The following is a 72,089-nucleotide window of genomic DNA, read 5'->3' on the forward strand; positions in this document are numbered from 1 at the left end:
ATGTTCTAAAGAAAGACTCACATATAGAACAGAGATTCAAAAAAGAAAAGTCTATTGTTTGGGTTCAGAATATTTATTCAAGTATATACATGGGCTCTCTGGCCTGTGCTTTGGTCTAAGCACTATCCATTTAATGCATAAACATTTAGACATGAAACAAACCTATTTATCAGTTGTTTAGTTCTTGGCTGTAGTAAACTACTGTTTAAAATTTAAGTTCGCTCCTTTCTAAAATCACTTCATATGCAACGTATTTACATTTAATGTTCATATATAAGAAAAAGCTAAAACAAAACAAGTAACAACCAATCAAATAGGACAAAGTTCATGTTTCTCTCTATATCCGTCTCACACGTTGTTAAAAATCTGGTCAGCTACCATTTGTGTCCCAGCGTAGATGTTTCCCATCACGTACTCTCTTTCATTCGTAAATCTGCTGTTATGTCCATCGTGCTAGGTACACTTATCGGTAAGCAGATCAAGTGCAATCATCGTCTTCTTCCCATGGAGGTACAACGTATGCCATATGAGTGGTCACTTTTCCATGGGTGATGTCAAATTTTTCTCTCATCGTCTGCACGTCTACTATAGCCCTCAAAAGTTTGGAAGAAGTTAGTTCTGTAGGAGTGCTAAACCCAAGACATACAGGCGAGTTCAAATTTTCGTGATACATAGATAGGCTCAAACGACCTCGATCTTTGACTTGGCAATGACATTCGAGTTCCTCTAACAGTGAGTCAAGTAGGTCCGTAATGAAACCTGGTACTTCTTCGGCGGGAACGTCAGACGCAAAGTCTTTAAATTTCACCGTGTAGGTGTAAGTTGTCGTCCTAAATTTTCTCGAGGTCGCTGTCTGAGTCATCTGGATGCTAAAATACTCCTTTAGTTCTACTGAATCCTTTCCCTTCTTGGACGCACTTTGCTGTGACGGTATAGTGGTGAAAGAGATCAATGATGTCTGTTCCTTCTCTTTTTTCATCTGCGTAGAGTGATTCATCTTTCTTGTCGCTTGTCCTCGCAGTGAAGTGTCGTTCTTGGAAGTCGTCCCTTTTTATACTGGGCGATATCAGCATGTCCATAAGGTAAAGTTTTGTGGTCTGGAAGTTGAACTGGCTGCACGTAGTTTGCCATGGTAATAGTACATAAACAACTAAGATGTGGTACTGCATTGGCGATGTGCTCGTGAAGCATAGAATCACACCTGAGTTTCTCGTTTTACTTGAGTCTTGCGCTCGATACTTGCTGTTTGAAAGGATTCATTTTTGTCGATTGACGTTGGTAGTGACAATGAACTATTGGTCTTGCATATTGTCCCTTTTTATATGCTGACTAATATCGACGTGACCGTACGGTAAAGTGAAGTGGTTGGGAAGCCTCACTCCTTCTGGTACACGATTTGCTAGACTTTTTCCAAGGGTCGACTAACGATTTGGTGAGTGGGTAAACGTACAATCTTGTTCGGTTGGTAGGTGGTCACTTTAAAGTTTTCATCCTCCCCAGACTGGAAGGCTTCTTTCAATACCCCAAAGTTTACCACTCGACTGGTGCGATAATTGAGAGTCAATCCTTTCACTTTACACTCCGTGTGCACTTCTCCTTGTTTGTCCCGGTATTCGTAGCCGTAACTTTTAGGGCCACCACTAGCAAAACTTAACATCTCCTCGTCGGGGTGCTCGGCTGTCCAGGCTCATAAACGGTCTCCTTCAACGTAAGGGTGATGTTGACCCGAGCGATCGATGTAAATGCAACTGTCTGTGTCAAAGTACAGGACGCGATCCCCTAACAGTTCTAAAGCTTCGTACAATTTTAAGCGAGCATGGGCTGTCACGTAAGCCGCAGTGATGACATTTCCAAATTCGTCGGCTTGTACAAAGTCCAGATCTTCTTCGTAATTGACTAAGATCAAATCCTCACGAACGACGTCCACGTGTTTCATGTATTTGGTTTTGCCGTGAATGATCTGGAACTACCGGAAAGGGTCTGTCAAATATTCCGTCTTAAGTAAACACGGTCGTTGTGCCATTTTACCCCACAAGCAATTTAACAACATTTTGGCAAACGATCGCCTGCCTTCGTTTTTCTTGATGTGGTCTAAAGTGATACCTTCCTGCTCCCGGTATTTCTCTTTGAATGTCTTTTGATCTTCGGGAGTGTGACACCAGGAAGGATAGCCGCTGGCTTCTTGTTTCTTTTTCAAAAAAGCATCCACGTTGTCTGCGAAAATGTCTTTCTGAGTTTCGTCGCCCTTGTGGTATTTTTGTGTCGTGGGAAAGTGGCAAATTTCGTATACTTCTAACAGTTGGTATCCCATGTCCAGAGCTTTGAACAATTCCATGCTGACCCACGTCCCCGTCAAGGCCCGTTCTTCCTGGGTGTACTGACAAGGTTGGTCTGTCTTGGTTACACGTTTCGGCACAAGCACGGCATATGGGAAACATCAGTTTTCCTTGGCAATGGTGAGGTAAAACGGGATGGTACAAGTCGTTGGGAGGAAAAACTTTGCACTTGATCAAGCCTTCGTATTGTCGAATGTTGTTCAGATGGATGTGTTCCGTCAACAGTTGTGGGTACCCTGCAGGAAAGTGACAACATTTGCACACGTAGGGATACAGCTAACACACGTCCAAGTATTTGATTTCTTCTCCGTTCTCCTCGTCGGCTTGGTACAACAAACAGGTGGCATTTGTCCTTCCTCCGTACAAACTATCCCATGGGTTCAGTGGGTCCATCAACTTGTAACTTTTTACGATGCGTTTAAATTCGGGATCGCTTTTCAAACGGTGATCGTACTCGTGTTCCCACATTTCCACCACTTGGTATCCTTGCTGTTCTAACTTCTAGCGTCACTAACAAGTGTCCTGGTACAAGTCTTCCATGGTTCGTTGTAAAAACTGATTTTTAGTGCCACGTTCAGGGTGGCAGAGGGGACATCTGTGAAATAAGTAAGCGTTAGACTCGTACACGATCTTGGGGTTTTCTAAGTCTCAGCCATCCACCGAATACGTTCCGACGGTATTTTCGCCTCCTCCGTTGCGGCCATGTTGGATCGATTTGTCTTCCTTGTCGCACAAGTAATGTACCCAGCGTAGGGCTTTAATCGAGTATTTACGTTTGACAAAGTCGGTCGTTTGAGGGCTAATGAGAGCCAGGGTGTTTTCAGGCATGAATCGTTGGCGGTACACCATGGAACACGCTTTGGCAATGGTGCAGGCTTCATTCAAAGGATCGACCCCTCCGTGTTTCATGAACAGTTCTCGAAATTTTCCACAGCAACGCCGTAAAATGTCCACGTCGGAACGACAATACTATAACATTTCTTCCTGAAAGTCGAAGGGGTTCGAGGCGTGAATGTAGTACCAAGCGTAAAAAGCTTCTGGTTGTTCGGTACGCAAGTTGTCGGGGTCGTAGTAGTGAGCCTCGGGTAAATGGGATAGAACGGCGTGTTGATTGGCGTGTTGATTGGCGTATTGATTGGCTTCGATATTGAAAAAGTGCGGGAAAATAGCCTTTTGACATTTCTTCATTCCAAGCGTTTTAGGCATTCGACTCTAAGGCATGAGTAAGTAACTCATCGAATCTTTAAACTGTATTTTTCCCACTTGCATGGAAGTGATTTTGGCTCCGTTCAAAGTTACTTTCGGACGTTCGATTCTTTGTTAAGTATAGTATCTGAGAAGAAACTGTCCATCATATCCCTAGAAAATGTGAGCCATCACCGTGGCATGGCGATGACAATCTTCGCAATGTTCAATTTCCTCTTGGCTCCAAGTCTCGTCGATGGGGTCTAAGATCCATTGGGCAACATCGGCTAGCGTGTTCGGTCCCCGACTGATTTGTTTCACGTCCTCCATATGTATGCCTTGTCCACAAGTAGGGCACAATCTCAGCAGCTGACAAGCACTTTACTGTGAACCTTGCGTCTTCAGATGTTGTTGGTAACCGGCAGGGCTGACAAAAGTTCGCTGACAAGCTTGGCAATGCATTCGTTCTTGTCGTTCGTCTAGACAGGGTTTAGAGGCCAAACATCCTGAGCATTTCGATCCACAATGCTTGTATTGCTCTCGATTGTTATAGCCATAGTCACATTTCTCACAGTAATAGATGTATCACAGGAATGCGGCAATACTGGTGATGGCATCGAAATGTTCGTCGTGATGATAGACGTGAATGTATTTTACGTCTTTGAAATCTTTGCCTCGAAACAACAGAGGTCCGCGCACTTCTTGAGGGTATACTTTCAATGTGTAGCTTGGAGCCAAGACGTCTTGCAAATTTTACATTTCAGGAATGCCACAGTATGTGTCTTTGGATAGCTCCGCTTTCTGTAACGGGAGTTCTGCTTGTCTTTGCTCTTTTGCTCGGTTCAGTTTGTGAATAGTTTGCCAGGTTCTTTTCCATTCTGCTGTGTCGTTCTTCTCGGCATACGTTCGTCCCACAACGATGGCACGGGCTAGACACATCTGGTCTTAAGGGTTGTTAATTTGAACGAGAATCTTTTTGGTGCTGCAAAGTTCGTCTACCAATAACACCTTTTTGCGTCCTATCCCTTCAGGAAGAGAAACGTGGGTCATGAACAGTGTCGCTTTTCCACTGATGATGTGAAAATTGTCGTTGGATTGTTGCGCGTGTTGAATCTTGTCGATGATTTTGGAAGGTGTTAATTCTGCTGGGCTGCTAAACTCGATCCAAACGGTGGACTTCAAACTGTCGTGATGAATGGAAAGTCTCAAGCGATTGTCTTCTTTGGCTTCACATTGTCATTTCAGTGTGTTTAACAAAGAATCCCACACATCGGTGATGAACTCCTCTGCTTTCTCTAACGGTACTTCGGACTTGAAATCTTTAAACTTCACGGTTTACGTGTAAGCCGTGGTTCTAAATTTTCCAGAGGAGCGCTTTTCCGTCTCAGGAATGTGGTACTACTTTTGAAGAGTTAATGGTGGACTTTGGTTGGGTGTAGACTCTCAGGGTCTGGATTCGGACTCACTCATTTCATCTTCAAGATCATTGGTGTGAATTTGAGCTACGACTTAAGCTACAGTGCTGGACTTGCTTCTGTCGATGATTTGATAGAAATCACTAGGGTGGGTATCTCAGGAGTAGTAACAGGGTTGGGCTGTTTGGCTCGGGAAGGTCGTTTTCTCTTGGGCCTTATTAAAGAAGTCTGATACATTTGTTTCCGACTCCAGAACTCTGCCAAAATGACTAAGAGTACAGTCACTGTTTGACTTTCACTGTCCTCCTTCTGTCCTAGACCTTGTTTCTTTTCTGCTGCTGATTCGTCTTCCTGTCGTTTCCATCTTCTTGCCTCTTCTTCTTCTTGCTGTTGCTGTTGAACGAGAAAAGATTGTTCTGCTTCTTTCTGTTGCGTAAAAATATCACCAATTCTTCTTTGTGTCTCTGTTTTACATCCTCAACGTGTGGTAAAGAAGGAGAAGGTGCAATGGTGCTGGTACCGGAACAAATTCCTGCGAAGAAGAGAGAAATCCACTAAATCTCAATTAAAATCGGTCCCTTCTGGAAGTAGGACTGTGTTGACTTTGGTATCCGCTGCTATGCCATCGCTTCTTGTCTCCACAGCCGGTGCACCCCAATTCATCTACTTCTTAGTTTCCGTCATGTTTGAAAACTTTGTTGCATTGATTCACTGCGCAAGACGCTAGTGCATAGCAAATGTGACGTCACAAGCAGGTCTCGTCGGATTGGAAGAAACACTCCACACTATGACTGAATTTTGTGACCCGTGTTAGGATTGGTTAAAAAACTCAATCAGTTTCGATCCGCACTTACACTATTTATAAGCCCGGTTCACTACATTCCCTTCACCTGTTCTTGTCACAAGATGTGGACTAACGTTGAATGATCTACCCTCGTATCGTCGATGTTTTTCCGTACGGATTTACCCATGTATGTTAAATCATCATGGACAATCATCTGGATCACCGATACGAGCGTTGAAAAGACGAATCTATGTGGAGAGACAAGGCTGTCTGAAGAGAGTCCTCATCTACAGTTCAGAAGTCAGAAGAAGTTTGAGGAAGAAAAGAAGACCTATGCGATGCCCTCTATGTTTATGGAACGATGTTAACAAAAGACAAACAAAAACAAAGGCCCTTTTCAGGGCCACTCATGTGCCTCGAAAAGACATTTATTATCTTTGCCATATATGTGTTTGAAGTTCATCAATGTATGTGTGTGTGTGTGTGTGTGTGTGTGTGTGTGTGTTATATATGTCTATGTCTATATATCTACTGTATTTGTCTCTCCCTAGAGTAGTGCGTATTCAGGTCAGCCCCTTGTCACATTGTTACCAGTCTCCAGTACCGTGACGTCACCTCACCTGTTCCATTCCTATTCACCCTATATAACAACCCCACTTTCCCTTGTCCGTATACAGTCCCAATATTCCCCATGTTCAATTCCCATTGTCCGTAAATGCTCATAGGGACAAAACAGATTTATGGAAAATAGAAATAAGTAAAAGTCACGCTTGGATTAGGGAGGAGGTAACCAAAAATATAAAATGTAGAGTAGAACAGAACAACTGGGGGGTAAATTGGACAAAAACTTGGAAAAATTGGGAAAAAATAAGATCTGTCAAAACACAAAGTATAATTTTTAAATACCTGCACAACGCCTGGCTAACAGGCGAAGAAGCAATCAAACGTCGTATGATCAGGATAGTGCCGAAATGCCCTTTATGTAAAACAGCGAACTTCACCAAACTACATACAATTGCCCAGTGTGATAAAACTAAACATAATAGATCAAAGTTAATAATGGAAATATGCAAAAAATAAGTATAACAAAAATAACATGTTATTCATAGATGTAGACTACGAAAACAAAATCATTCTAAAAATTATAGACTATATAGTAACTACGATGATATCCTGTGGACAGGTGATAAAGATTTTTAAATAAAATACGGGGTACAAATAAGAATATTAACCATAATAAGAACTCAATACGTCTTACGACGAACAGATACTTACCGTCAGGCTGATATAACGCAATTTATTTTGGAATTGGGGGAGAGAGGGGGAGGGAGGAATCGGTATTACAGACCGAAGGGTCGAGTAGCGCAAATGCGAGCCGATGCCATACCCATACCCCATCCTCTCACCCCACAACAGCCATATTTCAAAGAAAATTTCAAATTATATTTCAAATATTTTTATTTAAATAAAACACTTTTTTTCTGAAAGAAAATTCTAAAGACATATAATAAGGGATACAGGGAAACTATATGGGGGAAGTAAAAGGCGATGACATCATGGGGGTAAGTCACATGGCGCTACGCGAAGTGGACAGGCCCATGAAAGAGTCTTTGAAAACACCCCATGTAGAACATACACAGACAAAACAGAGACACAAATACATACTGGATAACACTTAGTTTAAAACCCTACTAACTTCTTCTATATCTTAAAAACCATACAGCTCCCGCATTGTATGGTTCACCACTACACAATAATGTGGTCTCATAAACAATTTTGGATATTTCAATAAAGAATAATCAGATAAACTAAATAAAGGAGGCCTAACTCGACCCAGGAGAAACACATAGAGAATAAAGAAGTGTGGACCTTGGATCGAGCGTAACCTACCTATCAACGTCTTTAAAAACTATTACGAGGAACGACACATATTATCACTCGAATAATACAATAGGAATTTTTTATAACAAATCTAAATAGTCCACCGTTCCATCGTCAAAATTCGAAAACCATAAAACAAATTAAAAGATAAAATATAATATATCATAACGGATCTTAAATCCAAATTAGGAAGAAATACAGCTGGGAAAGATATTTGGTTTATACTTGCTGTCTCAAACATACAGAAAATATAGCATACACACAATATAGCACCACTACATATAGCATACACTGAGACCTAGGCAACCTATAGCAAAGGTCACAAAATTTCAAGGGAAGGAACTTCGAGCAAGGTACGGGAAACCAGGCTCGGACGAACAACCCTTTAGATAACACTAAGGAAACATAAATACCCCATCAAAAATTCTAAAAACTACATTCTTTATATCAAATTTTGTTTTAAATAAAACACGACACATCTGAGGGGGAAACACACAAACAGAAAATACTTGTATTTTTTGGAAATGGGGGGGGGGACATCTGTCTGGTGCCAAAAAAAAAAGTAAATGCTCACAGGAAGGGGATCTGAAAATCCTTGTTTGTAAACGTTCCCACGGCCTTTTTGACTGGGATTTCTATAGTCCGTAGGGTATCCCACTTTACTACTTGCACAGTTTTGTACCGTTGCTTACCACAGAACGTTTTCCAAATTATAACCGATGAAAGTTAATATTTAACCAAATAAAAGAAATTAATTTATTATTGTTAATTTTATATGACATCTATCGGTTAAACGTAATGTTATCAAATGTTGTTATGTTTCTGTTTTCTCATGCGTAGAACTTGTGCACTTAGGGTCGACAGGTCACCCCATTGCTATCATTAACATATTGGTATTCATGTATAAATAACAGCACGTTGATCCAAGACACTCGCTGTGCAATACTTCCAACACATAACAATTACAATTATTTTCTTGATTTTATTATTTTCTAAGAGCGGCATATATAGCTAGATTCTACATAGATAATTATTCATGTTTTCAAAAAAGAGTAAACACCTGATGACCTTGATATAAAGTGAGAATCAATTATAGTAGCTCATTACAATAATACTATATGTGTTGAATCTACAAGTTATATCCCAAAAATGCAAGGTTATTTTAATTTAATTGGAAAAAAATGGGTAAGAAAAATAATCTCTTTTGATGTTGGAACAAAGACAAGGAAATTCCAGTCGAGGGTTACATTATTTGTCTCCTAAATCGACACAGCCTCATGGGGATCCAAATAATATAAACCCTTTGACTGGGATTTCCTTGTCTCGCCCCAAACCCCAACAGAGCTTATATTATTCTCTTCTATGACTTTCTTTAGCAAAGGGATATATCATTTTCATTTGGAACAATTATATAATGGCGACCTTCGCCGATCTCTTTACGGGACAGGCAACTATATCCTCAACACAAAATTCTCTCGATGTAAAATAATTAAATTATCATGGAATTCCAAATCTGAGGAAGAAAAAGACGATATATTCATGACATTTTTGAAGAAATCCCACCTTAAATTAACAACAGCGGTCACGTCCTCTGACGGCATGTACACTGTGTTGAAAGCCCCAAAACTGGCAAAAAACTGGCAATAAAGCTAAATCAAAAAACCACGGTGTCGGGCGACAAGGACTCAGAGAAAGAATTAGAAAATGTTTGCTTTGTCTATGATCATTATTTCTTATTTATTATTAATATAACTCAGCGCAAAGGAACAGTTTAAAACATGTAACCAGTTGAGAATCTGTGATTATTCATTGTAGATTTGATTGGCCGTTGCCAAATCCATGTTCAGCATTTTTGTACTAAATATGAAGACATTATAAAAATGGTATTTCATAATTTAAAACAATTTGAATATGACATAAATATGGAAATATATGTTAATTTGGCTTGTTGTAAATGCCTTCGTTATTCTAATATACGATTTCTCCTTTTCTTCCTTCTTCTTCCATCCTGACCTCTTCCTGTGCCGCTTCTTATACTATTATCTTCTCAGCTTCCCATTAAGAGTTTAATGCCATCTCTACGTGCGCCCTGGGAGAAAGAGACATTTGGCGAATTTAAATATTTTCTTTTCTTTTTCTCAAGATAATTATATTTTTCTCCAAATAATAGCAAGGATGTAATATTTTGTTTTGGTATACCCATTTACATAAGTTTTCGCTGTTACCAGCTGTAATTATTATCGTGTGTTGTTTCTTTGACTATGGGCAATGTCGCGCCCAATAAGCTTTCTTCCCCAAGACGTATCGGTCCTACTAAACACAGCAAAGACGCGCGAAGACATATATAACTATTGTGAATTACGTTAAATATTAAATCTTGCATTTTCTCAAACATTTTCTTATTATTATTTGTACAATATTGTAACATTCTAAAAATATTTGATAATATATAGTGTTGATACACAATTTATGTCAATAAATATAACAGAACTAGAAAATGTTTGCTTTGTCTATGATCATTGTTTTTTATTATCTATTTAACTCAGTACAAGGATAGAAACGTTTTTAAACTTACAATAAACATTTTACATACGATTTTCTTATTATTCGAATTAGAACTTTGCCACCAAATTTTATTGGTTATTTAATTTGGCATAATTATGTTGAAAACTAATCCTTCAGTTTGGTTAATTTATTCGTCAATATAATTTACAATATAAATACACTTGTCTAAAATGACTTTTATGACTGTCAGGCTTTGTGAGGCTTTGTTAGGCTTTGTATGACTTTGTCTGGCTTTGTGTGATTAGTAAATATTGAAAAAATTGCACTTTCTTTCGATAAGTTCAATGAACAATGTATATAGTAATAAACAGTTTACGTATGATTTTGTCATACTTTGTTATTACTTTGTCATTATTCAATTTCGAATTTGTACTCTGTCTTCCAATTTTCGGTCATATAATTTTGCATAAATATGTTGAAAACTAGTCTTTCGGCTTAGTTAATTTTATCAACAATATAATTAAAAATATAAATACGCATTTTTTATTTGACTTCACATGGCTTTGTGTGGCTTTGTCAGGCTTTGTCTGGCTTTGTCGGGCTTTGTCAAGCTTTGTCGGGTTTTGTCTGGCTTTGTCTGGCTTTGTCGGGATTAGCAGTATTTAGTAGGACCCATTCATCCGGAAGTAGCAGAAGAAGCTTGTCAATATTTTGAGAAGAAACGAGAAAAAAAAAAACAATGTCCAATCAAGGGAATATGCGCCGGAGGTCTTCCACCCGTACTAAACAAACAAATGAAGGATCCATATTGTTATCTGACACGGAAAACGAGGGACTGTTCAGTTTATTGGGTCGGAATTGTGTGGTGTGTAGAGTCTCACGTTTTTCGATACACAACTTCCGGGTTTTTGTCCCTATCTTAACAGATTCTTAGAATGTTTTGATGTTATGTACATTTATTTACAATTAATATTATCCTTCAGATATAGATAACAATTTACGGTGTCTTATAGATAAATAAAAACTAATATGAGTTTATTTTTGGTGAAGTAATCTGCTGTTGGTTTCTCGAATAGAAACATTACTGGTTGGAGACCAATTCTCGCCACTTTTTCCTGGTTTTTTTTTTTAAATCATCCACTACCGACATGAACTTGCTCCTTGGCAGTAGAATACATAAAAGCAGGGCCTTTAACAATTTTTTTCATCGTGTTAAATGTGAAATCAGCAACATTAACGGTTACGTGGGGACCGTTAATTAAAACGGTGTTGGTGTTGAACTTTACGGGAGAGACAGTACCAATTGTCGCCACGTGTTGAAAATTAATGATCTGCTCACACATGGTTATTGGATTATATTATTTCTTTAATTAAAAGAAAATTTCGTTATTTCTGATTAATTAATTTTTAATTTGTGTTGCTTTGTAATTCAAATTAATATTCTTTACCAGTTACGATTTATGAGAGGAATGCATGAAATTTTACTTAATCACCGGTTTAATAAACTGAGATTTTTTAACACATTATGTAACATGTAAAGGTTACATTAATGTCTACTTCTTAATTGAGGATGCTTTATTTTGGAAATGTTGTAATTCTCCTTTACAGTGTCTGCTATAAAAGCAGGAGCCTACATTAAGGTATTGTTTTATGACATAGTTATTGTTGACCCATGTATGCTAATTGTACCACGTGACTCCTTACGTCAGTAAATGGAGGCATAAGGGGCTAAAGTGGGGATTTTGGTTATTTTCTTTACTAAATGGATTTATCGAATGCTTATGTTTTCTCGGACTTGTTGGCTTAAATCAATCTTCTATTTTTCTAAACAGGAATGAAAACTTCGCGTGCGGTTACGAGTTACTATTACTATGGCGACAGTTGGTATGTGGTGAGAATTGGTCTCTAACCAGTACATACTCCAATGTTGTATTATCGCGAGCGCTGTTGTTGTTGTGGGGTTTAACGCCATTTTTCAGCACACGATAGGCTATACATGGCGGCCAGTATTGATGGTGGAGGAAGTACCCAGGAACATCCCAGAAAAAAACATCGACCCACGAGAAGCTACTGGCAAGCTTCTCAGGATGCATAGAAACACCGAAACGCCGGAACACAATAGAAACACCAAAACCCACTTCAGTTATATCATATATACCATAGTGTATATTGGTTGTAATTGTATAATTCATATCTGTGACATTTAATATTAGTTATATAATAAATTAATATGTACTTTCTTTTCTGAAAGTGATGCAGCATCAAAGTAAAAAGAAGCTGGAAACTGCGCATTTTGGAGACAGTTCATAAAGGAACAAAATTTAATATTAACAGCATGTATTGCAATTTATACACGAGCTTAATGCTTTAGCTGTTAATAATAAACACATTAATATTGATTTCTTAAGTTGATTATTGTGGTTATTAATAATTACATTTTTTAAAATTATCTTATATATATATATATATATATATATATATATATATAGATCTCGGAAACGCTTAATTACACATATTTGGATGCCAATTTTTGATCTGGGATGCAGAAAATCACTGAAGCTGGAATCCTCCATACGCATGTAATAGGTGTGCGGCAAAATTCAAAGACTTTCCAGTCCTGCTTCAGCCACCTGCTTTGTGGGAAAATGTGTTGATCAATTAGCTGTGCTGATATTTACAATGACAGAATTCAGTGACTGAAAGACCCCTTGATGTACTTACATGTTGCCATTATAAGAGTACATCAAAAAGAACATGATCTGACTGGCTGCCGGGTGGGAAAATGTACAGATATTTACAGTGATTGAATTCAGAGGCAGAAAGACCCAGAGATGTACATGTGGTCATCTATAAAAGTATATCAAATAAACAACTTTAGCTTTCGTTATTGTGTTCATTTCCAAATGTATCGGAATAAGTTGTGCACGAGAATCAAGACATGTTGAGACTTAGATAAAATGCCATTCATAAATTTGGATAAGTTTTTTGGGGTTAAACGGCAAACTTACAAAGATTCTAATGAGATTCAGAAGAGTGCTAAAGCTGCTATAATTGATAGTTCGGATAGGACAGTAGCTAAGTGTAAGAAAGTTTGTGATGCCTAGCTTAGTGTTTGGAATAAATCCTTACTTGGATTGACAAAATTCAGTATCACTCTGATGGACGAACAAGAGCTATTGAACACATTAACCCCTGAGCCAAACAGCTAGGCAGTCCCCTGCAGCATACTTGCAGAGATCACCTAGAGCAGTGTTAGCCTTTCCAGTGCCTGTATCCCTGAGACTAGCTGACAGCAATTGGCTTGCAGATTTTTATAGAGAGGCTACTTGCAATAAAATTGTTATTATTTTATTTGCATTCATTTAATTCAGCTGAAATTTGGCACGGCAGTTCTCAATAAACTTACATATATAATGGTATAAATTTCATGCTACAAGCAGAAATAAAACTAATGCATGATGGTGAAAACAAATGATGTACTTGCCAATTTGCTTCTCTTGCTGTGAATAATCCATAAAATCCATTAAGGAATTCACACAGAATTATTAACACCATCAACACATGAAATAATTATATTTTATGTACACAGAAATTCCACTTGTCTCTTGTAAACTAAACATCCTGTGAATACTGTACACAGATGGGCATATTTTACTTGCTCTTTACTTATCTTTCTTCCTTAGAACTCTCACTGAAATTTTTAAAACTAATAAAGCACTTAACAAACCTTGAACTATGAACACTCATGTTAACAACATATATTTCCCAAACATTTATTTAAAGATTATTCAAAAGAAAAAAAAGCTCCACGAAATCAAATTCATTGGCATCACAGTCTGAATCCGTTGCTGCTCCTTTGTATAGCCTCTTGTCAATGTGTGTTTTATCATTTACGATCATCGATCAGCTCTACTTTCATTTTCTTCTTCTTCTTCAACATTCTTATTCTCATCACTACCGCTGTTATTTCCAGTAGCTTTTTCGATGTCACTATCAATCTCGTCTGATTAAAATCCAGAAAATTCTCCGTCAGAATCCATCAAGTAAAAGTCTGCTCCTAGAGGCTGATTCTTGTCAATTTGCATCATTTTAAAATTGAAATATTTTCACAAAATCAACTGATATCGAAGTGAATTTTTTTCTTCCCTTTGTTCAGCAATGTGCGTTCTGTCTATGTAAGCTAAAATTGGGTTGGTTAAACTGCCTGCATTAGCAGGAAATGGCTTTAAATCAACCAATGGTTTGCACCGAGTTAACTCGTCATGCGGGAGAAAGGCCTTGCTAAATGCTGCCTCTTAAACTCAGCGCTCGGGATACAAGCTATGCAAACTCAGCCACTTTAGTGAGGCACGCGGGAGATCAGGAATGTAAAGTACGACGAGTATACTCGTCGCCAGGGGTTAATGTGTTAAGAGGTACATTGACTGACCATACTTTTTTTTAAAATGCCCCTCACCTTAGCCCGGTTAGTTCCGGTGTTTGTAGCGAAATGTATTCATCAATAGATCAGTAGCTAGGCCAAGTTTTGATATCAGTTATGTTGATAAACAAACTCCTGCCCATTCACAAGCATATGTTTTGATAGCTGATTGACTATTAACCATTTTTCGAGTAAGGTAGCAACTATGAATTTCCTGCATGATATCCTTTGATGATAAAACATACAAACATGTTTTTTAAGATCAGAATCGGTGATCTGGATTTATATTAACTGCCTCATGTACACTATTTCATCATAAGATTAGTTTGAAACTGTAAGTGAACCGGTAGGCCTAACGGGAAATAATGACGGACTTCACTAAGTCTGGGATGTACCAGTTTATTAAATTGTCTGTTTTCGTACATCATCGGGCAAATATTTTCAGAAAAATATAGATATCATTGAAAGAAAAGCCATGGTATTATTTTATTTTAAGATTTAACTTTAAACTGCAAATTATGTAGGTCAGAAACGTAGAGGACAATGCTATGTTGTGGAATTCGCGAGATGCGCTTTAAGGTCTAAGCTGTTTTCCGACTTGACACATTTGCGAAAACACGGGGAAAAAACAGCAAATCAGATACTATTTAACTATTGCCTAAAATTACTACAAAGACGTAGACAAATAAATCATAAATTTGCAATCCTGTCAATGGACTGATGTAATGAAGCTATATTAAAGTGAGTGATTACATTACGGAAACCTCTCCATCTAAAAATAGATGCACTCACGTCTGTGTTGATTCTGTAGGAAAGAAGGGACTGCAACTTTTAATGGTGGGACTCCTATTTTTACCAAACTGGGAGTCCTGTACTCCTTGTTTTAAAATCCTAGCAAGATCTGTGTGTGTGTGTGTGTGTGTGTATATATATATATATATATATATACACACACACACATATATACACATATAGAGAGAGAGTATTGGTCGGAGTATGAAAATGCTTTGTTAGATTTATGAGAATGTATCTTTATCATGAATATTTTATTAAACACTAATAGTGTCCAGCAAAACCTACATATTAAAAAGTGTGTCTTCCACGTGGTAACAGAAATGACTTTGATAAATCCTATATTATGTTTGCTTTCTTCCACTAATCGTGAAAATTCAACCTTTAAAAATCAGCCAGCATTCATTCTTGCCTTCTTGCATTGAAATAAAGATTATTTAACCAGTAGCCATTGAAGTTCAATGCACTGTCATACGTATTTAATCCGCTAATCATGCAGACTTGTACTGCGCGTCATTTTACTCAAGTACATTCGAATATACTCAAAAAATATATCCATTAAATATATCTTTGGTGGTTCTTTTCTTCTCAGTAATTGATGAATATAAATCAGCCACTTTCCCTGTTGTAGATCCTTAATGTCATTTGCATTCTGGTCCTACTAAAGACCGAAATGTTATACAAAGTCTGTATAATTTTTTATTATTTGTATATATTTGCATGCATCTATACATTTATGTAAAGAAACTGATGTTCGTTATGCTTAATGTAAAAATATAGCGAATTGAAATCATGCATCTTTTTTACATTATACATTTGTTTTACAACTTTGTGCAAAATTAACTAATATTGAAATTTGACGGGAACTACACAGCATTAAAACGTCAACCATCTTATAGAAAGCTGGTCACGTGTGTGGACGGTTTAATGGACAGAGATGTTGCCATTGTTGAGTCTACTGTACAGTATGCTACATTACGTACTAGGTCCATTATATGATCAGTCTTTTCTTTCGGTCCACGCTTTCTATGATAGTAAGGTTAACTTAATATTAAAAAGGACGTCTTTGAGTATGTTTGAGTGTAACTGAATATTTTTGAGCGTATTTAAATAAAAAAGACACACATGGCCTCCTTTACATTGTAATAAAAATAACGAAAATGCAATGAAAATAGTGTCATTATTTATGTTGAATTATTTTTTTTATATAAGAATATAGTTTAATTTCATTTATTGCTTGAATTAAAGAAGCAGTTGTTACTGACTTAGTTTGAGGAAAATATTATCTTGTGTAAACGAAGACAATAATTTTTAATGCAAACTACATTCAAAATAGTTTGAAACTTCATTGAAAACATTTACTAAAATGAAAACTAATAACATACTAAATAAAATTATTTAAATCTTCTTACCTTGATAAAGCCGCTCCAGCATCATAGTCATCACCTTCAAATGCACAGGATTTGCAGAGGAATTGCAGTGATTTTAAAGACCAACATTTAAGTTCTTGCTGAGACATTTCAATACATCTCCTATGGTACCATTTACAACAATCTGAGCACTGAATGGTATCATGGTCATATTCCAATTTACACTTGCCACAGGGAAATTCAGCCATCTTTCATGACTGACTAATGAACATAGCCAACTTACCAAATGTTTACGGAGTTTAACCACTTTTATATGAAGAAACATGCCATTGTCATCAATTTGTATTCTGAAATAGCACATACATATGCCCCAATTGCAAAGTAAACATGCCAATACAGCCATATTATCCCCCGCAATTGCATCTGGATATGCCTTCATATCAGTACACTAGAAATGTGTATGGGAGAGGTGATTAGTGTAAAAAAAGGACCAGTACCAAAAAGAAAATAACGCAAGTTACTGAATGTGAGAAAGTTAAAAGAAGGCAAATACTAATTGTGAAAGAAAACATTTGAAGTAAAGCGAATCAATAATATCTCTTTTATAAATTTATAAAGACTATGGTTCAGCAGGCCTTAATCATTTTTGTCTTTTGTGCTTACGAATACCAAATGGTCATTAATTGCGTTTATTAGGAAAATGTGTTGATTGCTATATGGTAACTATGAGTTTCATAATCAAAACTTAAGGTATAATGTAAATAATTCAACGATGTTCATTTTTAGTGCATTATAAATGCAAACATTAATAATAATCTGCACACCTTTATTCATAATTTCCAAGCTGGTGTTTTTCTAGTGTAGATCAAAAAATGTACAAAAAAGCTGGGTAGGCAAGAATGTTGAAACAGTGTTACAACTCGAGATTAAATATGTGGCTGTCAGAAAGTATCATAAGATCAGAAGATTTTATTGGATATTCAAAAAATAAAACAGTCACATACAAATCTTAAATTACATAAAGACAAGTCCAATCATGAAATTGAGAACTGTTACCAAAATGTAACATCTGTAAGAAAATTACATGAAAGCAATCAAACTTCTTTCTACTGTTGGTCCAAAAACCATAATCTATAAATAATGTGCATTCATCAGACAGCATACATTTTCTCTGTGCCAAAAAATAATTCAGACAGATTTGATAGTTTAAACACCAATTATTTATGTTGAAACATTATCGCCAAGTGTTCATCATATAAGTAAGTAATTCAGGGTATTTATTTTCAGTATCTTCATCTTTAGATGACATGTGAAACTTTTTCAGTATGAACAGTAATTAGAAAGATACTTAAATTATCCATGTAGAAATTACTCAAAATATCAGAAAACGGAAAATAATAGTTCATTAAAAGATATATGAATTTGAAATTAAAGTATAAGTAATGAAGGATAAAACGTTATAAGTGAAGGGAAGAAAGCGGTACAAGTATCATATATCTCGAGTTTACCAATTATCGCTTTGGGTAGTTCAGTCAGGAGTGTCTCAATAATCGCCAAAAAAAATGTTAAAATCGTATGACACATCAAGCTCTGTTGAGACTGGATGCATGGGAAAGCAATGTGATTGCAGAGACTTGTATTTGTGTCTTAAATGGGATTACCAAATTGTTGTTTCTCAAATGGGATTATCAAATTGTTGTTACATAATGAATACTAATTATATAGACAATATGTAAAGGAAGTTTGAAATTCACAATGTGATCACGGATTCTTTCCTGATACGGACGCTGCAATCTGAATAATCTGCAATGGTCTGATGTTTGCTATCAGTGGTTCACTGGAATCATGGTGTAAATCTTCACTGACCAGTGCTTCATTTTTTTCAGCTTAATGTTTTAGCAATATATGCAAATAATGCCATTGACAAAAAAGTGAATACATTTGGGTATTGAAGAAAATCTGCTATGAAAGGAAAACTGCACGTACTTTTTATTATTATTTTCACTGAACAACTGATATGGAAATTGTAACTACTCTAAATCACGAGACCAAAAAATTTTTGTGATGTAAATTCCAAAATAAATACGGAAATGATTTGACATGCCATTTTTGCATCTATCTTTGTATTTATATCATTAAAATAAGTGTCTGCGCATACTTCTTGATAGTTACACTTACACTGTACAGCTATTTAAATTGCTGATTTTCACGAAGTTATTCATCCCGGCATTATTAATAAATCATTACTGATATATATTTATTAGCAATAGATTATGCATTAACCTTACGTAAAAATTGTATTAGACACTGTTAATGGTAAGTGTTATTTTCTTTATTAAAAAATGACACAAATTTCACAATTCAGCTATGGTATATACAATATTGCGTTTCTGTGTTTCTAGTGCGTTCCGGTGTTTCGGTGCGTTCCGGTATTTTTATGCTATGAACTTTCTCACATACCAACATTGGCAGAATCCAAGACTCGAACCCACGCATTGTGAGCGCTGTAATATCGCTTCAAACAGTATTTCCTGAATAATTTTAAACACTTGCCATCTATCGGTTGTTTACTGATGCAAAGCTGTAGCCAGGAAGGATACAAATCTGTATTTACACAATTACCTAAAAATTTGCAAACATTTTGGTTAATTCTACATTGAAAAACAATGATCACCAATTTTGTTTTGTAAAGTACATGCAATTCCGTTGATCATTCTATACACAACTCTTGTCAAACTTACTATGTCATCACTGGTCATGATTACAAAATATACTCATTGTATTGTCTGATGTTTGATGATTTTTGGTCATATACCAATGGTGACATACATTTCCTTACAAGGTTACACTTGGAATTTCATTCAATGGCAGACAGTATGGATCAAAATCAAAGAAACATTGCTCTGAGTAAGCACGTCAAGTCCATTCCTGTCCTTCTAATTTTTGTCTTGACCCCAGGTATTCTAACACTTCATCCTGTGGACCTTCAGTTATTAGTCCTGGACCTGCAGTTTTCAGAAAATCTGAATTAAGCAGATATTCATTTCCCAGAACAGCTTGCAAGAAAAAGAAGACCCTACTAGCAAAAAAATGAATTTCATGAGCAAAAATTATAGGCAGTAAGACTTGTTATCATAAACTTTTATTTGCTTTGAATGATTTTAGGCCCACTAATGGACTTCTCTGTTCTGATCACTGAACTCAAGATTTTATACACCCTCCCAAAAAGTAGAGCATATATTGTAACGATATTGTGTGTCCATCTTTTGGTCAGTCTTTTACCATCTTTCAGTTCTGTGTCAAAACTTTGTTTTTACATCATCCACTTTAACCAGGATTTGCAGATGGTCTGCATTTGTGTTAACGAAGAATACTACTGATGTCTGGATTAAAAGGTCAACTGTGACACAATACCATTATTTCTATATCACAGACCTTGATGAAACTTTGTGGATTGCGTGCTTGTTGGGTAAAGAAGAAGCCTGTTGGTTTGGAGTCAAAAGGTCAAAGGCTATGGTCTTTTGTTGACTGATAGAAGAAAATAAAGTTTTTACACAAAAGCATTGGTTGTGCATTGGAGACCTGGACAGAACTTTGCAGCTGGCTTGCACTCGGGGTAAGGAAGAAGCCAGTTAATGCTGAGGTTAAAAGGTCAAAGGTAAGGGTCATTGTGACTGAAAGACCTGGACTATGATTGTACAAAAAATAATTGAAATTGTTACCATATACAGTGTACTTACACCAAAGTTTATGGAAGGCTTAATTTTTATTAAGAAAGAGGGTTATTGATTTTGGGTTTAAAAGGTCATGGTCAAGGTCATTATAACTGTTTTTGTATCATTGTTTTAGTTCTCGACCACATGCCATGGCAAAATCTTGTGTTTTACTTGTTCTGGAGTAAAATCATTGTCAAAACTTTGTGGATGGCTTGCACTTAGGATATTGTCTTTGGAGTCTAAAGTTCAGATGTCATGGTCATGATAAATCTAATAAGAAAATATAAGTTTCTGTTCAATAAGTTTTGTTCAAGTTTGCATACCTTGACCAAAGCTGAAGGTCACTGAAACCTATTGGTCGTTAAATCTTGAGTCACATGTGCTTTCATAAACTACTAAATATGAGCCATATAATGTTGGCTGTAGGGGTGAAACTTTACATTTGTGCCATGTATTGATACAATTCATGATATGCAGCCTGCAATACGATACATATCGATACATATATGGACTTGATGGTCTTTCCATCTTGGAAGGTAGGTGGTATCCTTTCATGTATATTGACATTCTGGTTCTATTTCCAGTATGCAGACTACAGATAGACATTTAGTTATTGTATTCTGAAGGGGCATATACATAGCTAGCTTTGTCAGCTTGAATGTGTTGGGAAACTGATCTTTGTGACTGATATGTACAATTCTTCAGAGCTCACACATATTTTATCTTTTGGTCTTTCCTTCTTACTTTCTTATTTTTGCCCTTATTTTATTTGGACCCCGATATGGATACATATATATGGCTTTGTAGCATATGATCCGCAGGGCGAAATTGATTAATTAAAAAAATGAAAATTAAAGTATGCTTTTAAAAAGTCTGTATTTTAATTAGACTCAGTATTCTGCCATTCGTACATTTAATTTTGAAATACCACTGAAAGGATCATGCCATCTATTTTTTATCCATCCAGCAATCACATCTACTTGTATTTAACACCATTTTGGGCTCAAAATCACTCACTGGTATCTCCATTAACACTTTCCCAGCTCCAGTAATCTGATATACCTAATAACTTTAAAAATTATTGCCATAATCACTATCATCAGCAAGTATTTGCTGAACAAAATCATAATGAACCACGCGGGGAAGCAGACATTTTGGGTTTTCTGTATTTTAAACATGCATTTGTAAAACTTTCTTCATGAATGGTCTCAAACTGTACCATAATGCTTATTCCTGGGCACATTGTGCTAATCAAATTTAGTTTCACAACCATTCATGTTGTGTTTGAAGAATCCAGATGTGGAACAGTTGCTATCTGAAAAACAGATGTTGCGGCAAGAACGGTTAAATAAACTTGTATACTTTGCCAAGCACATTTTCATATGTGGGACTTTCAAGGAATTTGCAGGAGTTCTCGCATTTCACTGTTCTCCAAGCATGCAAACTCGTACAAATTTTGCAAGATTCGTGCAATGGCACAACCTCACAGAATCTCTGTGAAAGTACTTGACATATATAATGACTTTCCCGTGAAGACTCTGTTTCTCTGCCAATACTTCCTGTTTGTCATGCAGAGAGAGAATGAGCTACATTGATTTCGTATTGGTAGTTATTGTTTAACCTGGACTGGTACAAGAAATAACCACAAAATGAGAATTCAGTGTAACATTTCACTGTGCAACAAACCTCTAATATAGCTTTCAAATCGACCAATGGAGTCAAGATACAATTCAAAGTAGAAACTTTGTATGAAGGTGGTTATTAAATTGATGAGTAAAGTACTTCATTATACATGTGTAACATGTTTGGAATGTATGCTGAACATACTTCTGGGTTAAGATCATTAGCATGGAATGGGGGGGGGCAGGTTACGAACCATGTCATTTTGTGTTAACTTGTAAATGGCAAATGGGTATTCTCAAGTGGTCTTTTTCATTTTTTCTAATAAACATGAGTGCCTATTACTGCAAATGCTGTTTCAGATGGATTAAAATTTTACAGAATAACAAGGCAACTAATAATAATTATTCATGACTACTGAAGACTAAAATAACATGCATACGGTAAGTATCATTTTGTATCGATTTTCCATCTCTTATATCGATATGTGTATCATTTCAACAAAAGTATTGATGCATCAATATATCGATGAATCATTTCACTCCTAGCTGGAATTTTGCTTATTCCTGATTGACCTACAGTTGAATAGAAGAAGTCACATTATTACGTCTTTTCTTTGTTTGCTAGAAGGATGAGAAGCATGGTAAGGGTCTCATTGTGGTAATTTGACTTCCATAGCTAAGGTCAAAATCTGGAAGTCATACTTGCTGATTGATTCACAGGAGTTGATGTTTCTCACAACAGGATGTAAAACAGAGTAGATGACAAATTTGGTAGACCACATTGTACATACTCCTAGCTTACAGTTCTCAGAGTCTTATAAACAGCAATGTTCATGCCAGCTACATTCTTGATGACACCAGATCTAACATGAATCATAACACCAGTTGTTGACCTCTTTACTGCTGCTTTCTTGATGACACCAGCTCAGATCTGAATCAAACACCAGCTGTTGACCTTTTTACTGTTACTTTCTTGATGACACCAGATCAAACATGAATCATAGCTCTATGTGTTGACCATTTTATTTTTTTATGACAATCACTTTATGGAAATTTGATTTGGGGATGGCTTGAGTTTGATTCCAGGGCATATGGTTCTGCAAGTAAGGGACTAACCCAGGTATAGCTGTTGATGTTTGCTTTTCCAGTATATTCTTTTCTATTTATTCCCCTGCTAATAATCTGTAAAAAAATCGGTTATCATAACTTAAAGGCACCCTTTTGAAATTGTGGTGATATTATCAATCTTAAACTTTAAGAAAATTGACTGAACTGTAGTCCAGACTAATAAGATACATTACATAGATATTGCCGTACATGTGTTTCTTGACACACTAGACCGCTCTGGTGGCCTAGTGGTTTGAGCATCTGCCTCAGATGGGGGAGGTATCGAGTTTGAATCCTGCCCAAGTCATACCAAAGACTTATAAAAATGATACTAACAGCTGCCTCACTAGGCACTCAGCATTAAGAGGTTAGTGTTAGGACTGGTTGGCCTGATGATCAGGATAATGTGACAGGGTGGGACATGATGCCACAGTGCTAGACAACACTATAAACTGCCACACTGCAGACATCATAGTGATATGACTGAAAAATTGTTAAAGCTATGTTAAAAGTCCAAATCACACACACACACTCTTGACACACTGTTGGAAGTGAGAAGGGGTGATTGTCACAGTTGATATCATGGTTGTGGACAAGATTTGTGGGCCCTTGGAAACGTTCTCCCAAACCATTGTGGTCCCCTTGAATTTTGTCCTAATTCTCCTACCCTGTCTGCAGCCCTAGCTGAAATGTATTCATAACGATTGTGCTTTTGACATGCTTGAAATTAATGGTATGCCTAATGATGAGTTTATTGACATGACAGAAATCAATGGTATGTATAAGGTTGGATTTATTGACATGGTAAATATGAATTTTGTGCACAAGGATGGGTTTATTGACATGACAGAAATGAATGTATGTATAAGGTTGGATTTATTGACATAGTTGAAATGAATGGTATGTATAAGGTTGGGTTTATTGACATAGTTGAAATGAATGGTATGCATAAAGATGCATTTATTGACATAGTTGAAATGAATGGTATGCATAAAGATGCATTTATTGACATAGTTTAAGATGCATTTATTGACATAGTTTAAATGAATGGTATGCATAAAGATGCATTTATTGACATAGTTTAAATGAATGGTTTATATAAGGTTGGGTTTATTTACATAGTTGAAATGAATGGTATGCATAAAGATGGCGTTGCCTGTCTTTTATGTCTGACCAATGTTGGCTGTACAGTAAACACAAGTCTATCAGACTTTATATTCAATCTTGGTAATTTATTGATTCAAAAGAAAACCTACTGTTGCATATTTTATATTATACAGTCATACCTTTTTCAACATACATTGATATTTGGTATGATTTTCTCCTTGTCATATATGCCATAAATATACTCTGATTTTCAGACATTAGCATCTGCAGTTGTACAGCTGTATTTGTCTGAGCCACCAAGTCACCAGCACTGGAACAAAAGAACCTGTGGTGTTGCCTGTTTCATCAAAGATAACCCAAAAAGGTCATACTATATTAGAATTTACGACATTAAGGTTAGTGTGTTTTCCTTCACAAAGTTTAGGATTTAAAAATTTGTAACTCACCTAACAATAATGCCAAGTGAGCCTATGGTATGGCCCTGCATCACTGATTAATACTGAGATCTGCTGTTAGCAAGGAGAATTGACAGGCATAGATGAATGTCTGTGTTTTGGTGACCATTGGAATTCCTGGTTCACTTATTTTTAGTGGCTGGTCAAATAAGGTGTCGCATTGTGTATTAGGGAGAGTTACCATACAAATTACCTATTCCAAATTGCATTTTTCACTTTTGCATATGTGGTACTGTAATCTGATTGGTGAATTGAAAGGTTACCAAAACATGACCACACGGTGTGTGTCAGATCACTGTTATGTCAAAGATCCCAATTTTAGTCTGATTGGGCTGTAATCCATCATGTAGTCATAAAGATTTTAGTCTGATTAGGCTGTAATCCATCATATAGTCATAAAGATTTGAGTCTGATTGGGCTGTAATCCATCATGTAGTCATACAGATTTGAGTCTGATTGGGCTGTAATCCATCATGTAGTCATAAAGATTTGAGTCTGATTGGGCTGTAATCCATCATGTAGTCATAAAGATTTGTCTGATTGGGCTGTAATCCATCATATAGTCATAAAGATTTGAGTCTGATTGGGCTGTAATCCATCATGTAGTCATAAAGATTTGAGTCTGATTGGGCTGTAATCCATCATGTAGTCATAAAGATTTGAGTCTGATTGGGCTGTAATCCATCATGTAGTCATAAAGATTTGAGTCTGATTGGGCTGTAATCCATCATATAGTCATAAAGATTTGAGTCTGATTGGGCTGTAATCCATCATATAGTCATAAAGATTTGAGTCTGATTGGGCTGTAATCCGTCATGTAGTCATAAAGATTTGAGTCTGATTGGGCTGTAATCCGTCATGTAGTCATAAAGATTTGAGTCTGATTGGGCTGTAATCCATCATGTAGTCATAAAGATTTGAGTCTGATTGGGCTGTAATCCATCATGTAGTCATAAAGATTTGAGTCTGATTGGGCTGTAATCCATCATGTAGTCATAAAGATTTGAGTCTGATTGGGCTGTAATCCATCATGTAGTCATAAAGATTTGAGTCTGATTGGGCTGTAATCCATCATGTAGTCATAAAGATTTGAGTCTGATTGGGCTGTAATCCATCATGTAGTCATAAAGATTTGAGTCTGATTGGGCTGTAATCCATCATGTAGTCATAAAGATTTGAGTCTGATTGGGCTGTAATCCATCATGTAGTCATAAAGATTTGAGTCTGATTGGGCTGTAATCCATCATGTAGTCATAAAGATTTGAGTCTGATTGGGCTGTAATCCATCATGTAGTCATAAAGATTTGAGTCTGATTGGGCTGTAATCCATCATGTAGTCATAAAGATTTGAGTCTGATTGGGCTGTAATCCATCATGTAGTCATAAAGATTTGAGTCTGATTGGGCTGTAATCCATCATGTAGTCATAAAGATTTGAGTCTGATTGGGCTGTAATCCATCATGTAGTCATAAAGATTTGAGTCTGATTGGGCTGTAATCCATCATGTAGTCATAAAGATTTGAGTCTGATTGGGCTGTAATCCATCATGTAGTCATAAAGATTTGATATTTACATATATCTCAAAAACTACCAAAATCACTTTCAACCAAATTCAACACAGATCATCCAGATGTAAAGACCTTCTAAGTTTTACAAATGATGTAGGTCCTTTATAACATATTACCACCATTACTAACATTAGAAAAATCTTTATATGGTTTCTTCACAAAAACTGATGAAAAGAATTTGACAATTTGGTACAAAGTATTCTGGGGTAAGCTCCTTTCAGATTTGGTACAAAGTATTCTGGGGTAAGCTTCTTTCATATTTTGTACAAAGTATTCTGGGGTAAGCTCCTTTCAGATTTGGTACAAAGTATTCTGGGGTAAGCTCCTTTCAGATTTGTACAAATGATGCTAATCAGCCTTTAAATATGGCCACTGTTAATATAAACAGAAAACATTAAAAGCTTTTTCAAACACTGCTGAACAGATCTTGACCAAATTTAACAACATTATGGTACAAAGGCCTTTGAAATGTAGCATTCTGGCATAAAGGCCTTTGAAATGTAGCATTCTGGCTTAACGGCCTTTCACGTGTAGTATCTTGGCACAAAGGCCTTTCATATGTGTGTACAATGATATTGATCCATCCATCCAGTAGAAAAACCATTGAACAGATTCTTCTCAAAAACTGCTGAACAGAAGTTGATCAGTTGTGACAGAAATCATTCTGAAATAGAAGCCTTTCAAATTCTTGCAGATGATGTTAATCCATTATCAAATACGGCCACCATTGCTAAAAATAGAACATAACTTTTCCTGAGCAAAAATATGCTGAACAGAATTTGACCAAAAGTTGATGGGAATCTATCTGGTATAAAGGCCTTTCAGTTTTATACCAATAGTTATTCTGTCATTAGATATGGCCACCATCCATAAAAATAGAAAACTTTCTGGCATTAAGGCCTTTGATTCTTGCTACAGATGATGTCAATTTGCCATCAAATATGGCTCTGTGTCTTCAAAATTAGAAAACCCAACAACTTTCAACAGGCCTTTCTCAGAAACCAATGACAGCATTTTATAAAGTTTGTCAGAAAGCATCTTGGCTTGAATCCATTTAAAACCTGTAAAAATTATACCAATTTACCACCATTACAATAGAAAGAAAAATCTTTAAAAGAAACAACTGGTGGATGAATTTACAATAAGTTCTTTCAGATTGTTACAAACCACCATTAGATGTGGCCACTGTTAACAAAGACATAACAACCTTCAAACAACTTATCGGGGCCCCGAGTGGCCGAGTGGTCTAAAGCGCTCTTCGTTACGGATCACTGCCATCTCACCTATGTCTGCGGCGGTTTGAGTCTAAGATTCAGCCAATGTGGGCATGTGAGAAAGCTTGCCAGTAGCTTCTCGTGGGTCGGTGGTTCTTTCCGGGGTTTTCCGGGTTCTTCCTCCACCATTAATACTGGCCGCCATGTATAGCCCTATCATGCTGAAAAATGGCGTTAAACCCCACAACAACAACAACAACAACAACAAAAATCAAACAACTTATCAAAAGCCACTGGACAGAATTGACCATTCTTTACAGTGTCTTGACCAGAAGCCTTTTAAATTTGTACATGTATTGCAGGTAATCCTTCAGTTATTACAGCCATTATTAAAAATAGAAAACTTCTCAGTAACTTCTTCTTGAAATCTGATTTTAATGCCATTCTGCCATTAAATATGGCTGCCATTGCTAAAAGAGAAACCTTTCGATGTCAGAAAATGTTGTACTATCCCAGATGAATTTCTTGACCAACTACCCTGTTGTTTGGCTTTGAGGTGGATGTCATGCAGGTGAGTGATCTCAGGTGTACCTAGGGTCTGTTCTATTTATGTATGCATTTATGCTATAATGGTTCATTGTGCATCATGAGCCAGACAGTTATGAAGTTTAAATGGATTCTGTTAAAGTGGTAAGGTTCAGCAACCATATGATGTATTTTTGGCATAGCAAATATATGACACTTAAAAAATTTTTTTCTTTTTAATAAGCAAAAAAAGATTGTGGTACACATATGCTGTAAAAAAATGTAATTAAAAGTGTAGAAGTCAGATATAAAGAAAAGTGTAGAAGTTTGACATAAAGAAAAGTGTAAAGGTTTGATGAAGAAAAGTGTAGAAGTTTGATGAAGAAAAGTGTAGAAGTTTGATGAAGAAAAGTGTAGAAGGTTGATGAAGAAAAGTGTAGAAGTTTGACATAAAGAAAAGTGTAGAAGTTTGAAGAAAAGTGTAAAAGTTTGACGTGAAGAAAAGTGTAAAAGTTTGATGAAGAAAATGGTAAAAAAATGACATAAAGAAAAGTGTAAAAGTTTGATGAAGAAAAGTGTAGAAGTTTGATGAAGAAAAGTGTAGAAGTTTGACATAAAGAAAAGTGTAGAAGTTTGATGAAGAAAAGTGTAGAAGTTTGATGAAGAAAAGTGTAGAAGGTTGACATAAAGAAAAGTGTAAAAGTTTGATGAAGAAAAGTGTAAAAGTTTGACATAAAGAAAAGTGTAAAAGTTTCATGAAGAAAAGTGTAAAAATTTGACAAAGAAAAGTGTAAAAGTTTGATGAAGAAAAGTGTAAAAATTTGACATAAAGAAAAGTGTAAAAGTTTGATGAAGAAAAGTGTAGAAGTTTGACATAAAAGTGTAAAAGTTTGATGAAGAGAAGTGTAAACATTTGACATAAAGAAAAGTGTAAAAGTTTGATGAAGAAAAGTGTAAAAATTTGACATAAAGAAAAGTGTAAAAGTTTGATGAAGAAAAGTGTAGAAGTTTGATGAAGAAAAGTGTAGAAGTTCGACATAAAGAAAAGTGTAAAAGTGTGATGAAGAAAAGTGTAAAAGTTTGATGAAGAAAAGTGTAGAAGTTTGATGAAGAAAAGTGTAAAAGTTTGACATAAAGAAAAATGTAGATGTTTGACATCTAATATCTCTTTACAGTTTGGATATATTTAAAATATAAGAGAACATCTAGCATTCAAGGCCAGAGTTTAGAATCATATAGTAGCTAGATAGGAGCAGGTACCCTAAACTACACATGAAGTATGATGTGTGGCATAGCTGTAACTTAGTTACCTAACCATATTAAGCAAGGTGTAGATAGAAAACACCTACTGGTAAGTCTCTTAATATATGGAAGAGTTGGCTAATACAGTAACAAGTCATCATTACAGTGTTCACTTTTATCTGTTAATCATTGTCGGATCATTTTCATTGTCTAAGGTCATTAGAGCATGCAATTTTACCTGTCAATTATTGTCTGGTCATTTACAATGGCTAACAGCCAATTAGATCCCAGTGAAGATCAAGTGTTCAAAATGGCATACAAATTCAGACTGAAGGAAATGGTGGGTATGCACCCACAGTGGGACATTGACCTTTTAACTTTCAAATACATTTATAAATAGATGAATGGAAATATTCCAAGCAAGAAGGTCTATAATGGTTTTATTAATTGCTGCACATTGATGGCTTTATTTAAAATAGTTTGTATTACTTTACATTGCTATACTATATTTATAATTGATTTGTTGCATTTTCTATTTATAGAAGTCACAGATGATATGGGAACAAGAGCTCTACAACCAGTTCATTTATAAAACTCCAAGAGAATATTTGCATACCTTTGAGGCTGATGTGAGTATTAGTTCTGTCATGATCATTGACCTCCCCCATCCCCCAATGAACTCCAGGTGAAACTTTGCATACCTTTGAGATTGATGTGATTATGCTTACTGTCAGGATCCTTGACCTCCCCTGTGTATTCCAAGAAAGTACAGTAAAAACTGATATGAGCAGCCTCTGCTATGAGCGACCATCTGTCATTTCCGACCACAATTGTAATGCACTGATTGATTTTATTATATAAACACTCTGTTATGAGCGACCACCTGCTGAACACGACCAGCGACCATGATGTCTTGGCAAAATATGCATTTTGACACTGCTATGAATGACCGCATCACATAAACAAGGATAAACTCCACTGACCTTTATTTAATCCCTGTAAAAACAACCACTCATACTGTTCTAAATTGAAATATTTTATATTAAAAATAGGCTGGCTTCCAATGTCTGAATTTTTTAGCTGTGCTTATAGTGCTTTATAGTTTTTGTTTTAAACCAGACTAAAGTATATATATATATTATTTCCTAGTCTGGTTCCCTGCTTCGTATGCTCCCTGCATTGTTCTCCGCTATTCATATTGGGTGAGCAATGCAGGGAGCATAAAAAGCAGAGAACCAGACTAATTATTCCCTCGCTTAGCCTGCTTCCTGGCCTTATATGGTAGGACCTGGCATCCCAATCAATGACATAAGGTGAGAACAGACAGACACCAATGACCTATATGTAATCAGTGGTTACAATGACTGCTTGATTAGTAACGATTGTTCTGATCAAAAACAAACAAAAATGGAATATTAAAAAAAAGGATTGTTGCTACTGGTGATAGATGCTACAGTCTTTAAACCAGGCTAATGTAAATGTCACGAATTGCCATTGTAGTGCCAGAGTTGACGTATTGGTCCCGTGTATTGTTTGTCTTTAGAGCTAATCCATAATGGAGGGGGTGAATAAGGTCATTGTCTATTAAACCAGCAAGAGAAAATTGTTTGCGGGATTTGACTCATAGTGTTCAAGACTTGTGATATTTGTTGTTTTTTCACCCCACTGTTAAGTGATTACATCCCGTCACAAAGCTGCCATCTATTCAAGTTGGTGTGACTGGGTTACACACTTTGCTTATAGAGTTAATCCCTGTATGTCAAGCCATTGACTTTTGTCTCTGAGTAAATAGTTCTATTTTTGGATGAGATAATTGTTTCTTTTTATTTCATTAAACCTGCTATGAGAGACCACCTGTCCTGAGAGACCGCTTTTTGTTGGCAGAAGGGGCAGTCTCTCATAACAGGTTTTACTGTACTTGATATGAGTGTGCTTTCTGTCCTGAGCTCTGAACTCCCCTGTGTATACATTTGAGACTGATGTGAGTTTGCATTTTGTCTTGATCTTTGACCTCCCCCATTGTATTCCAAACAGAGTATTTGCATACCTTTGAAGATAATTTGAGTTTGCTTTCCATCTTGATCTTTGACCTTCCCCCAGATTACTTAGGTATGTATACCTTTGAGTCTGGTGTCAGTTTACTTTCTGTCTTAATCTTTGACCTTCCCCCAGATTACTCAGGTATGTATACCTTTGAGGCTGGTGTCAGTTTGCTTTCTGTCTTGATCTTTGACCTTACCCAATGTACTGTGAGATACGATGTGCATACCTTTGAGGCTATTGTGAGTTTGCTTTCTGTCTTGATCTTTGACCTTCCCCAACACCTGTAGGTTAAGCTAATGTTTTTTGCTATAAACCAGATTATCAACCAGTCACTACCATGTTCCATGATAGTATTGAACTCTTCAGCACAGAAACATATTTCCACACTTTTGTCAGTTATCCTTACTTATTGCCCCCTCCCTCCCATAATATACATGTTTGCAAAATTGTCCACACCCCAAAGTTCACCCAACTGAAGTGGTCAAATTCTGCAATTGCTGGTCACATCTACAGACTACCCAAAGTGATACAGTATGGTGTAGGAGTTGTGCAGAATAGGGAATTGCACATGCTCATGCACTTTTGCACACACAAACAATTCCCACCCTATCTGCAAACAGCACAGAGATAAAGATATGAATTACCTCCATGAACTAAACTTACTTTTTCATGCTATTCTGTGTGTGTTTATTTTTTGTTTTAGTTCTACAGGTCATAGACAAGGAGAACTTACATGATGATCACTTGTCCATTGTCCCCCTAAACTACTTGGAAGATTACTATGAAACCTTTCTCTCTTTCTCTCTCTCGCTTACACACACACACAGACAGACAGACACACACAAAGGAGAAATGGTGGTGCTGCTTTGACATTCAATGTTGCCATCTTGAAAATCTTGTTTTCACTACTCCTCCGGAATGGTTGGTTATATCAACATGAAATTTTCACTAAAAGACTTTTACGAAGTCTAATTGTTCCTAGATGAAATTAGGTGCTGATCTCACATGCATTATAGCTGCCCCAATGTCCATCTGGAAAATCTTTCTTCTTTTTTTTTCCTGAACTTAAAGTCATATTGACATGTGGTTTTCACCAGAAGATTTCTTGTGTTGTCTGACTAGTCCTAAATGGGGCTGATCTGAAGGCCAATATGGGCACCATCTTGAAAATCTTTTTATTGTTACTCATCCTGAATGGATGGTCATATCAACACAAGGATTCCACTAAAAAACTTCTTACACTGTGCATATGGTTCTAAATGAAAATGATGTCAGTCTGACATAGAAAATCTTCTTATAGCTAATCTTGAATGAAATGTAATATTGCCATTGAAATACAATTTGCATAAATTTAATCAAGATTAATTAAATTAAATTAATTTAATTAGTTTATATGCTATTACATACTTTTTGCATTACGGTATATACTCACTTTTATAAGTTTATGTTGTTTTACCGAAAATTTGATTCATGCAGAGTAAGGGCTATGTTAAAAGTGCGACATACAAATTTTTTTTATAAATCTAGGGGTAATGTTAGAAATTCTAGAGGTTTGCAGTACACAGAAATAGTGAATTCAAATATTTTTACATTTTTGTGACACTATTCCCATTCTGAAATGTGTATATGGTATGCAGTGTGTTCGTCCATTTAATGATAGCATTCATTCCACTGTACTTGTACTTATATTTATTTGGATTTTAATAATCTAAAATAGTACTGGTAAATTAAATATTACCCACCACAAGTGAAGTTTCTGTCAGTGTTGTTTACCATGGGTGTTTATTAGCAAGTGTATTGCTTCCATTTTTGTGCAAGTTCTAACAACCTGTACTTGTATTAATAATAATGTTTTGCTGTTTAAACATTGTGTTTGATGCAATAAAAGTTTTGATTATTTTCCTTTTCCATAAGTTAGTTTGAATTCCTAAGTGATATTTCCCAAGTTTTCAGCCAGTGTACATGGCCTGATAAGCCCTTGACTTGTAAGGGCAGCACTTACTTTGTTTTCAGGTTGACAATTCCTTTGATCAAGCAGTGAATTTAATACATGTACTTGTTCAGTGCCAGGAAGAATTTTACATCTGCCAGTGAATGTCTGACTTTAATTGCCAGACTTGTAAAGGCAGGATCCTATTTGTTTTCCTACATGTCAACCTTAATTAATTAATTTAACAAGTGATGTAATCCAGGATTATAATAGCGTTATACATGTATCAATACTGTTATAATATTGTTATATCAGGGACCACATTAAAATGGTTTTATATCATGGACTGTTATAATAGTGTTATATCAGGGACCATGTTATAATAACGTTATATCAAGGACCATGTTATAATAATGTTATATCAGGGACCATGTTATAATAGTGCTATATCAAAGACTGTTATAATAGTGCTATATCAAAGACTGTTATAATAGTGTTATATAAGGGACCACGTTATAATAATGCTTTATCAGGGAGCATGTTATATGGAGGTGTTTTAATGTGAAGTTCTAGTGTATTTTTCAAAGGGACAACTGCCATAATAAATATTCCATTAATCATTGAAACTTGCAGGCCTTCTGGTGGACCTTTATCAATCCATTTGAATTTCTTTCATGCTGCCTTAAAACTGATTAGTAATGCTTATTTTTATATTTTTGTTTGCTTTTTTTCAACAGAACTGTCAGGCAGGTCTTAACTTTGCCAGTGAAGATGAAGCTAACAAATTCAAAAGTGCTGTTCAGGGCAAGTTGTTGGAGAGGCAGAAGAAAAAACATGGTATGTACATACTTACAACATTCAAAGCTTATAGTAGGTTAATAAAATCTATGTGTTTCGGTGTAAGATAGGAAAACTCCATATGTGGTCAGGATTTTGTGTCAGACATGAGGCTTTGCAAAAAATTATGATCGTGAGGGTGGACATTTCCTTTCCAACACTGATGCTTAATGAGGGATTCCTTTTCTCACATCTTTGAATAAAAAATGAGCGTCAAAGTCAAAATGGCTTATTGTAAATAATAATTGAACTTGTAGAAAGCAAAAGAACCACTGAAAATTTTCTGACCTTACGGTAGAGTGTAAAATGTTCCTTTATTTAAATGGTGTTTAAACACATATCAGTGTTGAAAGAACAGTGCTTGAAACTGCTAATGTAATGACAATACAAGGTGTCTGAATTGTATATTGTAGATAATCTTGTAGCAATAGTTACAACAACAATGGAATTTTTGATGCACAGTCAGACTATAGAAGCTGTAAATGTAGATCGATTAGCGCCAAAAAGTGTCCAATTTGCAGGACACTGACTTAAATCGCTGCTCATTTTAGTATGTATTTGTATTGCAATTAATCTGTATCTTAATTACTATGGAAGTGATATGGAGTTTTTGCAACTTTGTGTGCATGTTGCTTACAGTAGAAGTTCATGTGATAAAAGAGAGCTTTCATGTGAAGAAATATAGGAAATATGATTGTGCAAATATAGGAATGTGAGAAATTTAATTTGAATAAAGCTTCCTTAAACTAGATAATGTTAACACAAAATTTTGACTTGATCAATAGAGATCTACAGGCCCTTTTTGGGTTGGAAATATATTACCAATCTGTGAAGGAAGCTGGATTACAGAGGGGCTGGATTAGGAAAGTTTAATTATCGTATTTACTCTCCAGATTGTGACCAAAACCCATTTTTCCATTGTCAGTATTTCCCCAATCACATTAAAATTAGAAAATAAACTCCTACAGATCTCGAATACAGAGCTTCCAGAAAGATGAATATTTCCATTGATATATCATATTAACAAAGAAAGAAATTTTTATTCATTACATTCCTGTACTACCAGTAGGTATATGACCATCAACCAGCTGTTTGCTAGTTTGAACTTTTATTTGATAGACATCTCATATACACCACTGAGCACACACACAAAAAACCCTAAAAATTGACCATTTTGGTTTTAAAAAAACTTAGGAACTTTTTCAGGCTGTCAAACTATATTTTTATGGTACTGTTATGGTAATGAATTTGACCTTAATAGAAACCGCCTGTCATAATGATTGTTTTCCTAGGTACACAGAGTAATTGTTTTTAATGCCTAAGAATGGGAAAGATAGAAAAACTCCATGGCTCCATGATAATAAAGCATTGTTAGTGTGGAAGAGATGATGAGACATTTTATACAGACTTTTAGATTTAGATACTAATCAAATCCTATTTTATAGCAGAATCATTAACTTTAACAGACTGAGGTAATTAATTGCTTTTCCATGAAATGTATGTCAGCTCTGGAGCACAAGTCCTGTTAATAAGTACATGTATTTTTTTTAAAAAAATGCCTTCATTGTGTCTCATTTGAAAGATATAATTAGGTCACTGTTTGTTTGGAAGGCACATAATCTCTACCATGGTGAAAGGGAGCCACAGTGGCTCAGTGGTTAGCATGCTGAACTTATGACCAAAAGGGTGCAGGTTTGAACCTTGATGTTAAACCAGCCTGGGTTAGCTACTATGGTGTGTCCTTCGGCAAGGCTGTTTACCCCAATTGCCAGCAATTGTCTCAGCGCAAAATAACTTACTTTAGTTGCTGTGCCAAAAAGCACCTAACTCCGTGACAGTTTTAACTGAATGGAGGAAAACTATTTTAGTGCCAGTAATTCCAAAATCAAAATTAAATTTGTCACACGGCTACTCTGTTATATAGGTTAGGTTACCCATGTCATATATATGGCTTTTATATGAACTCTATCCTTTCAAATCCTATGGCATGCTGTCAGCTCTCAGTTACTAAGAATTGTTTGTTTTGTAACAAAAAATTACATTCTGTATTTAGCTCTTCTGGCCTTGTGACCTTAAAGCCCAATCAAGCTATGCAAAGAGACATAACTCTAATTCTGACAATAATTGCTCAGAATGATTACCTCCCTTGTCATAATTTGTTGGCTTGATATAGGACACACGGTACTAATGGTATGGAAAAATGGGAACCAGCCTGGAAATGGGTAAACATAAAATAGAGTATATATGGGTTAGGCTGACATGGATTGGTTAATAATGTAAGTTATGTTGTAGGAAAAAGAATCTTTTGAGAGCTTATCCTAGTTGTAAGTGAAAAAAAATAAAGACATTTTTTTATTGATGGAATTTCAGTCCTTTAAGTCTTGAGTTTGGAACACTCATTACTAAAATTAACACCTGACTCTTTGGTGTGGAATTGAAAGCACATGTCTCAAACATATGCAGGTCCAGAAAATGCCACGGCTTATATCCTTTCCTCAACACAGAAGCTGACATCCAGGTTTCATCTATACTGATAAATATAGGTTTGATCATGAGCACTCAAAAATTTAAGTTACTGAATGTTTACTATCATGATGTTTGCATAGGTTTATTATGGGAACTGAATTAGTAGCGTGAGTCCTATAATCACACACTAATTACTTACATGTGTCTTTTTCCACAAAATTTATACCTATTTATGCTGTGATAAATAAAATTAACATGAAAAAATTTCATTAAGGAACAATACACCTTGAAGGTCTTGAAACTTTTAAAAGTAGTCTTTAGATGTATGAACTCGGCATTGTTGGAACTTTTCATTAGACTTTTAACTCACCTGGCTATGTTAGCCAAGCATCAGCTTCAGAAGCAAACTCGGGCACAAAAAATGATATATGTGTGTTTCCAATTGAACTGGTTTTAAAATTAGGTTAGGTAGGTAGGTGTTTTTTTTTAAAACATGTATAATGTACTAAGCACTCAAGTAATGGGCAAGACCAGCTCATTTAGATGCAAAAAAAATTTGGAGGTAAATTTAAAAACTTTTTCTTTTTTACTCTGGGGGAAAAATTGCTAGGGTTGGCACCAAAAAACAGGGATAGTCAGCCAACTGGAAATGTATTATTTTTGCCTTATGTAAAGTTTATTTTCAACTTAAAAATTTGTACAACTGTGATCAAACATGATAACAGTATTGAATGCGTAATTTCCTCTTGGCATTAGTGACTTCCAGGTTTATACAAATGATACTGATCTGTCATCGATTATTGCAGCTGATATTATAAAAGAGCATGAATGTCTTCTCTTAAACTGCTTGACCGATTTCAGTTAATCAAAACAGCAGGCACAAATATCATTTGTGTTTGTGCAAGTGATGCTGACCTGCCGACTGGTGTATTTACTGCTATTAAAGAAGAAAAATTGACCAGCACGTTTTCAATAACCTATTGATATGTTTGGACAGAACGAGAAAAGTAGCATATAGATGCTTAGCAGAAGTGACCTTTAATTCCTTGTTTTATTTTTTGTCCTACTGATTTTAAGGAAATATGACAGCAAACCAGTCTAACAGTTACATGATTTGACTTGTTACTGTATATATTTTCTTTAATAGAGAGAGAACAAGGTAAGCAGGTTTTTCCTGAAAAATTGTGCACTGAATTTTTATGAGCTTCGTAAAGATTTGGGTAGAGTTACCACTTTTTTGGGAATCAGAAAAATGCAATTATGTTTTTTATGCACATTTTTGTTATGTATAAGTCTGTCAATGCTTCATTTGGAAAACCGCAGCTTCTATGATATTTTTTAAAAGTTGATTCAGTTCATTTAAATATTTTCATTCAAATTTTGCAGTTGTTTTGTATGCAGTGCTTGCTTTGAATTAAGTTTGTTTGATGGTATAAATTTTTGTGGTTTGCCAAAAATAAAATTTGTTTTATTCTTAATTTTTGACAATTGTTTCAGTGGAGGAATAGCTGTTCATTAGGTATATAAATTCATGGTTCGTCGCAATCACAAAATCCACAAAAATTTGTACCCCCCACAAAAAATAGTGAATTAACAGTATTTCTTGCCACAAGTTGAACCATGCCAAGTTCTTCGGTTTTGTTGGTATATTTGTGATGTTGTTTTCATTATTGGGTCTAAAACATGAGACATCTGTATCTGGTCTTGCCTTTAGGGCTTTTTGTCATTCTGAACAGAATAATTTTTTGTGAATACTTTCTTGATCTTTTTGAAATCTTTGTATATTTACCCATATATACTCACTTTTAAGCCTGTTTATTTATAAAACAACCCCTTGTCTATCCCACTTCAAAACAATAAATGGCTATCATTTTACTATGACCTGCTTATAAGATACGGTGATAGATTATTTTCTGAAAAATCCACTAAGCCATCATTTAGAAATGAAACAAAAACATAGTATATTTTATTCATTAGCATGTAAATATATATTTCATAATGAGAAAATTTATATTTCATTGTACATTTCTGACTCTTATTTTAGTGTTTAGTCTGCGTGTGTGTGTGTGTGTGTGTGTGTAATTTGTTTTTTTTTTTTATTTATGTAGCTTAACAATTTTAGTCATATTCTATGATGTCTGCAGTGTGGCAGCGTTTTGTGATGCCTGTCTCTGAGGCATCATGCTGCAGACAAGTAGCATCTTGTCCCATGCAGTCACATTGTCCTGACACTAGGCTGACCAGTCCAAACATTAACCTCTTAATGCTGAGTGTCAAGTGAGGCAGCTGCTAGTACCATTTTTATAATTCTTTGTTAAGACTCAGCCTGGGTTCGAACTCATGACCTCCTGCTTTCGAGGGAGACACTCTAACACTTAGGCCACTGGAGCAATACTTTTTTAGTGTTTAGTGGCTAACGAAAGGTGAAATGAATAATCAAATAATTATAAAATGTGAATACATAATCTGTAATGTAATTCAGCTTAAATTTTCCAAATTACTTTCTTAGTCCCTTATGTCTTCTGGTTCAGAAGCTGAAAAATTGCCTCTATGCCCGAGTCTTTAAACAATATTCTGAAATCTTCTATGGTCATTTGGTCATAATGTATCCTCCAACATAACACCAGTCTCCAAGACCTCATCACTGTCATCCTTTAAACTGAAACCCTTTTCAAGAAGCAAGTCACTGTATAATATGTGTGTATGCCATTCATAATACCAGCAGCTAATTACACCTGGGAAATAGGTATTAAAATGTGAATTTCTCAGATACTCATTCAGACGGATGTGGCAGTTGACTGACAGTCACACAGTGGAATAGGGTAGCTCAGATATCAATAACATGTGGTGTTCAATATTCCCCTGGAGGATATCAGCATTTGAACACAGGGAGTTAAGAGAAGTCCATATCACCAGAAGGGATATCAGCATTCAAGCACAGGAAGTAAAGAGAAATCCTTATCAACTGGAGGGATATCTGCATTTGTACAGAGGAAGTTAAGAGAAGTCCATATCACCAGGAGGGATATCTGCATTTGAACACAGGAAGTAAAGAGAAATCCACATCAACTGGAGGGATATCTGCATTTGAGCACAAGAAGTTAAGAGAAATCCATATCAGCTGGAGGGATATCTGCATTTGAGCACAAGTTAAGAGAAATCCATATCAACTGGAGGGATATCTGCATTTGAATACAAGAAGTAAAGAGAAATCCATATCAACTGGTGGGATATCTGCATTTGAACACAGGAAGTAAAGAGAAATCCATATCAGATGGAGGGATATCTGCATTTGAACACAGGAAGTAAAGAGAAATCCATATCAGCTGGATGGATATCTGCATTTGAGCACAAGTTAAGAGAAATCCATATCAACTGGAGGGATATCTGCATTTGAATACAAGAAGTAAAGAGAAATCCATATCAACTGGAGGGATATCTGCATTTGAACACAGGAAGTAAAGAGAAATCCATATCAGATGGAGGGATATCTGCATTTGAACACAGGAAGTAAAGAGAAATCCATATCAGCTGGATGGATATCTGCATTTGAACACAGGAAGTAAAAAGAAATCCATAGCAGCTGTAGGGATATCAGCATTTGAATACAGGAATTAAAAAGAAATCCACATTAGGATTGGCAAAGATGGGAAAGACTTTTAACTCATGTTGCCAACCTTTATTTGATTTCTGCATCATTAATATGCACAATAAGAGTATATCAAGCATTGTCCTGGACAAATCTTTAATTTATCTAAATGTAACTCAAAGCAGCCAGACCAAAGTGATAATCAAGCATTGTTCTGGCCAAATCTGTAATTTACCTAAATGTCACTCACAGCAGCCAGACCAAAGCGATAATCAAGCATTGTCCTGGCCAGATCTGTAATTTACCTAAATGTCACTCACAGCAGCCAGACCAAAGTGATAATCAAAGCCCAGTTAAAATATATACTGTCTGTTATATCAGTAAGTAACACGAGTACTTTTGACTCTAGATCTTCCAATGGGATGGCCAATGTAATAAAAATGGTAATAGGAGCAGAATGCATTAATCATTAAAAATGGAGCCATGCCAGTTTCAGCTTCAAGAAGACAAGCTCTAATTTCAACTAAGTATGATCAAATTTGAATATTTCTAACTTATAAGTTGACCCACCCCTTCTTTTCATGACTTCTTTTTTTAGTAAATAAATAGAATTAGAAGTGAGTATATATGGTAAACTTCCACAGCGAGCTTGATGGATTTGTTATTTTTGTTTGTCCAGCTCACTTTTTATGCTTCTAGTATAGTTTTGAAAGAAGATGTGACTGTGAGCTAAATAGTCAACTGTCTTGACTGCTTCTTTGCCCCAACAGTTGTTTCAAGAAAAATGCTTAAACAAAAGACAGTATCTGTAGAAGATTAGTTAATTTAGCAAATGCAGATTCTGATGTGTTGATAGTTGATAAATGTAAATAGCAATCTTGTCACAACTGATGGTGGACTTGAGTGTTAAGCACATGCTTTTGCTATTCCAGCTATCACTGTCTGTACATTTGGATGACTTTTGTCACAATCATAAGACTGTGTTTTCACACTGAAGGACTTGCAAACAATCACTGAGCATGTGAATGGCAAGATTGAGCTATATACAATTTCTGCTGTTGACATCATTTTGAATTAATGTTGCAGAAGAGTTTTTGAAAGGGATGTAACTTTATTCAGCTGAAACTTTAAGATAATATTGCTGTATGGCTGAAGTTTGTAACTTACATGCTAGAACTTGTCTTGCCAGCTTAATGATGTTTACAGCCTCGACACTGTGCAGTGGAAAACTTGTTTCTCCATTGAACACTACCCAATCATATTTATGTTAGGAAGGTAATTTTTCCAACTCCCTGAATCTGCTGGTCTTGGAAGGATTAAAACAAATGTGTCTTTTCCATTTGTATAAAATATAGTTACTGTGATTAGTAACTCTTCCAGGATACTCTTATAATATACCCTCCACCCAGTGGCGTCGCTAGGGGGGTGTGGACCGCACCGGGTGACACCATCTCAGAGGGGCAAATTTTACAGAGCACACATATAAAATAACTATAACTTAACGTTGTTAAAGTTCTTAAATACTTGTACCTTCTGACCTTCAATTAATTTGTTTTTGTTCTTGTCATTTTTATACTGTGGACTTATTTTAAGAAGAAGAAATCCATGGTGGAAGTCTGGAGGGGTGACACCATGAGTTTACTGCACTGGGTGACACCAACCCTAGCAACGCCGCTGCCTCCACCACCCATCTTCTGGATGTTCTTCAGTTTAAACTTTCACTGCTGTATTCTGTATTATACACAACATATTGTTTACACTTCCCATAATCCATTTCCGTTTCCCAATTTTTGCTAACTATCATGCATTGTGTGTCTGCACATCAACAATTGCTTGTGATGATTTGGTGTCTATATTTCTGATCCAGTTTCAGTCAAACTTTCAATATGGGTTGATATCATTTAAAAAATAGGTGAGTTTGGTAATCAGTGAGATTGATGCATATTAATTAATTGCACTTGTATCTAATTGGCTAGCCTTGTTACTACACTTTAGGCCATATTTATGATCTGATTTTGATCAGACTTGTAATATATGGTTATATCATTAAAATATGGGATGAGTTTGATAATGAGCAAAATCCATACTTACTAATTACGTGATCTTTCATCTAATTGGCCGAGCTTGTTACCTATTGAAGGTCAGATTTTGTATCTGATTTTTATCAGCAGCAACCCTACCTGGTTTTAAATGTGGCTCAGGTTACTTCATTTTGAATCCTTGTTACCCTTTTCACTGAGGTTTCTTAGTGGTAGCCCTAGCTTCATCATGTAGATGAACAAACTGTATGATCAGTGAGTACCTGAACTGTATGATCTGTGAGTACCTGAACAGTATGATCTGTGAGTACCTGAACTGTATGATCTGTGAGTAGCTGAACAGTATGATCTGTGAGTACCTGAACTGTATGATCTGTGAGTACCTGAACTGTCTTCAGTACCAATTTGATGGTTGATTTCTCCTAATGATGAAACCAAATTTTGCCTCCTAGAATAGGTTGTCCTTTGCATGTATTTAGTTAATAGTCATTTGTTCCCTCTTCTCAAATGACCCGTCGATGGAGGCATGGATGTAAGATCAGGCTTGTTCAATCCAGTGCAGTCTGATTTTGCAATGGAAAGTGTAAGCATAGCCCAACACTGAATTTTTCTGGATATAACTTTGCAGGTACTGTCCTCATGACTCTGGTGAGTCATTCGATTGGTGGTTCAAGCAAGGCTTTCGATTGGTGGCTCAGGTGAGTCATTTGATTGGTGGCCCAATTGAGTCATTCGATTGGTGGCTTAAGTAAGTCTTTCAGTTGGTGGCTCAAGTGAGTCATTTGATTGGTGGCCCAATTTAGTCATTTATTGGTGGCTCAAGTGAGTCATTTGATTGGTGTCCCAAGTGAGTCATTTGATTGGTGGCCCAAGTGAGTCATTTGATTGGTGGCCAGAGTGAGTCCTTTGATTGGTGACTCCAGTGAGTTATTCGATTGGTGGCTCAAGTGATTTATTTGATTGGTGTTTTCTGAGCTGTCACAGGATCGGACAAGCTTCATGAGATTTCAACAGTTTCTTTGAGCCTTTTTCTTGAATGCTTCAATGTTTTGATCTGAAATATTATCAAATCATTCATCTGGCATGTGCACTTGACTTTCTCCAGTTTCTGCCCATGTGACCAGGCTTTGCAGAGGGAGTTGAATCTCATGGGGCCTCTGGAAGAGGTCCAGACAATTACCAGTCATGACAGCACAACCTTAGTTCCAGAATGTGGTTTATAGCTTTCACCGGATTTGCTGGGAAAACATTTCATTGGTAATTTAACTCCTTCACTGCAAGTCCTTCCGATTTAGCCTTACACTGTTGTGTTGATATCACATTTCCCAGTTGTGTTACCTATATGTTCGGAGTGTGGTTTATTCTTTCACTGAGAATGCAGTCATTTTTAAGTGTGACTAAGGAGACTGGATGCTCTTGCATTTCTCCCCCCTTTTACCTGTTCTCACGTTCATGTGATTATGTACTGTGTTCTACAGAGAAACAAGTATTGATAATAAATTAAGTTTCTCTGAGAATATTAACGCAGTCACATTAAGATTAAACACTCCCTGCGGATGCAAGCATCCTTGTTGGTGTTTGACTGTAGCTTAAGCTGTAGAAAGAGGTACACATGTAGCCACCTTGCAGTGGCAAGGAGAAGTTATTATAATAGTAGATGCATTTGGAATGAGTTATTTCCTATAGATACTGTTTTTAGCTTCTGTATAGTATATAGACAAGAATGACACATTATTTTGTCCTTTCGGAAGAGTTGTATTTTGGATTTCAGAGGGTTGTGGAATTTATTTGCCTAATGTTAATTTGACTGGATAGATATTCTTCGTAGAGCAATATTTACTATAAAAGTAATTTCCTATACAAGTTCCTTTCTTCTGGCATCTTACATTCTTATGACAGAATTGATGAGTTATGTCCATTTTTATTAATTTTAAAAATGTTGAATTGTCAGTGCGACCCAGCTATGCCATGGTATAATATTTTGGCAGATCAGGGTTTCTGATCAGTTGGAATACCCTTATCTCTTTCCAATGTGAGTCAAATAACCTTGCCTTTCAGAAGGTATAGATACTTGCAGGTAATGATAATAATTTTTCCCAAGTTTGCACATTTTTGGTGAATGAGCATCTGGCTAGATGTGCCAAGAATAGAAACTTACAAAGATGATAGGTGCATACCGTAACACTCTGTGATGTCTTAACTCTAAAGGAAATACCTGCACCATATAATTTTAATGTTATTCATGCACCTTTTTGATAAAAAAAAGTTAGATCATTCAGTTTCAGCAGGCCTGAAGCTATTGCTTCCATAGCTGTTATTAGTAACATGTCATTTAGTCTTTTTGTTATGCCATTGAAGTTATTATGACCAGATAACAACCACAGGTTTGACGGCAGTTATCAGTGGCTACATGTATTTAGATCTGAGGTCTTTTTATAGCATGCAACAGAAAAGATCACACATTTAGATTGGGTTCATACTGTGTGCTTGAAATGATCAGAAGAAAACAGCACATACCCTGATTTATTAGTGTATTGTACCATGGCAAACAGCACATACCCTGATATATCGGTGCATTATACCACGGCAAATAGCACATACCCTGATTTCTCATTGTATTGTGCTATGGCAAACAGCACATACCCTGATATATCAGTGTGTTGTATTGTGGCAAACAGCATATACCCAGATATATCAGCACATACCTAGATATATCAGTGCATTGTACCATGGCCAATAGCACATACCCTGATATATCAGTGCATTGTACCAAGCAGACAGCACATACGCTGATATATCAGTGCATTGTATTGTGGCAAACAGCATATACCCAGATATATCAGTGATTGTGTCAAGGCAGACAGCACATACCCAGATATATCAGTGCATTGTATTGTGGCAAACAGCACATACCCTGATATATCAGTGCATTGTACTATGGCAAACAGCACATACCCAGACATATCCGTGCATTTTACCATGGCAAACCTGATTTATCAGTGTGTTGTACTGTGGCTGACAGCATGTACCCAGATATTGTGTATTGTACTACAGAAAACAGCACATACCCTGATATGACAGTGCATTGTACTGTGGCAAACAGCACATACCCTGATATTATCAGTTTATTGTACTAAGGCAAACAGCACATATCCTGACATATCAGTGCATCGTACAATGACATACAACACATTCCCTGATATATCAGTGTGCTGTACAATGGCAAACAGCACATACTCTGATATATCAGTACAGTGTACCATGCCAAACAGCACATACCCTGATATATCAGTGTATTGTAATTGTACCATGGCAAGCAACACATACCCTGAAATAACACTATATTGTACTATAGCAAACAGCACATACCCTCATATATCCGTACATTGTACTCTGGTAAACAGCACAGACTCTGATATATCAGTGGATTGTACCATGAAAAAAAGTACATACCCTGATATAAGTGTATTGTACTCTGGTAAACAGCACATACCTGGATATATCAGTGGATTGTACCATGGCAAATAGCACATAGCTTGATATATCACTGGATTTTACTGTGGAAGACAGCACATACAGTGATAAATCCTTGAATTTAGTTTTAAAAGCTGCTTGATCTTTTCCAGACTATCTTTGAAAAGCTAAAATATGATTGACAGTCTAATGTCACAAAACATGTCTAGCATCACCAGATAATTATTTAACAGGGCACATGAAGTATTGACCCAGTTGGTCAGAACATTTGAGATTCTTGGACTTTACCATTGTGTATCAAGGTGAAACATATGGTTTGTAACTGATTTCACTTTCTTGCTTGAGGAAACAAACTTAACGCTGGATAAACATGAATAAAGGGGGATGTATTTAACAAAGAAGATGAGAACTTGATCCATCATACTTTAATTGATTAAAACCATTTACGGGAGACAAGCATTGTGTACAGTGTGTGATCAAATGTTCGACATTTCAAAAAGGGGTGAAAGCACCCAGAAATATTATAGCTGGCAATATTAACCAAAATACCCAATATTACCTAATATAAATATTACATAATTCTTTGGTGCATCGTTTTTACTTGAAAGCCATTCATTGGATGAGTTATTGGTTCCCCCTCCCGTGAAGACTAGCAGAAATACAAAATCTACTGCTTCATGCAGTTTTGAAAAGATTATGACCAAAGAAGATGTTCTTAAAGCTGAAATATTGTGGACATTAAAACTGGTGACTGGTCTCTATTAGTACCAATCTTCTGAAACCAAATGATATTGAACTCTATCAACCTCTCCAATGGCCTAAGTGGTTAGAGCATCCACCTTGGATATGGGAGGTCATGGGTTCAAACCCCAGCTGAGTCATACCAGAGATTTATAAAAATAGTACTAGCAGCTACCTCACTGGCTGCTCAGCATTAGAGGTAAGTGTTAGGACTGATCGGCCTGGTATCAGGATAATGTGACTGGGTGGGACATCATGCTACATGTTTGTGGCACGATGCCCCGGTGCTAGACATCACTATAAACTGCCACACTGCAGACATCATATCGATATGACTGAAATATTTTTAAAACAATGTTAAAAATCCAAATCACACACATATTTCACACACACACACACATTACACACACACATTTCACACTATGATTCCTGATGTTTCTAATGGATGATATTCTTAGATTCCAACTCAACTGCAGCTGATGCTTTGATTATCACATTGGTGAGTTGCAAAATGAACTTATTTTTAAAAAGTGTTGGATTTCTTAGCCCATGTTAATCCTTGAATTTTTTGTAAAATTTCATGGAAGATCCTGTAATTTTTCCTTGCCAAGTCTGTATGAACCATGGAGGTACTGAACACCATTTTGTAAAGCCCCCAATTTAAGTTTCCTTTTCCTTTCAGAGAAGAAACTGCAGCAGAAGCAGTCCACAAACACTGCTCCACCCATAGTGTCTGCCTTATCCAGTATCAGTAAGTTATCATAAATTGTACAATTTTCATGTGATTAAATTTTCTAATTTTTATGAATTTAGCAACCAGCACAGTACCTATGTAAATTTGTCTTACTTTACTAATTATAAGTGAGTTTTTTGTTTTGCCAGTTGGTAAGTGTTTATATTTTGCTTACCAATTTGTAAACTTCCTGTGCATTTATGCCTAAATAGAAAATAACATGTTTGGTTGTTGACAAAAACAGATAGGCCAGTCAGGTTTTCTGTTGAGCCTACATTAGTGGGAGGCATGACACATCAGTCACTTTGCCACTTGCTGTGGCAGTGTTGTGTCGTCATTGTTGTTAACAGTGTGTTAAAGTTTTTGTTACAATTGTTCATGTGAATATATTTCATAAATCCTTATACTTAGTATGACTCATTATGAAGCTAAGATAAGTCATTCTGCAACATGCCTTTTTGCCCCTTTTACCTTGGGGACAAGGTCTCTTTCATAGAAAAATGTGCAGTACAGTGTTGATTAAGTTTTGTTCATTTCTGTGTATTTTAAAACCCCTTGATGTATTTTCTTACAGGTGTAGCTAAAGTGTTTTCATTTTCTTAGTCCCTTGATGTACTGATATACATGGAATTAATTATTATGAAGCTAAGGCAATTCATTCTGCATCACAGTCATTGACAGTTTGCATTTAAGATTTGGTTTCAATTTTTTTATTTCTTTATAATTCCTAAACTCCTTGATGAATTTTCTGAATACCGAGGATGAATCATGATGAAGCAAGATAATAATTCAACTTTTTGATCTTGGCATTTTATAGCAATACTTTGATAATTGGTTAGAAATGCAGGCCATGGATTTGCTATTTTTATTTTCGACAAATTCAGCATATCTTGGAAACAATGAGCTTGGGACACACTCATGCTTATGATGATTTTGGCAGTTGACTCAGTTTTTGAGTATCCAATATATTCAGTTTTTGAGTCACTAATAGACTCAGTTTTTGAGTATCCAGTTGAAGAATAGTGTTGAGACTCTTATGTGTATCTATATTTTCTGCTTAATTTTTGTCAGGGATTCAGGGTTGTGTCTGATTCTAAGAAACAAGTTGTTTACTTGAATTTGACTTGTCAGGGATTCAGGATTGTGTCTCATTCTAAGAAGTAAACAAGTTGTTTACTTGAATTTGACTTCAAGACCCCGACTTTGTTTACAAGTTACAGGTTTTTCAGTAGAAACCACTATTGCATCACAGGTCAAGTGAAATATTTATAAAATTATATAGAGACTGTGTAAACATTTATTTGTTCCTGTTAAATATCAGTCTTTGGGAATCTATGATCAGAGGTTGCAGTTGTGTTCTTATACAATTGATTATTAAATTATTCATTGACCTTTTGGACTAAAACACTACTTTGGAATGGTTGAGAACTTACTCAAAGGCATTCTGGATCATATCATTGTGGTACATCAGGACATTCAAGACAGCTTATAATTCATTTGGAATATTCTATACTTTTTGAACTTGTATCGAACATTTAGGATTATTTGCTATTTAATTCACAAAGCTGTAAGTGACTTTTGAATTTTCACTTGTATTGTAGGGAAATAAATTATTTGTTGAATTTTTCTTAAAATGTTGGTTTTTCTTCATTTTTCATATGTCGTGTAAGACCATAGACTCATAGCAGTACTTATCCAGAAACTTCAATAGGTGCCAGTTTACTATGATTGCCATTACTGATTGTCCAGTTTACTATGATTGCCATTACTGATTGTCCAGTTTACTGTGATTGCCATTACTGATTGTCCAGTTTACTATGATTGCCATTACTAATTGTCCAGTTTACTATGATTGCCATTACTGATTGTCCAGTTTACTGTGATTGCCATTACTAATTGTCCAGTTTACTATGATTGCCATTACTAATTGTACAGTTTACTATGATTGCCATTACTGATTGTCCAGTTTACTATGATTGCCATTACTGATTGTCCAGTTTACTATGATTGCTATTACTGATTGTCCAGTTTACTATGATTGCCATTACTGATTGTCCAGTTTACTATGATTGCCATTACTAATTGTCCAGTTTAGTATGATTGCCATTACTGATTGTCCAGTTTACTGTGATTGCCATTACTGATTGTCCAGTTTACTATGATTGCCATTACTGATTGTCCAGTTTACTATGATTGCCATTATTGATTGTCCAGTTTACTATGATTGCCATTATTGATTGTCCAGTTTACTATGATTGCCATTACTGATTGTCCACTTTACTATGATTGCCATTACTGATTGTCCACTTTACTATGATTGCCATTACTGATTGTCCAGTTTACTATGATTGCTATTTCTGATTGTCCAGTTCTGTATACCGTCCTTGGATTTCATGGCAGAAGTACCATCTGTCCCATGGTGTAAAACTAATATTTTATGTTTCATTATCATATGTGAAGAGAAATATCTTGTGAACTTTTTAAATTTGGATTGGCATCTGTAAGACCACAACTTAATGAGTGAGGCAATTATCTTCAGTAAGATTTGTATCTAGGACTTGACAAACCTTATCCAGGGTGTAATTCATATCCTTTCCTATTGGATTTGCTATCCTGTTCAAATACATGGAAAAGATTCAATTATCATTACTTCTTTTTGCAAGTATGACAATATTTTGACTGAAGCATGTATTAACACGCAATTATGACAATAATTGGACTGTAGCATGTATTAACACACAAGTATGACAACAATTTGACTTTAGTATGTATTAACACACAAGTATGACAGTAATTTGACTGTACAGTGTGTTTACATAATTATGACAATAATTTGACTGTAGCATGTATTAACAGACAAGTATGACAATGATTTTACTACAATTTGTTGTCACTCAAGTATAACAATGATTTGACTTTACAATGTGTTAACACACAAGTATGACAATAATTAGACTGTGGCATGTATTAACACACAAGTTGACAATAATTTGACTGTACCATGTGTTAAATACAAGTACAACAATAATTTGACTGTACCATGTGTTAAATACAAGTACAACAATAATTTGACTGTACCATGTGTTAAAGCACAAGTATTACAATAATTTGATTGATTGTACTATGTGTTAAACACACAGATGAAAGCCAGCCATTAGCCAACATCACCGTAACTGTTAAGAAACCCGAAGAGAAGAGTGCTGCAGTTAAGGACAAGAAGAAGGACAAGAAAAAAAAGAAGCTGACAAAGGAGGACATCAGTGGACCCACTGCCTTTCGACATGTCAGCCATGTTGGCTGGGATCCCAACAAAGGGGAATTAGATGTAAGTATAGAATATTTTTGAACCATCAGGAAAATGTACCAGTTTGTGCTCTGATGGTATAATGTTGACATACCAGTTTAGTGTTAGATCATCTGCATAGAAAATCTCTATTGATTGATGAAAAATCATAAAAGATTTCTTTCTCTTTTAAAGTTGGTTTACTTTGAGCAGATATGTTGTATCTTGATCATTCCTTTACCAATGTCTTGTCATCATGAAATTAACACGATTCAAAGTTAATGAGATCCATGGGCATGCCCATACCTCCACCAGTACACCTGTCTACATCCCAGATTAACCTCAGTCTTAACAGATTCATTAGCTGTCTACATCCTAGATTAACCTCATTTGTAACAGATTCATGACCTATCTACTTCCTAGATTAACCTCAAGCTTAACAGTTTCATTTACTGTCTACATCCTAGATTAACCTCAAGCTTAACAAATTCATTTACTGTCTACATCCTAGATTAACCTCAAGCTTAACAGATTCATTTACTGTCTACATCTTAGATTAACCTCAAGCTTAACAGATTCATTTACTGTCTACATCCTAGATTAACCTCAAGCTTAACAGATTCATTTACTGTCTACATCCTAGATTAACCTCAAGCTTAACAGATTCATTTACTAACTACATCCAAGATTAACCTCAAGCTTAACAGATTCATTTACTGTCTACATCCTAGATTAACCTCAAGCTTAACATTCATTTACTGTCTACATCCAAGATTAACCTCAAGCTTAACAGATTTATTAGCTGTATATTTCTACTTCCTGATTAACCTTAAGCTTAACAGATTCATTAGCTGTCTACATCATAGGTTAACCTTAAGCTTAATAGATTCGTTAGTCTTGATTGATATTTGATAAAGATTTGATGATTTTCTTAGAGCTTCTTTTAAAGAATACCCGGTAAATTATTTTCAGGCATACTGTTATAAAACTGTTATTTAACATCCTGTTGTTATTTCTAAATAAAATAAAAAAATTATATTATCAGTAGTATAATATCAAGATAATTTTAAATCTCAATTTGAGGAACAAATTTGAGAAATTTAGTGAAATTGGAACCTGGCCTGGAAATCATAAAACTCTGAGTTTGAGGATGAAATTGAGTTCCAGTATTGGCCAGTCAGAAATGACCTTTCAAAAGTAATGTCATTTGTCATTGGTCAAAACAAAATCGCAGGTTCAAACTGTGTCTCAAAAGTTTGATGATTTCCAAGTCTGGTGGTTTAGGCACTGATATACCTGAGTCTAGTTTCTTCAGCTGGGTTTTCAATTTACATAGAGTTAATAAAGTACTTGGTTAGAGATCTTTGTTCTAGGATAGAATCAAACATTCAATAGCAGGTAGCAGATTTTTGCTTGCTACTTTTCAATTGGGTAGCAGAATGGCTGACTGGTACAATGTGTGAGAAGAAGCCTATTGATGTTTGGGTTAAAACGTCAAAGATCAAGGTAACTGACTGAAAGAAGTATAATGGTTTATGCATGAACTTGAGTTCTACAGTATGGATGTGTACCAAACTTTGTGGAGGACTTGCACTTTGAGCAACGAATAAACCTACTTATATATTTATTTATTTATTTGTCTGTTTATTTTGTGGTCAAAAGGTTGAAAGTTCAAAACTTATGGTCTCTGTGAATGAAAGAAGAAAGATGGTTTTTGCATAATAACTTTAGTTTTAGTCAACATACCTTTACCAACATTTACAGAGGCTTTGTAATTAAGGTATGTAAGAGATCTGTTGATATTTGAGGTCAAAAGTCAATGTTATTATTGTGCAAGTAAAAATGGGTTGTCGCATAATGACGCTTTTAAGAGAGTAAGTTTATTGACCAAACTTTTTGGATGGCTTATACTTAGGTAATAAAGCAACTTGTACATAATGGGGTCTAGTGGTCAGTTGTCATGGTTATGGTAAGTCTTGTAAGAAAATAATGATTTCCACACTAAAACGTATACCTTGACCAAATGTTCAGATACTGAGACCCATTGGTCAACAATGTTCAGAACCAACCATATCCTACTAGCTCTACCTATAGGACTGTGAAGCGTGGGGTGGGTCTACAGTCTGGCATTAATAATACTCTTGTTTACAGATGGACAAGGTGGATCCAGATATGAAAAACTTGTTTGAATCCATTGGTCTTCATAATGATCTTGATGAGGAAACTGTGGACTTTATTTACGACTTTGTGGAAAAACATGGTGGAATGGATGCAGTCAAGAAAGATCTTGAAAATCGGACAACACCCATGCTTCCATCAAGTATGTACCTGACACCGAAAAAGAGAAAAAGAAAAAGGAAACATTTATAGGATCCACTTTTAAGTAAACTCATTAAATCACATTTGGATTTTGTTCTGATATTTAAGTTGAGAAGTTAAGCACTAACAAATGTCTGTTGAATTCTTAGAAGTGAAGGTATTATAAGTGCATTTACAGGTTAAGATGTGGAAGAATCCATTTTCTTATTGACAGCAAATTAATTCACATAGAAAAGAACTATTCACTTCTTTTTGGACTTATTAAGAATTTGTAATATCCTCACTCTATTAATTATTAATTAGAAATTTTAGATATATTTAAATAAACAAAAAAATTATTGTTGATATTTTAAATCTCTACACTTTAGCAAAAACATTTGTAACGTTTTAGAAAAGAAGCGTCATCAGAATTCTGACACATAAAAATGCTTTATGCCTTCATTGTTGTTATATCATAATCTTTCAGTGATGGATTATCAAACTAATATTTGTTATATTCATATCCTCTAATTTGTGTTCCTTCCATTTCAGTGGCACCACCTCCTGTACCACCTACCTCTCGACACGCTGCTAAACCGCCTCCAGCCCCTCCTTCCAGGACAAATAATTCAGGTCCTCCCCCACCCCCACCCAATCGTGCAGGAATAGCTCCCCCACCTGCACCTCCCAATCGCAACAAACCTATGGGGACCCCACCACCTGTCCCTCCAGCTTCTGGCCCCTCTCTCACAATGCCTTCTGCTAAACCTCCTGCTGCACCTCCCCAACCCCCATTAGGTATGAGTGGTTCAGCACCACCTCCACCTCCCCCACCTCCTGTTGCTCCTCCTCCACCAATGGCACCTCCACCTCCCCCCATTGGAGGTGATCGTGCTGCTCTCTTTGACCAGATTCAGCAGGGAGCATCACTAAAGAAAGTGACACCCACTGAAAGTCCACATGAAATGGACAGCAGAAGTACTCTTCTTCAGCAGATACGGTCTGGAACTCACACTCTGAAAAAGGTACATGTTTATATATATATATATATATATATACTTTAGATCCATTAGTCTTCATTTGCATGCTTTATCATAATAAAATAGTGTAGTGAGACCATGGTATCTTTTCCTGGCAGCAATAGAAAATATTTTACATCATTACACAGCTAGCAGAACACACAACAAAGACTTGTTTAGAACATACTTTCCATTACACAGCTTGCAGAAGAGAGACAACAGAGACTTGTTTAGAACATACTTTCCATTACACAGCTAGCAGAACACAGACAAGAAAGACTTGTTTAGAACATATTTTACATCATAGCACAGCTTGCAGAACACAGACAGCAAAGACATGTTGAGAACATACATTCCATTGCACAACTTACAGAAGAGAGACAACAGAGACTTGTTTAGAACATATTTTACATTACACAGCTAGCAGAACACAGACAGCAAAGACATATTTAGAACATACATTCCATTGCACAACTTACAGAAGAGAGACAACAAAGACTTGTTTAGAACATACTTTCCATTACACAGCTTGCAGAACACAGACAACAAAGACTTGTTTAGAACATACTTTACATTACACAGCTAGCAGAACACAGACAAGAAAGACTTGTTTAGAACATACATTCCATTGCACAACTTGCAGAAGAGAGGCAAGAAAGACTTGTTTAGAACATACTTTCCATTACACAGCTTGCAGAACACAGACTTGTTTAGAACAATTAGTAAGTGCAGCTCAAGCATTTGCTATTAGAGTTACAGTATTTGTCCTTGCCACATGCATACCAGACTATGAACAGAGTACACTCAGATCTGCAGATACAAAAATGTCCATAAAGACTGAGTCTGTGGTGTACACTTGAAGTCGTATCCACAACAGCATAAGCCCTGATTTGCCAGCACATTATAAATCAGCATATCCTTGACCCTGGTCTACCATCACATTTTACAACAGCATATCCAAGGTTGTATCTACATTACAGCATATTCCAAGGTTGTATCTACATTGCATTACAGCATATCCAAGGTTGTATCTACATTGTATTACAGCATATTCCAAGGTTGTATCTACATTACAGCATATTCCAAGGTTTTATCTGCATTGTATTACAGCATATCCAAGGTTGTATCTACATTGTATTACAGCATATCCAAGGTTGCATCTAGGATATGCCATTGTGAAATCACATTAAAATTAAAAGTTTAGCACAAAATTGTTTAATCAGTGCAGGCATTATCATGCAAAAGCTAAGGATTTAGCACATATTTTATTGAGTTGGGCTGAATGCAGTTAGATATATTCCTTTTGTTAAAGAAAGTGCAATCTTATTTAAGCCACTTTGGCATTCCTTGGGTGCCATCACTTCCCAAAACTGAAATGATAGTCAACAGACTTTTAAAAATCAATCACTCGGTTGTGTCTGGCTTTACTTCATAAGGAAAATATTTTCAGATTAAATATAGGATGAACAAAGCAGACCCTAAGTTGTACAAAAGTGTCAGTATCAGCTGCAAACTATGCGCGACAGTCTTGTGATGTCGGAGCATCATCATATAATCTGCCAGCGGATCTTAATCTATGCCATTTTGTTGATGAATTTGAATCATCAGCATAGACACTGTTGATAAAATTACTGACCACACCAAAAGCATTTACATTTGTCCAGTTATTGCATTAGATTTTTTCCATGTCAGTTCTAAAATGCCCACCATTTTAAATTGGCAGTATTTATTTGATTTTATGTAATGATTTAGGTTGACCCCAGCCAGATGGAGGAACATAGCACAGCCACTGAGGAACAAGAGGGCATTGTAGGAGCTCTTGCTCGGGCCCTGGCCAACAGACAGAGACGCATTCAAGGATCAGGTGGGATTTCATATCAGAACTTGAACCTTGCTCAATTTACAAATTCGAATTAGAATCATTTCCATCGCTAGCAGCTCTTTATATGTCCATTTATAGTTCCACCTTGTCTGCCTGTTCCCCTAGCAGCTCCTTAAATCAGTAGATATTACCAGGGTTACTTCCTGCTATCTGGCATGATTGTATAAAAAATGCAAAACACTTCAGCTTGTGGGAGCATAAGCTGACATACTGTTGAAAATATAATCACTTTTGGCTGTTATAAATTAAAAGTATTATTGGGATTTAGGACCCGTTTTTCAATGATAACTTTTATAAAACTTAAGTATGTAATAGAAATTTTTAAAAAAATTGTCCAGGACATAAAGAAAATAATGAAATTATCAATTGTACAGAAAATTCTAACATCTGTCCAGTGTTAGCATTGCAGGCATATAAACAAAAGGGCGTGGGTTGAAATACTACCATTTGAAGTGGTTTGAGTCAGCTGTCATGGTGTTTCCTTGGGCAAGGCACTTTACTTCCTATTGCCTCAGCACTAAATAACCAACTGATGTTGCCGTGCCAAAAAGCACCAAACCAAATCCAACATCTGACATGTAGTACTCCAGGGAAGAGGTGCCATATGCAAGCTTGATGCTAAAATCAAAATCATGAAAATATTAGCTTTAAACTTAATTACAGCGGCTTTTTAGACACTTCATGTACATGGCTTCTGTGAGAAATATATACTAAGAGACAAGGTTATAACCAGATAGAAAATCATAAAATTGTGACATTCACTTGTTTTTAACTTCACATAAGTACAATGTATAAAACTGTAATACCTTGTAGAAACAAAAAAAATATCTCCATATTAAAATGGCACCTAGATCATTGAAAAATGTCATGATTTAAGTAAATATTATCGAGAAATCAAGGGCTAGTTATGAGAATACAAGTTAAAACTTGGTTGAGCAGGTTTACACTCACCTTAAATCAGAAGTGCAGCTTATTTGAATATCATGCCAAATAAAGATGTCAGCATATATATATATATATATATATATATATATATATATATATATATATATATATATATAAATTATCACTGCAGACTTTCGCAATCATCTATATGGTTTATGACGATTGTACAAAACTGATGAGCTGAGTAATTATTCTCACTACCATTGCCATCTCCTATTTTTGAAATGTAACCAATTGTAGGGAATATTAATAGATTATTGTGACATATAAAAATAATTTGTTCGACGAATTTCTAGTTCCTGTACTTATGTCTCTGTTACAGATGAGGAAGATGATGATGACAGTGATGATGATGTCAGTGACGATGATGAGTGGGATGACTAAACATACAATATGTCTTAAAGCACAGAAAATACAAACATAAATGTATTAATTTCCTTTAGTATGAAAAAAAAATGATAAAACAAGTATGTATATATTGCATATTCATTTTCACCTTCTTAGTCAATATTTTTATTATATAAATATGTACTTATTTTTTTCAGTTACAGTAGAGTTGATTTCTTATTTTATTTTTTGTACCTGTAAATTATACATTTTTACTATTTCACTATGGTCTAAGTCACTGGTTTTACTTCCTGTTTATAAAATCTAACACGTAGGAAATACAGTTAAACCCTCCAATAAAGACCACAAGTGGGACTGTGGAAAAGTGATCCTATTTTGTAGGTGGTCTCAATTCATAGAACAGGCCCCTGCTTGTTGGTAATGGAGAATGAAGTACCAGTGGACGTGAATGTTTTTATTTTCATCATTTATTGCTACATGTAAATGGAAGTAGGTTGTATGCAACTAAGGAGAGGAAGAAAAAAGAAAGGAAGAGAAAAACATTAAAAAATAATGGGAAAATATTGAGATTTTACACATGAATATTAGGACAATATTACAGACAGACAGACAGATGGACAGTTTAAAACAGATGGAAAAAGGCAGACATTCCCTTATGACCTTTATGTTGAATTCAATTGAGAGTTCATTGTACCTGTAATGGGGCTGCAAATTTACTGTAGAATCTATCCATTGTAGTAAGGGTGGTTGGTAGCAATCAAAACACAATGAAAATATCTCTGTACAATTACACTAAGAGGAAAGTTGGATCTGGCAAGGCATTTTTTAAAATGCTATTTATATATTTCACCATTGATTATCTTGAATAAAGCTTGAACATTTGAATACATTGGACTTGTGGTGCTTGGTATATAGACTTCTTATAACTATACTTGGTATATAGATTTCGTATAACTATGTAAAGTGTGTGTATTTTCTTTGATTATCATGTGTTCATCCCAACGCTCACTTATTGCTATTCCAATTATCTTCTTTAATTAGGGCCCTACATCAAGATGTGGGAACAATATTGTAATCACCGTTTCCTCATCTTTCTGTTCACCAGTTTATTTTTCCATCCATTCACACCTGTTGTAATTCCCAAAGCTCTGCAGTCCTTACCCTGAATTAGATGCCATTGGTTGGTGAATTGCCTTGTATTTGCATATGTGCAGTATTAAAGATTGATTTTTTTCCACAGGTCCCTTTTTGATGGAGTTATTTTCCTTTTTGGATCAGTGTTAATTCTCCACTACAGCAGATCCTTTTAACTATCATAGCTTAAAGACCATTCAGTATAATGTAATGCAATTTAGTGTGAGCTGGTGTGTACATTATCTCATAGACATAGATATACATTCTATGGGTTTTGTCTCTTCAGCTATATTTTGGATAGAGTAATGGCCCTTGACAACTACCTTCATAACTTCAAATGGAATGATGCACCTAACTGGCATATGTCAGAAACATTCAAACTGTTCTGATGCAGCTTGGTATGAACATTGTCTGATAGACCTTCATGTGTTTATTGTCTGATAGACCTAGATGCGTTTTTGGTTTTGTCTTGTCAACTGTATTTTTGATACAGTTATGGGCCTTTTTGATCAGTTTCACAGTGTTTCTACAAGAACATCCCTCCCTTTCTGATAATAATTATCTACCAAAATAATTGGCTCATCTGGATCTTCTTTTGAACATAAATTGTGCAATCTTTTTTGACCTGAAAATCATAAAATTTTTCCTAAATGATATTATGCCCATAAAACGCACCTGTAGACTGAAAAAATGGGTTGAAAGCAAATGTTTTTCTTGCACTCACATGGAGGATTTGATAGGAATAGTATAAAAGATATTTAATTCTTGTACGTTTTTTTGTCTGTTACAAGTTTGAATGGGGATCCAAGTGGCCGATTATTCTAAAGCGCTCTTCATTATGGATCACTGCCATCTCACCTCTGTCTTCGTGGGTTTGAGTCTAGGATTCGGCCAATGTGGGTATGTGAGAAAGCTTGCCAGTAGCTTCTCGTGTGTTGGTGGTTCTTCCTGGGGTTTTCCCGGGTTCTTCCTCCACCATTAATACTGGTTGCCATGCATAGCCTATCATGTGCTGAAAAATGGCGTTAAACCCAACAACAACAACAAGTTTGACCTTTAGAGGCTATGAGATTGAAAAGAATTCTGTTCTCATTATCTCCACTGTTTTTTTTCCAAGTTTGACTTTAAAGATGCAAATCATATTTTATGTATTTTTGGCTTAGAAGCTCATTATCTAGGTAAAAATGAAGTGGGGAAATATTTTACCTATGTACCTTGTCTAATGAAGCACAAGCTACTTTGACATGTGCTCAGTCCTGAGGAATGTACAAGTGCACATGGAATGTCAAAAATAATTTTGCTAGATTATCTTGAATAACGAGACACTGAAAGACAACCTCTTATGAAATTGGGATCAAATAATTTGAACATTGTATCCTGTCACAGGAAGTGGCTGCAAACATTTGCCTGTAGCTTCCAATCAAACTGGTACAGGAAATAGTTATTTTTAGAAAGTCAGATGGGGATGCTGTGAAAACTGTGTGAAACACAGAAAAACAATCACTTTAAATGTTGGATGCACAAACTATAGGACCATTACAGTATACAGACACATAAATTTAGCTGATCAGGTGGCAGAAGCCATGGAAAAAGGATTTCAAGCCGGTAGTTACTGGCCTGATTCAGTCTTGCTTCATTTGCACTTTCATTCTCTATTGGTATTGCTGAAGTCCGCACCAAAATGAATCCTTTACAAAGTTCTTTTAGAAAGTTTGTCTTCGTTTTCTTGCTTCCTTTTGTTTATTAATTATTTTAAAAATGCAATCATTTTTCTTTTTTTAACTCTTTCCTCTACCTGTCATTCTTACCTGTACACTGTATTACATTCATGTTTGGCATACATGACCACTCTGGTGGCCTAAGTGGTTTGAGCATATGCCTTGGATGTGGGAGGTCGCAGTTCGAACCCGGGCAGTCATACCAAATATTTATAAAAAGGGTACTAGCAGTTGCCTCACTTGTCACTCAGCATTAAGAGATTAGTATTTGGACTGGTTGGTCTGGTGTCAGGATAATGTGACTGGGTTGGACATGGTGCAACATGTCTGTGGCATGATGTCCCAGTGCCAGACTTCATTATAAGCTGCCACACTGCAGGCATTGTAGTGATGTGACTCAGATTGTTAAAATCCAAAAACAAAAATGCTTGATATATGTAAACACCATCAAATGAAATATGTTTGCAATTGGTAAATACTTTTAAAATCCTGGATCCGATATACAATCTAAAACATTGCTTAGATGCAATAAATTACACAACAGCTTATTCCTTGCCTGCTTTGAGGATTCTTTAGTCACTTGAAATGCATTCTTCTGTGTGACCATTATTTCTCAAGAAATAAGGTCAGATTTGTCCCATTGGATTTAGAATTGGCACACTTTTTGTAAAAATGATGGAGGAGTTTGTCCTGTTGTGAAAAACTATTGAAGCAGCCTTGATTTTATATCAGTAGATGGGATGTTGCTTGCCTTATTTATTTCTTGAAGGAGTTGGATTAAATGTATTGCTTGTAATTATTTAGAGGAGTTATTGCCCCTGAATGCCTATTTTCTCCCATCTCTGCTTACCTGAGATGAGCTCCTCTGTTTAAGGTTCTAAGGCGCAAATTATAAGGGGCAGGTGCCCTTTATGAGGCACCCAACACTAACAGCACTATTTGGCATGCCTTTGATGAAGAATGGTACCATAAAATGATTGATAGCCTGTATATCAAAGGCCACTGTACACCAATTACTAAACCTATATGCGCCGTTTGCAATTGCAACTTGGAGCTTTCAGACATTGTAAAAGGTGACTAATAAATGTAACTTTTCTTTGCTGTGGGGTGCATCCTGTGATGGTGTTTACACTGGGATGTATCCTGGGATGATCTTGATACTGGGATGCATCCTGTGATGATGTTTACACTGGGATGCATCCTGTGATGATCTTCATACTGGGATGCATCATGTGAAGATGTTCACACTGGGATGCATCCTGTGATGATCTTCATACTGGGATGCATCCTGTGATGGTGTTTACACTGGGATGCATCCTGTGGTGATCTTCATACTGGGATGCATCATGTGAAGATGTTCACACTGGGATGCATCTTGTGATGATCTTCATACTGGGATGCATCATGTGAAGATGTTCATACTGGGATCCATCCTGTGATGATGTTTACACTGGGATGCATCCTGTGATGATCTTCATACTGGGATGCATCCTGTGAAGATGTTCACACTGGGATGCATCCTGTCAAGATGTTCACACTGGGATGCATCCTGTGAAGATGTTCACACTGGGATGCATCCTGTGATGGTGTTTATACTGGGATGCATCCTGTGATGATCTTCATACTGGGATGCATCATGTGAAGATGGTCATACTGGGATCCATCCTGTGATGATGTTTACACTGGGATGCATCCTGTGATGATCTTCATACTGGGATGCATCCTGTGAAGATGTTCACACTGGGATGCATCCTGCGAAGATGTTCACACTGGGATGCATCCTGTGATGATCTTCATACTGGGATGCATCATGTGAAGATGTTCATACTGGTATCCATCCTGTGATGATGTTCACACGGGGATGCATCCTGATGATTGTGTTGCATTTATATCTGAGCTGGGGGCCCCGAGTGGCCGAGTGGTCTAAAGCGCTGTCCGTTACGGATCACTGCCATCTCACCTCTGTCTGCGTGGGTTCGAGTCTCGGATTCGGCTAATGTGGGTATGTGAGAAAGCTTGCCAGTTGCTTCTCGTGGGTCGGTGGTTCTTTCCGGGGTTTTCCCGGGTTCTTCCTCCACCATTAATACTGGCCGCCATGTATTGCCAATCGCGTGCTGAAAAATGGCGTTAAGCCCTACAACAACAACATATCTGAGTTGTCTTGACTGGAGTTGATTAATGACCTATTGAAACCCCTGGTGTCGAGTAGTCTAAGGAGGACTTTGTTTCATTAAATTGAATTTTGAATTCCCTGACTTTGCTATTTTCTCCAGTGATTAGTTTTCGTATGTGTGATAGTGGCATTGTTTCGTTTATATTTCTATTTATTAATTTTTTGGGGACCCTTTTGGAGGCCGACATGCTTTACATGGCTCAAGCACAGACGCGATAGATAACATGTTTTCGGTATTAACGCTATAGCTTACCTCATGGTGAGGGATAGAGAAAGAAGTCAAAGAGCATAAATTCACAGTGTTCATTTTTAAAACAAACCACAAACTCTTTTTTCAAAAGATAACGTTTTTATTCAACCAACCAATAACCAACACATACCAGTTTTTTCAAAGTTCAAACAAACTATTTTTGACAAGAGTGACAATGTTGTGAAGTCAAGTTAGACTTTCACTGATGGAGGTCATTTGGCCATTGATGTACACTATGTTTCCTAGCTGAAGACAAGAGATATCCATAATGGTCACAAACATTATCTTTTTACTTTATCATCGTTTCTAGAAGAGTCACGATTAAAATGAGATGTCACCCCATTCTATTTCTAAAGAGGCTCCACCATTCAAAGAAGGATGCGAGTCTTCCACAACTTCTAACAGTCTAGAATGACTTCTCTCAAACTGTTGATTTATAAAGTGTTGTAGAATTTGACATACAAGATGACGTTCACCGTCTCGGTTAGAGCTGTAGCAAACTGAAGTTCCACACGCAGTTGACCGGATTTTGGTCTGGAGTGAAATCAAAGGCCCACAAAGCGTAACCTCCTGCATAATGGTCGTACGAAATGCCGTGACTACTGTTGGTCCGCAGCTGTCTGGTAGCTTCTTTCAAGGACAAGTACAACCTCAAGTAATTCTTCTTCTCAAAGTCAAGTTCGAAAGGTCTAGTACAAAAGGTCTTGCCATCGCGACTGACTTCAATCTTAATCACCTTGTAATGCTCAAACTCAAAAGATTTTGATCGTGGACTCCGTTGAAGGCTGCATTGATAACAATACCAATGATTAAACGTTTGGGTAACTGTCCTTGGAACAGATGATCTTCAATCTTGGATCGGAGTTCAGCGGCAATGGTGAAAGTTTTCACTTCCACTCATCGTATCAGATACTTGACGGTCGTTCTGCTCAAAGTGTGACTGATGCCGTTTCCCATTTTAGGTAACACTTGCACGCGTCTCACGTAGAGTCTAGCTTCTTGGATGACTCTAATTGTCAGCATCAGCCATCAAATGGAAAGCGGTACTGCTGAGATTCAGTCTGTAGTGGATATCCACTTCGTTCAGCAAATACTTCTCTTGCAACCACATATCCAAATGCAAATGATCCACCAGTTCTAAACTATGGCTTAGTTTGATTTTCTTTTGATATTCGTCGAATCCCTTATTAATTGGTGCAATCTTTACCCGCCACCTTATTGAACTCGTCCTCTGTGTCAGGTTGCCGTACCACACAGGCATCCAGACAGGTGTTTTTGGCTTCTTTTCCGCACATCAAGAGATTTTTCAGGTACGCTCGATAAGGGTAAGTATCCATGCTGCTGCTGGCCAGTTTGTTATTCACGTACAAATCCACTTCGCTGGAAACATGCATGAAATTGTTAACGGGAGCTACTGCGTCATCGGCGTCTAATCCGTCGGTGTCCGTTTCCATCACTCTGACTTTCAAGTACAAGTAACTGCTATTAAAAACGAAGTAATCTTCGGGCTGTCCTTTGATTTTAAATTCGATTGGGGATGAGGTCATCAAGGAGGAGATGGAATGAAATTCTAACCATTAGACTTCTTGCATTGTCATCATGGTGGGCGGCATGGCAAACAGATCCAGTTCCGACAAGGAACATTCGCAAGATTCTCGGAACATCATTTCGTCTGTTTAATAGTCAAAAACGTCTAATTCTCTGACGGTTCTTCTTTTCTTGGTCTTTCTGGCTCTGTGTGCGTGTGAAGTCCTCTGGAGGGGTGTCTTCGTTGCCTCTTTGTCCCTTGTCCTTGCTGTGGCATCTGTTAAGTAGGAATGTCTGTCTGGGTAGTTTCTGGTGCATTTATAAGAGTGTCTCGTCGGCCCAAAATGTCTTTTCTCGTTTGCAGCAAGACATTTTTGCCTGCTCTCAAGAAGGTTTCTTTGGGGTTTTGTTTGTCGATGATGACCTTTTGAAGAAGTTTTTGCCGTGTGTCAAATCGGCATCTTTCAAGGCGTGCAATCCTTGTGTCACCATTGGTTTCAAAACGGGGGCCACCGAACGAAAGGCAGATTTCAACATGTCTCCTAAACCATGTCCTCGTTGTCGAGCGACTCCTCGGTACACAGGATAAATGACTTACAAATCGCTATAGAATCGTTTTCGAAAATGGAGTTTCACCGTGACTTTCCTTTGGAGAATGGAATATCTTGTTCCAGATCTCCTTTTATACCAATGTTGACACTGTCCAGCAAAAAGTGAGGATGTACAATTTCGAGGTGAACGTGATAAGTGTTTCCTCTTTCCTCGTCCTTGAACTTGGTAGAATACACTTTGAAAGGAATTACTCGCAGTAACGGTGCGAATGTGTGTCCCACCACTTTGTTCTCAACGACATCTGAGTACACAAAGATCAAATTCAGTCCTTGGTTCAGTACTACCGGGTGACGAAAATACTTATAAAATATGTCGTTGTTGTTGATGTTCCTGGAATTGGGGGACAATTTGAGGTCTCCACCCAACATATCAAACAAAGCAGAATGAAAAGGTTTGGACAACGTTTTGGTATCCTTAAATCTGATGATGGTGCGTTGAGCCACTTTATGGTACCCGATCTTGACACTTCATTTCATTTTGTCCAGGAGTTTGCCAAATTGATCTTCGAAACTACTGGCAATCGTTTCTACCAAATATTCGGCATAAAAATAATAGCCTGCAGGAATTTTGACGGTATAAATGCTTAAGGCAACATTAGCAAGTGATAGTGTTTTGGATTCGTAAAAACCAGAATCGTTGACAGCCAAGTTTTGTTGCACCTGTTCGTTCAAAATTTCGGCAAAAAACTTTGATTTCCACTGATGTTTAGGACTTGGGTAGAATGAATCATTTCGACCACTTTCCAATATGCTTCGTGATCCTGAGGTAATTTGGCCGTGTAACAGCACAAAGTATTGTGGGGAAACACATCCATAGAGCTGTCACTGGGTAGCGTCAAGTAAAATTGGTTATTAGAGTTCTGTTCTCCGAAAGGCCACTCGAAGTCAGAGAAATGTCTAAAAGAGGATTGTTGTTTGTGTTATGGTGGTTACTGACGTTGGTTGCAAGACGCCCATTGTTACCGTTAGCGTATTTCAGAGAAGGATTGGGGAGAAGGTAATCGATGCAATTGCTCAGTAAAATGGTTCACACTTGTGTGTCCCCTTGTTGAAAACTCAAATTGGCAATGGCAGCACCGATGACACCATACACCACAAAGATTTGGCAGATAGAGACAATTTGCGTTTTAGGCACACGTTCTCCACACCACACCCACAAGGGTTGCTTTTGTAGATCTTGCAGAGAAGAACTCGGAGAAGAAGTGGTCACTGTGGTAGTTGAGGCTGTGTTGAAGGGCATGATGGTTACTTCTTTTTATAGTCGATGACTTGCGAAGCGTCATTCCAAGAATCAAAATTCGGCAGATATCGTTTCCAGTGTACTTTAACTTCTCTGACCTGGCGTTTTCCCACTTTTTAGGTTCTTAGATCGAGAATGCTTTCGTCTTCGTTTTTGGTCACTCGTTGTAACTCGGGCAAGTAAAACGTTCCTTTTAACACTTCCCCGTTCATGTCTTCTAATTTACAGACGGCAGGATGACAGCCACGCACTCGTCCAGTGACACGAAATAATTTGGTGGTCCACTTGGGTAAGTAACCTTTGTCGAAAGTGCATTTAGTTTTGCCTAATACGCACACATCTCCTGTCGTCAACATTCACCTTTATTGGGGACAGCCACAGTCGGGAACGTACCAAGCAGGTGTTCAAGGACTGTCACTTCGTTGTCGAGAATCACTTCTTGGGCCCGGGGGGGGGGGACATCCGAAGATTGGTTGTACGCTTTGACCAAGTGCGGTAAGACGTTGGTGTACTTGAGAGTCTGTTGATGCGCAAAATATTTCCACATGCGTTCCTTCAATGTGCTTTGAAAACGTTCCACGATGCTGGCTTTGGTTTCGGGATTCTCGGTGGTTAAAAAATTAATGTCTCGTTCTTTAATGTTTTTTTTGGATGCTTGGTTCAGAAATTCTGTTCCTTGGTCAGTTTGTCAGTTTACCATCGAAGAGGATGACGACTACTTTGTTTCAACACCAGTTGGAAGCCTCGCACTAACTCACTGCTAGATTGGGAAGTTGATGTCAGGACCCAGGCAAATTTGGAAAAGACGTCGATGACAAAACAAACATTTGTAGCCACGACTGTAGCTGGACAAGTGATAAATCGGCTTAACGTTAATAATCGATGCCCTACACTTTAAATTTCGGGAAAATTTTCGTCGAATGGGCTTGTGTAAGGTGTACGTGGATTGTTCTCACTTGAGGTAAACGGACAAATTTGAGTCGAGTTTTGGCAGCACGATAGAATTTCGGAACTCGTCCGTATCCAGCAGGATGCGATGGATCGTAGTAAATGTTGGCTAAGATCAGGACCTTTTATTAAAAATAAGTCACCCACTCTTCACTGATGCTACTCGTTTCTTTCTGTGGTATTTTCTTGGCTTGTAAGGTTTTACGTGTTCGACGAGCAATATGTGTCGAGGAGGATGTCTGAACAGGGGTAGTCAGTTCTTGTTTAACTTCTGTCTTCACTTATTTCCTTTTCCCTTCTGGTGAAGAAGAGGTTGCCATCATCTTTTTAATCCTACCAATTCTGGATGTAGGGGGTGTTGTTAACTTTCTTTTTGGTGGAGTTTGAAATTCCTTCTTTTTCTGCCATCCCTGTGGTTGCGCCTGTCTTGATCACTGGTGGTGGCGATGGGCTTTTCATAAGGGTCTTAAATTCTTTAAGAATCGCTGGAGCTGTTTCGTCTGAAGCTTTTTGATGATAGAGTTGAAGTCGTTCCAACACTCGACCTTACCGTTGTGATTTTTCCATTTCTGACAATCCATAGCGATCCAACGATTGCAATTTATGTTGTAACTGGGACGTTTCGGTCAAATGAGGATTGGCAGGTAAATGCGGCGTACTTTGTTATTGCCAACGATGGAATTCCATCCATAGTTTGTAAGGCACTAATGTCAGTATTCATCCTTCCATCGGATTCCAAAGGTCACGTCTGAAATATTTTGACCCCAGAGGTCCCTTTTATCTTCTTGTTCTTTTTCTTATATATCTTGCTCCCATGAGTCCTCCCAGCATTGTTCCCAATACTCCTTCTAGCAGAGGACCTATTGACATGGGTGAAATTCCTCCACATTGTACCAACATCTTTTTCTTTTGACGGATGAGTATTTTCTTCTTGACCATTTGGCGAAGAACTTCTCTATGCTTAGCTAAGCATTCTTTCTGATGTTTGAGACAAAGGTATCGTGCCTTTCAAGAAATTCAGGCAACATTCACACACGGTATCGACGCGTCTTTAGAGGATGTTTGAATGAGTTTTCGCAAGGGTGGAGGGGCTTTGGATAGGACGGACAACAAGTCCCAATATCCCTTCCTTTTCTTTCTTTTGGGGTTAGAAGAGGGATTACTTCGGCGGAGGGGACATCTTTGTTTTATCCGGAGCACAAAAACACTGATACCTATCGTCTGGTACAGGTCTTTTCATAGTGGAATACGTCGCTATTGATTGTCGGTCCGTCGTATCATCTTCACGACAGGCATCACTCGACGTTGAGGGGTTCACAACGGACTAAATCGGCACATTTCTTGCTTGGATAAATTCAGTAAACTCTGTAACATACCCGATCTCTCTTGGACTTTGGTTTTTGGGAGGGGACTTTGTGAGCAGCTAAAGATGAGGACGGTGACAGCGCCAGAGAAGTTCCTGGAGACACAGGTTTCCATTTTTTAAAATCAAATTAGGATAGACGGTTGTCAAATTGTGTTTGGCTGGCATCACTAGCAACGGCATGAATCAGTTTGATAGGAAGATGAGTCTGAAGGGACGTCATGTTGACGATGTGTGAGACAGACCGAGGTTTGTATAGATTTTTTTTTCTGAAGTCGACTGGGACAGCAGCAGGGAGGGCGAATCGGACATTTTGTCCAAACGTCATTTGGCTTAATTAATACCTTCTGCACTCAGCGGATCCAGCGTCGTCAGCGCCTGGTAAAAAAAAAACGACGTCGTCGTCGGGGGATCGTCCAATCGTCATTTGGTTTAATTAATACCTTCTGCGCGCCGATCCCAGCGTCGTCAGCGTCCGGTAAAAAAGCGCGACGACCGCGTCGATGTCATCGCCCTCCCTGCTGATAAGGGGCTACTTACAATTTAACCGAATATTTGGTCAAGTCCGATACGATATCGTGTCCGAGGGTCATGTAAATTTATCGTTACAAATCCATGTGGGGTCGACTGAGCATGACTAAAAAAGTTTCGAAAAACATTAAAGTCCATGTCACCGCCGCACCATGTCTGCCAAATATTTCGTAGCGTGTGTGTATCAACGCCGTTGAATACAGCAAGAATATTACAGTTGTCTCTGATTACTTTTGGAATCTGAGTGTATCGTTGAGTGACATATATCACGTCGGTGTTTTTATGCCTGCCTCTGGAAAATATCCTAGCTGGGTTTTTGATTGTCTAACATAACATCATCGTACACGACTAGATTGTTAACGTCGCCATCAATATCATCGATACCTGGTGCATCATTGATATCTGTAATAAACTCAATAACATTTTTTTCAGCGATCGCTGATGCATTCTCGTTAAAATCTTTCAACACCTCGTAGCATCGTTGATCATCTACGCTAGGGGCGATTAAATACAACTTATCCCACTTCATCCATGTCATTATTAAATTGAGTAACAATTGCGTCTTGCCGGATCCAGATGGTCCGATGATAATCATCCGGATCGAGTTTGGTAACGCTGCAACATGCTTAACTGGTTCTCTTGTTTTAGTCGCCGAAAAATCAATTATATTCATATCTCTATACATAAATTATGGATCTATATTGTGTGAAGTGTAGAGTGCGTACTGGCACAAATGATATGACAACCGTTACAACAAGAAATAATAGATCGGCACTTACTGGTAAGTGTGTACAATGCGGTATAAAGAAATTTAGATTTATTTCTATTAGACCCGGGGATATTTTAAAAAAAAGCGAGGAGGTGATATTGCAGCCAAGTTATCAAAACTCCCCGGAACACCGTGGGCAAAGTATCCAGGAGAAAAGCACCTCCCAGGATATAGCTACTGTGGCCCCGGAACGCGATTAGATATCAGACTCGATGATCAAAATCAGCCCAAACCCGGTGAGTATCCAACAAACGCTATCGATAAGGCGTGTCATGCTCATGATGTTGCTTACTACAAAAGTAGCGATCTGCAACAGTGTCATATCGCGGACGTAAAATTAATTCACGCGTTAAATGCTATTCCTGATAAATCCGTCAAAGAAAAATTGGCCTCATGGTTGGTAAAATCGGCTATGAAAGGTAAATTAGTGATTGGAAGCGGAGCTTCTTGCGCTGGTAATTGAAAACGCTAGCGTTTATAATAACAACATGGAATCCATCTATTATTCTCCGAGAGGATACTGGAGGGGGAAGGCTGCAATTGGTAAGCTTGCAAGCGCTGCAAAGGTAACAAAGGCCACTGCGGCTAATTGGTTATCCAAACAGGCTATATGGCAAATTTATCTACCACCGCCTAAACAAATCAACTTCTCGCGCTTTGACGTCAGCGTACCTAATGAAGTTCATCAGGCTGATATACTATTTCTGCCGCATGACAACGGTTACAAATACGCGCTAACCGTAGTTGATGTTGCGAGTCGATACAAACAAGCGGAGCCGTTAAAAACAAAGTCAGCAACTGAAGTAGCCGATGCGTTTGAGCGGATTTATCGAAGAGGTCCTCTGCGCTGGCCAAATCTATTACAAGTTGATCCTGGTAGTGAATTTCGCGGCGCTGTTTTATGAACGCTGAAACATCATAGCGTCGCGATACGACGAGGTCATACTGCGCTACATCGTGATCAGGCAATTGTTGAACGATTCAATCGGACTGTTGCTGAACGTTTATTTGGATATCAATACGCGAAGGAATTCATCCAAGAAAAACGATCTCGTGAATGGGTCAAAAGGTTGCCAGGCGTAATTGCCGCGTTAAATAACGAGATTACCCGAGCAATCAACATGAAGCCCAGCGACGCGATTAAATACGAGTATATACCCGGAAGATCAAAAATAAATAGCGTTTCCAAGCCGATTCTCGGCGATGTCACTGTTAGATATCTGTATGAACCAGGAGAGCTTGAAGGCGGTAAAAAAAGAGCTACTGATCCTATTTGGAGTGTTACCACACATAACATATCAACGATAACACGATCAACTAATAGACCACCGATCTATAGACTGGATTCAACTGCCCCGCAGCGGGGGTTTACACGCGAGCAACTACAAGTGATACCTGACGATACTCAATTACCCCCGCGTGGTCTTAACTAGCGCCGTTGCGTCTATTGCACTCAAGACAGGTTAACCTCACATTGTTTTTGACATGACCGAGACTGTTATCGATCCTGTCCACGGTAAATTGGCGGGCGTCTTTATCCGAATAACGCCAGCGCATTACACAATTACAACTCGCGCAGTGATTATTCTGTTGTTGTCGTAACGCAATTATTAATTCGGCATCAATATCAAAACACCGCTGTTTTTTTTTATCCTGTTGGCGGTAACCCGAGAGTTTTCTATCAATGACGCTTGCATCGATGATGTCGTTGGTGACTTTGTCGCCGGCTTCGTCGGTGGCTTCGTCGGTGGCTTCGTCGGTGGCTTCGTCAATAACAATTCTTCGGAGCTGATTTATCCTCCGTACTCGGGACACTGCAAGATAGACTAGATTTGACCATTCGATGCGATTATCAACCATCCAAACAATTGTGTCCGTGATGGTTAGTCCCTGCGAGGAATGTATTGTTGTTGCGTATCCTAGCGTCCACGGGGATTTATCAGCACGTAGCGCGTCCTCGACGACGCTGATATCAACGAGCACGATATCATTCAGCACGAGAACCTGTTTTTTTGTCCCTGACGCCGTCGGGCCCGGGATTTCAACTTCAATGTTCTGCCGCCGTGTGTCCGCGGGTCTATAGCATAACGGCACTGGGCGCGTTGGAAACTTTTCCTTATGCAACGTAAACAACCTCCGCTGAAGTGTGTCTCTGACTATCTTTCTACTCGCTACAATCAAATCGTTTGGTCTCCATTTTTCCCAGAATTCATTTAACGGCGTTTCCGGAATCACCTCGCGAATTATATCACATTGAATTCTATCCGGCTGTAATCTGATTAATTTTTTAACCTCGCGCAGTTGTTCATCAAGTGCTCGGTAATCAGTATCGGTTTCTTCATAATAGTCCACAAAACCCTTTAACCAATCATGTGGACCCTCGCCGACAAATGGTGGTGGTTGGCCATGGTCGCCACACATTATCACCGCTGTATTCGCGAGCAGCAACCAATCAAGAAACATTTGTAAAACATCTAACGAAACAGTACATATCTCATCCCAGATGATAACCTCAGGAATAAATTTTTCACCCATTCGATCAGGAGTCCACTCACCACCGCTGTATCGAAAAAAGCTGTGATAAGTAACGGCGTCAACATTTCGTTGTTTTATCTCTCGCGCTAGTCTATGGGTTGGTGTAAGCACGATTATACTTGCCCGCGTTCGAAATAATTCAATTGCCCGAGTCGTCTTTCCTGACCCGCCACAGCCGCTTAAATAAACTGTTTTATGTCTACAAATTGGATCAGAACACGGTGGTGCATTAGACCATTCTGATAGATTATCACCGCGTAAGTAGTTGTTCTCAACGGTGACATCTGCTGATGGTGAATAATCGCGTCGTATTTCATTTTTAATTCTCCATGTACCCCAACTCTCGTCCGGACTAGTAAACTCGGCTATGTTTCCCTTATACTTTACGTCTATATAAAATGAATCAACGGCTACTCTAA

At 37.0% G+C, this 72,089-nt stretch overlaps 1 protein-coding gene across 1 annotated transcript; it reads left to right on the forward strand.

Annotated features, from left to right (window-relative positions):
• Window positions 1-10,772: 10,772 nt before the first annotated feature.
• LOC149804147 (actin nucleation-promoting factor WASL-like) lies at window positions 10,773-57,758 on the forward strand. Its single transcript, XM_089954114.1, has 10 exons — window positions 10,773-10,971; window positions 24,495-24,635; window positions 29,787-29,873; window positions 33,955-34,054; window positions 47,046-47,114; window positions 50,237-50,421; window positions 52,531-52,699; window positions 53,230-53,702; window positions 55,449-55,560; window positions 56,846-57,758. Exons 1-10 carry the CDS (start codon window positions 10,846-10,848, stop codon window positions 56,905-56,907), a joined length of 1,524 nt encoding a protein of 507 aa, XP_089810240.1. The 5' UTR covers window positions 10,773-10,845; the 3' UTR covers window positions 56,908-57,758.
• Window positions 57,759-72,089: the final 14,331 nt, after the last annotated feature.

Source organism: Sinohyriopsis cumingii, chromosome 3 (genome assembly GCF_028554795.1).
Source record: "Sinohyriopsis cumingii isolate HCF-2022 chromosome 3, ASM2855479v2, whole genome shotgun sequence".
Lineage (NCBI taxonomy): Eukaryota > Metazoa > Mollusca > Bivalvia > Unionida > Unionidae > Sinohyriopsis > Sinohyriopsis cumingii.

Bases quoted from the DNA above. Each gene is read 5' to 3' on its own strand.
- LOC149804147 (XM_089954114.1), top strand. From the start codon at position 10,846: ATGTCCAATCAAGGGAATATGCGCCGGAGGTCTTCCACCCGTACTAAA. The intron at 24,636-29,786 runs GTTAGTGTGTTT...TTCTATTTATAG, and splicing joins TTAGAATTTACGACATTAAG to AAGTCACAGATGATATGGGA. The intron at 55,561-56,845 runs GTGGGATTTCAT...TCTCTGTTACAG, and splicing joins GAGACGCATTCAAGGATCAG to ATGAGGAAGATGATGATGAC.